Genomic DNA, 72,089 nt, shown 5'->3' on the forward strand with positions numbered 1-72,089 from the left:
ATTGTGTGGTATTGTTACGTATCCTATTGTGTGGTATTGTTACGTATCCTATATTTTTTAACATTAACTCTAAAACATTTTATATATGTGTATTATATTGTATCATTATGTGCCGTATCTTATTTTACATAACCAACCAACCAACCAACCAATACAAACATTGTAAATAAACAACACATATATTAATAAACTAAAACTGCAAATTTAACTAGATAATAATTAGTTTGTTTATACATAACATAATCCGAATACATCAAAATGTGAAAATACAAAAAGGACAACAAACTATCCTAAATCAGAAGATCCTGAACTGTGCCCGACGGCTGCAAAACCAGAACTGTTCCTTTCTGTTGTGGATCCTAACTAGTGCCTGACGGCTGCAGGTCGTTCGAATACACAAAAGGTGCGGGTATCGGACGACCGAGGACCAACAAACACCACCGCATCAATATCCCTCTAAATCACCCATAACAAGAGGTCCTCAGTACGGGCGTGGTAGTAGTGTAGGATCTGAGTCTATAGAACTTGTGTATTTAAATAATATAAGAACAAACAATTTATAAATTGAAATGAAAGTAATATAAACACACAAGTTGGAAGTTATATCAAAATTGTTTTCTATTGAAATCAAATGATTACAAATATAGTACAATGCTTATACAAACTCTTTCTCAGCCTGATCACACACTTTGTTGTTCGCACAAAAGGAATGAATGTGATGATCAGATCTTTAACAGGTGAGATCTATTTATACAAGTACGGAAGTTCTGTTTGTTATCAGCTGACGTCACCCTTATAGTGACATGTAACATTCCTAACAGAAAAGATTCCATAGATGTTAGCAAACATCTGTGGAGATCTAAACTCTGGTCTAAGACACTAAAACTCTGTTACAAGCAAAATATTGTTACATTGATGAAACTGCTAATCTTCAAACCATTGTTTCTTTATATCAAACATATGTTTGGCCTGAACAAATGATTGGTCTTCTTGAACAAAGCTTTGCTCCAATAGGGCTTTAGCCTTTGATCAGTGCCTAGTTCTTCTACAATAGTGGTTCTAAGGCTTGAACAGATGATGTCATGTTTTCAACACATGTTCTGATTAGTGTTCAAGTTTCATTATCTTTGGGAAGAGAATGTTTCATCAACTGTTTATTTGTTGATCAAAATGTCATGTTTTTGCTTTTGAATATCATCTTTTCTTTTGTAGGTCAAACAATCTTCCCCTAGAACAAATGATGCCATAACAGATGTTTATTGGATCAATCTTTATTCCTCATTAACTTTTCTTTGATTTGGCCCTTGAATTGTAATTCGAAGTTCAGAGAGAAGGTGTCTTTTGGATCCCTTTCCAGTGGTAGACTTCTTAAGTCTTGTAGATCTTCAATTTTCAATCCAGATGCACTATTCATTGAGATCTTTTGCACCTCACCACTAGCCCTGAGCAAAGTTAATTCATGGTTGATCTTGTCAAATTTCCATTTTAGAATTTTGAGGCCATGAGGGTTTGCTGGGACCATAGTTATTGCAAATGAGTTTGGAGAAACATGTCTTACCAAAATTTTATCAAGTAGATCTTCTTGATTTGTATCTGAACTCCCATATTTCAACTGACTTCTAAGACGTTCTTTTTTCTTTTGACATCTCAATTTGTGTTTTAAGATAGCTTCTTGCAGCTACTAAAATGTTCCTTGTAGATCTTCAACTTTCAGTCCAGAAGCACTATTCATTGAGATCTTTTGCACCTCCCTACTAGCCCTAAGTAGAGTCAATTCATGGCTGATCTTGTCAGATTTCCATCTTAGAATTTTTGGGTCATGAGGGTTTACTTCGACTAGAGTTATTGCAGATGAGTTTAGGGAAACATGTCTTCCCAAGATTGTATCAAGTAGATCTTCTTGAATTGTATCTTAACTCCCATATTTCAACTGACTTCTAAGACCTTCTTTTTCTTTTTCTTTTGACATCTCAATTTGTCTTTTAAGATAGCTTCTTGTATCTACTAAAATGTTCCTAGCAGATGGAAGCTCTGAAACGTCAACTAGAGTCTTTATGGAAGTCTATTTGATCATATTCTAGCCTTCTAGGAACTGAGGGATCCTTTTCTCTTAAAATTTCCAGTCCCTTGTAGTTTTGAAAGGTTGTTGGCTCATCGCATTTTGCGATTTCTTCCTTCATCCTCCTTAACTTCTATTCCCTTTTATCATTAGGTTTTCTTCCTGTTTTCTAGTTAGGAGGAGTAGGTTTAATATCAGGAGTAAGCTTCATCTTCCACTCATGATTTTATCTAGCAAGGATTCAGTTGGTCATCCAGTGAGTTGATCTTTTATTGCTTCATAGGGCTTCTTTTCCATGATGTGGTTTATTAATCTTCCCTTAACGGCTTTTTGAGATCTGGATCTGTTATTGGATCATGGGAGAGATTTCTACATATCATTGTTGCATAACCTTCTAAGGCATCTACTTTCTGTATTCTTCAGATAAGATTTGCTGCAATTGTTTGTCATCCTTTCCTTGGTTTCTTTCCAGAGCCATTCTTTTAGCCTGCTTCTTTTTTAGCTCTAGATATTCTTTGACACTGGATGGCTTCGGAAGGTTATGGAAAAATTTTTCTTGTGGTTTAGTGGAAGTGATTTTGGGTGGGTTTACATGTGGAAGTGATGAGGAAACTTTGATGGGTGCGGTTATTGCTTTTCTTTTTATGGTTTGTGGAATAGGTATGGCAGTTTCTGATGGTGTGGTAATTATTGTTGTGGATATAACATATGTTGTCATTTTTGAAATGTCAACAGATGTTTGGTGTGAAGGATTAGTGGTTTCGGTTTTAGCAGTGGAAGTTTCAAGTGATGGTTTGGCCTTTTTGGCTACAGGTGTATCAAGTTTCTTTTGAGCGCTTTTTATTTGTAGAGGAAGCTTTCTCATGCTATCACTCTCCCCCTTGTTGGCATCATCTGCATGATACCTAGGTTTTGGAGTAGTGACTGTTGTTTGTAAAAGATGATCTTTAATGGCTTTAATCTCTGCATGAGTATCATTGTACCCAGTTTCAATCATAGTCCTGATCATCTCCATATGCATATTGTGAGTGGCATCTACAGACTGCTTTTGAAGTTGTAAATAGGATTGGGCATGGAACCATATCTTCTCTACAAGTTCTGCATTTGTTGGTGTAGGAGTAGAGTTTGCCCAAAGTGGTCATCATTCCTTTGAATTGATCAATTGAAGATTCCAGTTTTGTTACTCTATAGGTCAATTCTTGATATTTTATATTGGACTGCATTCTTAGACTAGGGTTTATTAATGTAAGCCCACGGGCTCGATTAGGTTTCTAGGGTTCCTTGTTATCTCTATATATTGTAATCATGCATATCAATAATATCAATCAAGTCTTTTATATTCTTACATGGTATCAGAGCCCGCGCTCTATACTGTTTCCGCCGCACCACACAAAAATAATAAAACCCTAGCCGTCACCACTTGAGAAAAACCCTAGACATGGCGGCGTGCCGCCACTGCCGCCGCCCTGTCCGGCCCCCGTTCGTTTCCTATCATTCTTTTTTTTCTTATTTCACATTCTAAATAAAGTCTCAGTTACGGTTCCAAACAATATCCCCTGTCCGCCAAACTGATCTGAAAGTTGAGCGTGCTTGCTCCGCTGTGCAGTCTCGGTCATCCCGTCATGAATTTCTGCATTATCGAACAAGCCAAATAAAAATAATAATTGGTTTTATTATCGAGCAAAAATTTCTGCATTGGTTTTACGGTCGTTGATCCCGACACGAGCCCCATACAGGACTATAGTCCCATGCTGCTGCCGCCAGTTATTTTTGAGCCGCTACGCCGCGCTGTTCTTTTGTAGGACTACGGTCCTCTGGCGCCGCCGTTTAGTTGAGCCACTCTTTCTAGCAGGACTATGGTCCACTAGCCACCAGCCGTGTTACCGCATCACATGTTGGACTACGGTCCGCAGCCATGCCGTTCATTGTCACCGCGGCCATCAATCTTAGACCACGGTTTGATCACTTAGATTTACGGATCTATATTCTCTCTCTTGTTGCCTCTTAACCATGATCACCGGCCTTCGCCCTCTATCTTTCTTAGGTCTACGGATCTCACTTCTTTTCGAAGTCCTCGCCTGACTACGGTCATCGGTGTTCGGTTCGACACACAGCTCCACGACCACGGTCGCCAGATTATTTGTTTCTTTTCTTTCTTTCGTTCACCGGTTCACCACTCCACGGTCGGCCGCCACCGATCTCAGCCTATCAAACCATCAGATCTCTTTCTTTGATCTACGGATCTCACTTCTTTTTTAAGCTGCGCCTAACCACGGTCACCGGCCTTCACCATCTCTCTTAGACACACCGCATTCGACCATGGTCGCCGGTTGTCTTCTACAACCTTTCTTCCTTGTCCGTCTTGCCATGGCCGACTGGGATCTTGCTTGTCTTGTGTTATTATTCCGAGAACTAAGAAACTAAAGCAGTGGAAGCCGTACACCGATTTAATGTGAAGTAGAATACGGATTGTTATTTCTTTTTGCAAAACCAGGTTTTTTTGGCAGAAATTTGGACCTACAAGTCAAGAACCAAGATTGAGACTAGTTTATTTTTATTGTTTTGTTTGTGTTTTTTTCCGGTCTGAGCGTCCGATTTTCTACCGCTCAGACTGCGGGGGAGTATTGGACTGCATTCTTAGACTAGGGTTTATTAATGTAAGCCCACGGGCTCGATTAGGTTTCTAGGGTTCCTTGTTATCTCTATATATTGTAATCAAGCATATCAATAATATCAATCAAGTCTTTTATATTCTTACACTAGGTTAGAACCCCGTGTATTACACAGGTTGAATAAATGTAATTCTATATACTAAATTAAAACAATTATTCTTTAAAAATCTCGTTTATTACACGGTTTGAACAAATGTAATTTTATATATTAAATAGTAAAAAAAAATATCTCTAAGAGCCACATGTATTATACTGAATAAATGTAATTTTATATAACAAATAATAAAAAAATATCTCTAAATACCATGTGTATCACACGTGTTGAATAAATTAAATTGTATAAACTAAATAATAAAAAAAACTATATCTTTATAAAACTCGTGTATTGTACAGGTTGAATAAATCTAATTTGTATACTAAATAATAAAAAAAGTTATATCTTTAAAAACAATGTGTATTACACGGGTTAAATAAATGTAATTTTGTAACACTATGTATTACACAAATTGGATAAATGTAATTTTATAAACTAAATAATAAAAAAAGTTATATCTTTATAAACCCCGTGTATTATACGGGTTGAATAAATCTAATTATATATTAAATAATTAAAAAAAGTTTATATCTTTAAAAACACCGTGTATTGCATGAGTAAAATAAATGTAATTTTGTATCGTAAATAATATATTATTTGATTCGGTTAAAAAATCATAAATTTGGTTCAGTTTAATTCAAATCGAATCATAAACTTGGTTAAGTTTAATTCGAATTGATTAGAACCTCAATTTGAACTTTAAACTTTTTATATGAACGTATTTTTTTTTTAAGTTTAAGATTATTGTTTTGTGCTATTATTTAAAAAGTATCGTAAATTTATAATTTAAATTTAAAGATAATATTTTATTAGAAAAAATAGAATGGTTCTTGTGACAACTCGAAATCTAGAACCTTTCGTCGTGTCTTGATGTAACTTGCTTGTACGTTATGTGACTAGCTAACTGATTAAATTTAATAATAAACGTGAACCTTTATGTGATATGTGCTTTATTATGTGTGCATTATATGTATATATATACGTGTTATATACAAGCCGAGAACCCGACCGAGAATAAGGAATCCGACTCGAGACCATGAGGTCTCGAGTGAATAGTGACCGAATGGGCCTTGGGCCGAGAACCTAGTGGCCGGTTGGGCCATGTGGGCCGTAAACCCCCACTCGAAACCCATGAAGGGTGCAACACTTGGAACTAGCATATATAAACCACCCTTAGTTAACCATTGTCATTTGTTGAACATCACAACAACACACACTCTCCTACTTTCTCTCTCACTTAAACTCTAGAACACAAACACACTTCATCATTTTCGGATCTTTGGAGTTTGGATCGGCTCACACTCGAATCGGCTAGAAGCTTCACACACACCTCACCAACCGGTTAGTATCCATGATGTTTTAACTTGTGTTGTTGTGTTAGATGATAAAATGAAGGATAGGATGTTTATTGTGTTGGGATATTAGTGGTTGTATGATGATTCTTGATGTATATGATGTTCTAATGTGCATAATGATGATAATCGGCTAATAAGTCTTGATTTCGAATATATATAGCATGATGGATTTTGGTGTCTTGTGTTTGAACGAAGTTTGAACCACTTATGTTGATAAACATGAAATCGGGTTGCACTTGTCATGAAATCGGACTTATATGAAAACCGAGTTGTGTGTTATGCTAAGTGTTTTGATGCTTGTTCATAGTTTTGGTTGAATAAGTGTTAAATATGTTATGAACTTGATGAATATGTGTTTGAATATATGAAGAACAATTTGAATGATAGTTGAAGATGTGAAAACCCTTGTGATTTTGATCCATTTTTACTAATGGCCTGATTAGGAAAACTTGTTAGTGAAATTCTATTGGTTGTTTCCTGATTTGGGCCTGATTACATTGTACCATTAAGCTGACCATATCTGAATCAACACTGATCATGAAAATGACAGCATTCCGACTCGCAATCACCCGGTTGCGACTCGCAACCACAGCGTGACAACTCGAGACCACGCGGTTGCGACTCGCAACCATAACAGGACAAGCCGAGACCACAGGTTACGAGTCCCGTTGCGACTCGAGACCTTAGCATGATTAGCCGAGACCACGGTTGCGACATAGGTTGCGACTCGCAACCATCCATGATCAACACAAACAGCATGACTCGAGACCATGCTTGCGAGTCCGGTTGCGACTCGAGACCACACTTTTGGGCCTAAGTTAGTGGGCCGGACTTATGGGCTTCTGTGTTAACTGCTATTACGTGTTTTGGGCTTAAGAAGTTGGACTGAACTTATGAGCTGAATGTGCTACTGTTAATTGAATGTACTGTGAACTGTTAAACGTGGTTGCCATACGTGTTGAACATTCGTGCACTGCTTGACTTGAATCTGATACGAATAATACCCGTGATAGGACGTAATTGACTACTTGCGACTTGATTGATCTTTCTGTGATTAACTGCCGAGCAAACCAAGGTGAGTTCACACCCTCTACAAAGCATGGGATTCCCTGGGTTGGGAACGGGGTTAAGGAACGTGGATTCCTCGTCCTCCTTGGGTAGGACGTCAGTGGTTCAGGAATGTGATTCCTCGTCCGGATGGACGGATAAACGTACTAGACTAAAACTCTATCACGAAGTCCCTCCTTTTTGTATCGACTAATCGCCGGGCCAATGGCGAGCGGGTCATTAGTTAGATAGCGCTATTTAGGTCTGACAAGCCTCACACCGTGCCGCAGAGGACGGGCGTGAACTAATGGATCTGGGGCACGTCAATGATGATAGACATTGATGTTTTTCAGGGCACATAAACATGACTACAGTCAGCAGTCGATATGGTAACGAGTCTAGTGTACGCATGGGGTAGCCCCCACGGCCGAAATGCCTGATAACTAACATGGGGTAGCCCCCACGGCTGGAGTGCCGGAGTAACTGGGAGTGAACATGTCACGTTTTTTTTAAACTATGGGGGTAACCCCCACGGCAGGATGCCAGATAAAGGAAACTGTTTTCGAAACAACTAAAACGAACACCCAACTGTGAACTCACTCAACTAGTTGTTGACTCGTTACTACATGCTTTGCAGGACCATAGGTACTCAGCTGGAGCTTGCATGGAGGAGGGTCGTTGTGGGACACGGATTGCTACGTGCTATGTTAAACATGAAACTTTTGAACTTATGTTATAACTTTAAACTTATGCTTCCGCTTGCGACTTAACTTGTTTGTTTTGAAACACCAATCCTATGGGTTAAACTATTATGATTATTATATGCTTGTTCAGTATGATTGGTGGCTGGATCCTGGTCAGTCACGCCTCCAAGCGATAGTACTCCGCAGGTGGGATTTTGGGGGTGTGACAGATTGGTATCAGAGCCATTGGTTATAGTGAACTTGGTTTTAATAAAGGAGAAACGTTTTTGTTAAAACCAGACTATAACCGGATTAGTGCTCAACGGTCCACAACGACACTTCACTCCGCATGCAAGGCTCGACATTCTAGGTAATATGATATGTGTATATTGCCTACTTGTTAGTTACGTAGTACATTGCTCATGGTATGCTTGATTAGTATAACTACTGTTGTTTGAACACGTGTGTGCTTACTCTGTCCTACTATCGTACTTTCGCGAACCTCTCTCACACGTATTACTCTTATTATGAAGAAACATGTCTGGACGCGTTAACATGACACAAGCCCAGTTGACGGCTTTGATCAACGAACGAGTTGCCCCAGCGCTTGCAGCTGCAAACGCAGGAGGTATATCCTGCAGTCCGAAATTGTTCTAGGATCATTTGGATCCTACTCTCGTGAACCAACCTTTGTGTTAAACTCTGTCTTTCTTTCACCTACCTTAGGTCAATATGCTCAGGCACCGGTGTGCACTTTTAAGACCTTTATGGACTGTCGACCCACGACTTTTAGCGGCACTGAAGGAGCAGTAGGTCTCCTACACTGGTTTGAGAAACTGGAGTCCGTGTTCGAAATGTGTGAATGCCCTGAAGCGCGCAGGGTAAAGTATGCTACTGGTACTCTCGAGGGTTTGGCCCTCACGTGGTGGAATGCTCAAGTGCAAATGCTAGGGTTGGTTGCTGCCAACGCCACCCCATGGGAAAACTTCAAGGAAATGATCAGGGAGGAATACTGCAGTCGTGACGACATTCACAAGCTGGAAGATGAGTTCTACAATCTCAAGATGACGGGGTCAGAGATTGAGGCATACACTAAGAGATCGCATGAGCTAGCCTTGTTGTGTCCTACTATGGTAGATCCTCCGTATAAGCGAATTGAACTCTACCTCAAGGGCTTAGTGCCAGAGATCCAAAGTCATGTGACTTCAGCAAACTTGACTACTATCCAGCAGGTGGTACAGTTGGCTCACCGTCTTACTGATCAGGCAGTGGAGCAGAACAAGTTACCGAAGCGTATAGGTGCTGCAACTACTTCTGGTACTTCTAGTGGGGATAAACGGAAATGGGATGGAACTTCAAGCAGGGGTTCAACTTCGGTGCAAACTCAGTCTCAGCAGAGAAAGACGGACGATCACAAGAGCCCCAGTCAGCAGTCGTCTGGTGGTCAAAGTCATGGTGGGTACAAGGGGAATCACCCCAAATGCAATCGTTGCAACCTACACCACAGTGGGCCATGCACCAGGGGCAACTGTCATCGGTGCAACAAGCCTGGTCATGTTGCAAAGGATTGCAGGAGCGCATACCCCGCCAATCAGAATCGTCAGCAACCTCAGCAGAACCAGCGACAGCAACAGGGTAACAACAAAGGGTGCTTTCAGTGTGGAGCTGAAGGCCACTTCAAGAAAGATTGTCCCCAACTGAACCAGAACAACAACAACAACAATCAGGGGAATGGTAACAATGGGAACAACAACAACAATGGTGCTAGGGGACGAGTGTTCGTGATTGGTCAAGGTGAAGCAAGGAATGATCCCAACGTGGTGACGGGTAAGTTCCTTCTCGACGACTTTTATGTTACAGTCTTATTTGATTCGGGTGCCGATACTAGCTATGTGTCACTAGAAGTTAGTAAGATGCTTAAGCGTATTCCTACACCCCTGAGCGACAAGCACACTGTAGAGCTAGCTAATGGTAAGAGTTTGGAGGCCTCACACGTAGTCAAGGGTTGCCAGCTTATTCTCGCTAACCAGACCTTTTCTATTGATCTTATTCCTATTGCCTTGGGTAGTTTCGACGTTGTCATTGGGATGGATTGGTTATCCCAACACCGAGCAGAGATTCTTTGCAACGAGAAGATCGTTCGTATTCCTGGCTTAGGTAGTGAACCTCTCATGATTCGTGGCGACAAGAGAAGTGCTGTTGAGAACATCATCTCTCTTCTCAAGGCCCATAAATGCTTACGACTGCGATTTTGGCTCTAGTTACTGATACCACAGAAAAGGAGAAGAAGCTAGAAGATTTTCCAGTTGTACGTGATTATCCTGAGGTATTCCCTGAGGAATTACCTGGTCTTCCGCCCCATCGCCAAGTCGAGTTTCAGATTGAACTAACTCCTGGAGCTGCGCCTGTAGCCCGTGCACCTTATCGTTTAGCCCCATCAGAGTTGGAAGAACTCTCCACACAACTACAAGAACTCTTGGATAAGGGTTTTATTCGTCCTAGCTCATCACCTTGGGGAGCTCCGGTACTTTTTGTGAAAAGAAGGACGGTACCTTCAGAATGCGTATCGACTATCGCGAACTTAACAAGGTGACTGTGAAGAATCGTTATCCTCTACCGCGCATTGACGACTTGTTCGACCAGTTGCAGGGGTCGAGCTACTATTCAAAGATCGATCAGAGATCGGGATATCACCAGTTGAGAGTTCGAGAAGAGGATGTCTCTAAGACGGCCTTTAGGACTCGATACGGGCACTATGAGTTTCTGGTCATGCCATTTGGGCTGACGAACGCACCGGCAGTTTTTATGGATTTGATGAACCGAGTTTGCAAACCGTACCTGGACAAGTTTGTTATAGTCTTCATCGATGACATCCTGATCTATTCTAAGAGTAAAGAGGAGCACGAACAGCATCTACGACTTATTCTGGAACTCCTTCGGAAGGAACAGCTTTACGCAAAGTTCTCAAAATGCGACTTCTGGCTTCGTGAAGTCCATTTCCTAGGGCATGTGGTGAACAAGGATGGGATTCACGTTGATCCATCCAAAGTGGACTCTATTAAGAACTGGCCTGCGCCTCGCACACCAAAGGAGATTCGCCAATTTTTGGGATTGGCAGGTTACTACAGGAGATTCATTAAGGATTTTTCTAAGATCGCGCAGCCTCTCACCCTACTAACGCAGAAAGGCGTTGTTTATCATTGGGGAAATGCACAAGAATTAGCTTTTCAGCATCTAAAGGATAGACTTTGTAGTGCACCTATCCTTTCATTGCCAGAGGGCACAGATGATTTTGTGGTTTACTGTGATGCATCAATTCAAGGTCTTGGTTGTGTATTGATGCAACGAGATAAAGTCATAGCCTACGCCTCACGACAACTCAAAGTTCACGAGAAGAACTACACTACGCATGATTTAGAGCTGGGAGCTGTTGTTTTCGCACTTAAATTATGGCGGCATTACCTATACGGAACCAAGTGCGCCATCTACACCGACCACAGGAGTCTAGAGCACATATTCAAGCAGAAGGAACTGAATATGCGGCAACGACGGTGGGTCGAGCTGCTGAACGACTACGAGTGCTCTATCAGGTATCACCCGGGCAAGGCCAATGTTGTGGCTGACGCCCTCAGTCGGAAGGACACTGCGCCTAAGCGCGTAAGAGCTTTACAACTCACGATCCATTCTAGTCTACCTTCGCAAATACGAGCTGCTCAGATAGAAGCACTGAAACCAGAAAACGTTAGAGCTGAAGCCCTACGCGGGTCGAGGCAACGCTTAGAACAGAAGGAAGACGGTGCTTATTATGTAACAGGACGCATTTGGGTCCCACTCTATGGCGACTTACGAGAACTTGTGATGGATGAAGTGCACAAATCTCGCTACTCGGTACACCCTGGTTCGGATAAGATGTACCACGATATTAAAACTACGTATTGGTGGCCTAGCATGAAGGCCCACATAGCAACTTATGTCAGCAAGTGTTTGACTTGTGCGCGAGTCAAGACGGAATATCAGAAACCCTCAGGCCTACTCCAACAACCAGAGATACCACAATGGAAATGGGAGCAAATTTCCATGGATTTCGTTACTGGCCTACCTAGATCGCAGCGCGGAAACGATACTATATGGGTGATCGTGGATCGACTCACGAAATCCGCACACTTCTTGGCAATCAAAGAAACAGATAAATTCTCCACGCTAGCGGAGATATACCTCAAGGAAGTTGTTTCGAGGCACGGGGTGCCCACCTCTATTATCTCTGATCGAGATGCACGTTTTACTTCGGAACTGTGGCAAGCAATGCACAAGTCTTTTGGCTCACGTCTAGATATGAGCACAGCGTATCACCCACAGACGGACGGGCAGTCCGAGCGCACTATTCAGACACTAGAAGACATGCTTCGCGCTTGTGTAATCGACTTTGGCAACAGCTGGGAAAGGCATCTGCCACTCGTGGAATTCTCGTATAATAACAGCTACCACACCAGCATTAAAGCTGCTCCGTTTGAGGCATTGTACGGACGTAAATGCCGGTCACCCCTCTGTTGGGCAGAGGTGGGGGATAGTCAAATCACTGGTCCAGAACATGTGGTAGATACTACCGAGCGGATTGCTCAAATACGACAACGCATGGCGGCCGCTCGTGACCGTCAGAAGGCTTACACCGATAAGGGCAGGAAACCACTTGAGCTCCAGGTTGGGGAGCGGGTTCTACTCAAAGTTTCACCCTGGAAGGGTGTGGTTCGTTTTGGTAAACGCGGCAAACTCAACCCACGATACGTTGGACCTTTCGAAATCCTTGAGAAAATAGGCAAGGTGGCCTACAGACTGAACTTACCAGCAGAACTCGGTGCAGTTCACAACGTTTTCCATGTGTCGAATCTGAAGAAGTGTCTGTCAGATGAGACGCACGTAGTTCCTCTGAAGGAACTCACGATCGACGAACAGTTGAAATTCGTCGAAGAACCAGTCGAAATCACGGACCGGGATGTTAAGGTCCTCAAGAGCACTAGAATACCTCTTGTTCGAGTTCGTTGGAACTCACGTCGCGGCCCAGAGTTCACCTGGGAGCGCGAAGATCGGATGAAACAAAAGTATCCCCAACTGTTTGAGAACAGTACAAACGCTACTGAGGCTGAAGCTACGGAATTTCGGGACGAAATTCCAGATCAACGGGGGGTGGATGTGACACCCCAGGAAAACCAGGAAAACCATGCAACTTGACTAGCTTCCTCAGTGAGTGCCATCAAATTTCGGGACGAAATTTCTTTCAACTTGGGGATGATGTGACAACTCGAAATCTAGAACCTTTCGTCGTGTCTTGATGTAACTTGCTTGTACGTTATGTGACTAGCTAACTGATTAAATTTAATAATAAACGTGAACCTTTATGTGATATGTGCTTTATTATGTGTGCATTATATGTATATATATATACGTGTTATATACAAGCCGAGAACCCGACCGAGAATAAGGAACCCGACTCGAGACCATGAGGTCTCGAGTGAATAGTGACCGAATGGGCCTTGGGCCGAGAACCTAGTGGCCGGTTGGGCCATGTGGGCCGTAAACCCCCACTCGAAACCCATGAAGGGTGCAACACTTGGAACTAGCATATATAAACCACCCTTAGTTAACCATTGTCATTTGTTGAACATCACAACAACACACACTCTCCTACTTTCTCTCTCACTTAAACTCTAGAACACAAACACACTTCATCATTTTCGGATCTTTGGAGTTTGGATCGGCTCACACTCGAATCGGCTAGAAGCTTCACACACACCTCACCAACCGGTTAGTATCCATGATGTTTTAACTTGTGTTGTTGTGTTAGATGATAAAATGAAGGATAGGATGTTTATTGTGTTGGGATATTAGTGGTTGTATGATGATTCTTGATGTATATGATGTTCTAATGTGCATAATGATGATAATCGGCTAATAAGTCTTGATTTCGAATATATATAGCATGATGGATTTTGGTGTCTTGTGTTTGAACGAAGTTTGAACCACTTATGTTGATAAACATGAAATCGGGTTGCACTTGTCATGAAATCGGACTTATATGAAAACCGAGTTGTGTGTTATGCTAAGTGTTTTGATGCTTGTTCATAGTTTTGGTTGAATAAGTGTTAAATATGTTATGAACTTGATGAATATGTGTTTGAATATATGAAGAACAATTTGAATGATAGTTGAAGATGTGAAAACCCTTGTGATTTTGATCCATTTTTACTAATGGCCTGATTAGGAAAACTTGTTAGTGAAATTCTATTGGTTGTTTCCTGATTTGGGCCTGATTACATTGTACCATTAAGCTGACCATATCTGAATCAACACTGATCATGAAAATGACAGCATTCCGACTCGCAATCACCCGGTTGCGACTCGCAACCACAGCGTGACAACTCGAGACCACGCGGTTGCGACTCGCAACCATAACAGGACAAGCCGAGACCACAGGTTACGAGTCCCGTTGCGACTCGAGACCTTAGCATGATTAGCCGAGACCACGGTTGCGACATAGGTTGCGACTCGCAACCATCCATGATCAACACAAACAGCATGACTCGAGACCATGCTTGCGAGTCCGGTTGCGACTCGAGACCACACTTTTGGGCCTAAGTTAGTGGGCCGGACTTATGGGCTTCTGTGTTAACTGCTATTACGTGTTTTGGGCTTAAGAAGTTGGACTGAACTTATGAGCTGAATGTGCTACTGTTAATTGAATGTACTGTGAACTGTTAAACGTGGTTGCCATACGTGTTGAACATTCGTGCACTGCTTGACTTGAATCTGATACGAATAATACCCGTGATAGGACGTAATTGACTACTTGCGACTTGATTGATCTTTCTGTGATTAACTGCCGAGCAAACCAAGGTGAGTTCACACCCTCTACAAAGCATGGGATTCCCTGGGTTGGGAACGGGGTTAAGGAACGTGGATTCCTCGTCCTCCTTGGGTAGGACGTCAGTGGTTCAGGAATGTGATTCCTCGTCCGGATGGACGGATAAACGTACTAGACTAAAACTCTATCACGAAGTCCCTCCTTTTTGTATCGACTAATCGCCGGGCCAATGGCGAGCGGGTCATTAGTTAGATAGCGCTATTTAGGTCTGACAAGCCTCACACCGTGCCGCAGAGGACGGGCGTGAACTAATGGATCTGGGGCACGTCAATGATGATAGACATTGATGTTTTTCAGGGCACATAAACATGACTACAGTCAGCAGTCGATATGGTAACGAGTCTAGTGTACGCATGGGGTAGCCCCCACGGCCGAAATGCCTGATAACTAACATGGGGTAGCCCCCACGGCTGGAGTGCCGGAGTAACTGGGAGTGAACATGTCACGTTTTTTTTAAACTATGGGGGTAACCCCCACGGCAGGATGCCAGATAAAGGAAACTGTTTTCGAAACAACTAAAACGAACACCCAACTGTGAACTCACTCAACTAGTTGTTGACTCGTTACTACATGCTTTGCAGGACCATAGGTACTCAGCTGGAGCTTGCATGGAGGAGGGTCGTTGTGGGACACGGATTGCTACGTGCTATGTTAAACATGAAACTTTTGAACTTATGTTATAACTTTAAACTTATGCTTCCGCTTGCGACTTAACTTGTTTGTTTTGAAACACCAATCCTATGGGTTAAACTATTATGATTATTATATGCTTGTTCAGTATGATTGGTGGCTGGATCCTGGTCAGTCACGCCTCCAAGCGATAGTACTCCGCAGGTGGGATTTTGGGGGTGTGACAGTTCTATCCGACATTCAAAGTAAGATAAGATTTAATATTAATTAATTATTTATTATTTAATTCATTGATATAAGAAAAGTGTGAAAAGATGGGAAATTAAAAAGTAGAATCCTCCAATGAATGACACGTGTTACTTATTGGTTTCTTTTATTTTTATTAGTCACAGCGACATACTCAAAATTTCATCGTATCTTAAAAGACTCAAAATTTCATCGTATCTCAAAAGTTATTTTGGAAAAAAAAAACTACTAATTACTTAAAAGTTGTTTTCAAAAAGAAATTGATAAAATTTGATTGGATCAATCAAAAGTTTCATTTAAAAACTATTTTAGAATTAATTATTTAAAAATTGCGTTCGAAAAAACTAAAAAAAATCTGACTGGATCACAAAAGTCAATTAATTGAAAACCTCGTCTAAAGAAAAACTAAAACGATCTTAAAGGTTGTGTTTGAAAGAAAAAACTAAATGTAATTTGATTGGATAGCTAGTATCACAAACTTATTTTAATAAAGAAAATATACTTTATTTTATTTTATTTTAAAATAATTAAAATATCGTATTTTATCTAAATTAAAATGTAAAAAGCTTTAAGATATCGTATCATTCATATGTAATTGTAATTTTAATAGTTTAAATTAAATAATAATTATCTACAATAAGGATGATCTAAAATAATGACAAGTGTCCCTTTATTGGTTTGTTTTATTATATAGTATAGATTTTAATTCATCACCTAAACAAATAGAATCATCTGAATTCCCACCAGAGGTGGTTGTACTTGGTTTTGAACAAAGTGCCCATTTTTCTTGGTACTCGGGACTTCAACTGATATTGAATGAAATATCATTGATTCAACAGTTGTTGCCTTCAAGGAAGTGTTAGTTATGTTACCACTGTCCAACTGTGAGACTGTTGTCTCTATAGTTGTAGTGGTTGCCTTGCTTGAAAAACCTGCAAGTGTCTCTTGGGACACAAGAGGTATAGCCTCCTTTGCTTGTGGGTTAGCAATTACTTGACTTGAACTAGTCACTTTTGTGAGCAAATGGTGTCAAACGCACTCCTGCCCTATATTAGATGGTGGTGCAAATCTCATGATAAATTACTATAGATGGTCATTGTCACACCCTAGACAACTCTCATGTTGGCTATTGTCATGCAATAAGTTGAGCTAGTAAAATATCTCCGGCCTCAAATTCCATCAACGCATCTATGATGCATTGACTATGGGTGAGAGACTCCCAAATTTAGCATGCTTGGTTGAGAAAAACTTCAAGTTAGGTGATTTTCTTGTTAGAAAGTCTCTTCTAAAGTATAACAATAAAACTAACTCGTGTGCACCTAATGAGTGTGGACAGTATTAACTGAAATTAGAGAAGTTGTTATGTAGAAAATGGCTCTCACTTCCACTTTTATAGATTAACACCATGTATCCATTAAGTGGGATGTCATATTGAAACTGAATATATCATTCCTTTACACTTTAATATAGATGTAATGTAATGTAATGAATGTTATACAAAGGTGAGTTAAGAGGATACATCTTTTCTTCTAAAACAACATACTAACTTGTTTTATTAAATAGACCATTGGATTAACCAATCCATCTTCTTATGTTTTAAGTAACCGAAAATTTAATACTATGTTTTTAATCAGTTAGTAAACTCGTCTTGGTTGCTCATGTAGTCATGTTTCCTTTTGTGCTAAAAGATACTAGAAATAAGTAGTGTAATTAACCTACTCTGAATTTAATGCACCTAAACTACTACCAATATGTGTAGTTGGGATTGGCCACATATTAACCAAGCTACTGTTAAATAACCATACCCCTTAGTATTTATAAACCTCATTGCCTTCTTGCTTGCAGCACCATCACACAGGATACATAGCCTGTGTATTCTATCTACATTTGCACTAAAATGGCAACCTCAAGTTCACTTTGTATGTTCTGGTTCTCATTACTGGCAATATTCAGTAACGTTGCTCTCAAAGCGGATGCTCGAGCATTCTTCGTGTTTGGGGACTCATTGGTCGACAATGGCAACAACAACTACTTGGCTACAACTGCCCGTGCCGACAATGTGCCATATGGAGTAGATTATCCCACTCGACGCCCCACTGGCCGTTTCTCCAACGGATATAACATCCCAGACCTTATCAGTTAAGTCTACATTTTAATTATATGAAAAAATCAATGGAAAATGTGTAAAATATTATTCATAATAATTTGTATATAAATATCAGGTCAAGCTATAGGCGCAGAAGCAACATTGCCGTACTTGAGTCCAATGCTCACAGGTCAAAATTTACTGGTTGGAGCAAACTTTGCTTCAGCTGGTGTTGGAATACTCAATGATACAGGGGTCCAATTCGTAAGTCAAATAACCCTTCAAATTTTGTTACTGTTTTAGTGTGTGGGTTGTAGTAAAGCGATGGCAAGAAAGACAGACCTTTCTGACAAAAATGACACTTCTAAATTAATTATTATAAGCCGTTCGTGCTGATAAATATAATTATCTTTGTTATTTGTCTTTTTGGAGATGTGGTTCCTTATGGATTTTATGAAAAATTTTATTATATATGATCTTCGTGTGCTATAAAAAAGTGACAACCGGGTTGGATGTATGAAACCGGATTTCTTACAAAATAAATATTAATGTATTAATAAGTTAATTACTTTTTTCCTCCCTGAAAATAACCATTAGAGTTCATTAGTTTAAAAATTGTTAGATACAGTCCCTGTACTTTCACTTTTGTAACAATTACAGTTCACTCTCACTAACGTCATCTAGTTATTATGTTAGTTTATATAAAATAACCATAATGCTCATATTATTAAAACTACAATATAAATATAGAGTTAATTGCGCTTTTCGTCCATGTAGTTTGTTGAAAATAACTAATACAGTCCATTAGTTTAAAGATTTTCAAAACAGTACCGGTACTTTCACAATTTTCACATTCAACTCACCAACAATAGCGGTTAAAAACCCTATCTATTCTGGCAAAATCTAAAGAAATGGCGAAAGTGAAAAGTAAAGTGAAGAATACAATTCAGTTTTGGAAAATTTTAAACTAATAGACTGTAATGATTATTTTCAACAAAACACGGGTCGAAACTGTAACTAACTCTTTTCTTATTTTCAATTTTAATTTTAATAAAAGAGGCGTTATGATAATTTCAAATAATCTAATAGAATAATTGGATGACGTTAATAAGGATGAACTGTAATTGTTACAAAAGCGAAAGTAAAGGGACTGTTTTAGCAATCTTTAAACTAATGAACTCTAATTGTTATTTTCAACAAACCATAGAATAGAAAAACATAACTAACTCTTAACTTTTTCAAAGTTTAGAAAAACCGGCTTTATTTTTGTAACTCCACTGGATTGTCTGGATATAGCTTGGGTGGTTATTATTCCAAGTTTCAACTTTAAATAATTGTTTTTATCGGAATCCGGATTATATTTACCTATACGTAGTTGAACTTTTTTTTACCCCAAGTGTAGCGGTGATAACATCCAGATTTAAGCCCATCCCTAAATTATGGAGTAACACTACAATTCCAATTTGTTTACCGCGAAGGAACAAAAATACATGATTACGTTTATAAAATATATTTTTTCTTTAACATCATGTCATATTTTTATTTTTAAACCAACATTTGAAAATTGTAAATATTCCAAACAAATGTAATTAAAGATTGCTAAAGATGAAAATATTATATTAAATATTACGTTCATGAAATAAAGAAGAAAATAAATTAAATGAATTAAAAATGCTAGCGAAGAATGTAGAGGTAAAAACTATTCGCTTCTTTTATCGGTGTTGCTATATATACAACTTGTGTATTGGTCGTATCAGTTATATATATGGCTTGTATACATTCACATCATACGGAAAAGCTGATATGTATACGACCTGTATAGGTGTTACAGGTCGTATAAGTGTATATTGGTTGTATAGCTTACATTGTCTCGAAAAACACGACTTGTATAAGCGTAAACAGGTCATATAAGAGAGTCGTATAAATATTTACTGGGCATCTAAGACATTCCATGACATGACATCTTATATAGCTCATATACACCTATAGAGAGTGCCATTATAAGTGTTAAGGTGTGTAAATAGCTTGAGTTTTCATTTATATAAAATAAGATAGCTTCTTTTTATCCTTTTCTTTTCTCTTTGATTTTGGATTTATGTAAATATCTCTCACACACACATACATATACATATATATATATACATATATATATATATATATATATATATATATATATATATATATATAGGTATATTTCAAGTATAATCGACTTTTTAAATTACTGTATTCTTGTAATGAAATAAACATTTTCTTGAACATCTTGAAAAATAGAGTCCAATTCATATGAAAATGTTATGCAGGTAAACATCATAAGGATGCCACAGCAGCTGGCATACTTGGAGCAATATAAACAAAGGGTGAGTGAGATAATTGGCCAGCAAGAGACTGAAAGGCTTATAAGCCAATCTTTAACCCTCATGACACTTGGAGGCAATGATTTTGTAAACAACTACTATTTGGTCCCTTTCTCTGCAAGATCTAGACAATTTGCACTATCGGATTATGTCCCCTACATTGTCTCTGAGTACCGCAAAATTTTAATGGTACGCTCTTTCTCAATACTATGGGTTTCTCATGAGATGACCTCTGAAGCACAAAATTATAAGAAAGAATTCTTACAAGAATTTGGAATATTATTAAATGACAAATACATTACATCAAGGTCTAGTTTATGGGGAACTCTAAATCTAATAGGTATTAGCAAATATTCAAACTTAAAAAAATTACAACTAATTAATGAAATTAGAAACATAAATTAAAGAATAATTCAATCAATAATTTATGTGTTTACACTAAAAAAATGATTAGAAATTGCAAAAATTGGAGGAAAATTGCTAGTGTTGGAACCAGAGCTTTAAATGATGATGGAATTCCGGTGCGACATTTGGGTTAAACTTCCTATGTTTGTTTTCTATATGATCCGGCTCATCGACTCTTTTATATGACCGCTTATGGGCCCCTTAACTACTTTGTTAGACCAAGTTAGGCTCTTTTTACGTTGGGGATTTTTCTGCCTCGTTTTCCTTTGTCTAACTTGTCCAAACAAGAGTGTCTGCTAACTCTTAGATTAGCTACGTATCAAGAGGCAAATTGAAAACCGATCCACCTTATATGATATTTATTTGAAGGAAATAACACTATGTTATCATGTAAAGTTGGCATATTGCAACTCATAACATGCAAAATAAAAAAAATACCCTCAAAATGTACAGGAATTTAATGACTTCTAAATAGGGGAAGGTGAAGGTAGTTGCATCTTTGACAGGATACTTATTACTAAAGATAGAAGTAGGTTTTCCCATGTTCTAAATAAAAGCATTCAATATGAACTTATTACTTGACAAAGACTGTACATTATATTCACCTGGTGGCCCTGGTGTGGTCGTTGTAGTTAGGCCACCATGTCAGTAAAATCATGTGACACTGACATATTTGTCGAGCCAATGTTCAACCTAATTACATTCATTTGGAATCAACTTTTTTTCTATAATAAATTCTGTATGATCAAGTTTTTTATCTCATTTTATATCCTGTTAAATTAAATAAATTACAAAAGAATTTGGTTATGCACATTATTGAAGCAGATCTATTGTTGAATTAATGTAGAGGCTATACGAATTGGGATTACGTAGGGTTTTGGTCACTGGAACTGGCCCGTTAGGTTGCGTGCCTGCAGAACTAGCACAGCACAGCAGGAACGGTGAATGCTCCGAGCAGTTGCAAAGAGCAGCGGGATTGTTTAACCCTCAACTCCAAAACATGCTAGACAGTCTCAACCAAGAAATCGGGAGCCATGTATTTATTGGTGTCAATATTCGTCAGTCAAGCATCGACTTCATTTCGGACCCAGAAAGATATGGTATGCCTCCTATTAACAAAATAATATACTTTGTGAGAATGAAATATTTTTAAACTAACCATGGAAACTTAATTTATAGTCGCGTTATTATATATTGTATTGTATTGTATTATATTGTATCTTATGTCTGTATGTGTTTTGAATAGGATTTGTTACGGCAAAGGTAGCATGTTGTGGGCAAGGACCGTACAATGGAATTGGACTATGCACACCGAGGTCGAATTTGTGTCCTAACAGAGATATATACGCGTTTTGGGATCCTTTCCATCCATCAGAGAAAGCAAACCGAATCATCGTGCAGCAAATTATGACGGGCTCTACGGACTACATTTCACCCATGAACCTCAGCACAATTATGGCTTTGGATGCTATGGCGAATGTTTAATGTTACCATTGATTTCTTAATGAATTCATGTTTCTATACCATTCATCTATTGCATTTCATAGAATTGGTTGTCTAAGATTTTATTTTTATTGTTGATTTTGAGTTTGGTGTTGTGTGTCCAATATTTTCAAGGATTACTAAATGTGTTATCTTAACTAGACCTTTATTTTAAATTAATAATAGTTTCATGCTTTTTAACTGTCTGGTGATAAAGATTGCTGATGAACAGAATCTGTTGAAATAGTGATAAAAATAAGCTGTTGTAATAGTGATCGACTTTTAAAAATTTCAATTGTTTCTCCAACACAATGCCGGAGAAAAACCTTATTTTGAACGGTTGAACGTTTTTTATTTGACGGCGAACACCCCACTCTAAAATCTACTTCTAAAATCCATATATTACCATTTTTTTAGACCTGAAGATAAACACTTGGTACCACTAAGCCAAGAGGCAATTGGTCTGCCTTAACATCTTCTTGCATTGTATCTTAACTCCCATATTTCATTCTAACTTCTAAGACCTTCTTTTTCTTTTGACATCTCAATTTGTCGTTTAAGATAGCTTCTTGCAGCTACTAAAATGTTCCTTGCAGATGGAAGCTCTGAAACGTCAACTAGAGTCTTTATGGAAGTCTATTTGATTATATTTTTGGCTTTCTGGGAATTGAGGGATCCTTTTCTCTTAAAATTTCTAGTCTCTTGTAGTTTGAAAGGTTGTTGGCTCATCCCATTTTGCCATTGATTTAGTGGTGCCTATTTTAGCAACAACCATTTCTTCCTTCACCCTCCTTAACTTCAGTTCCCTTTTATCATTAGGTTTTCTTCCTGTTTTCTAGTTAGGAGGAGTAGGTTTAATATCAGGAGGAAGCTTCATCTTTCAATCCTTATTATTTCATCTAGCAAGAAATCAGTTGGCCATCCAGTGAGTTGATCTTTTATTGCATCATAGGGCTTCTTTTCCATGATGTGGTTTATGTAATCTTCCCTTAACAGATTTTTGAGATCTGCATCTATTATTGGATCATGGGAGAGATTTCTACATATCATTGTTGCATAACCTTCTAAGGCATCTACTTTCTGTATTCTTCAGATAAGATATGCTGCAATTGTTTGTTATCCTTTCCTTGGTTTCTTTCCAAAACCATTCTTTTAGCTTGCTTCTTTTTTAGCTCTGGATATTCTTTGACACTTGATGACTTTGGAAGGTTATGGGACAATTTTTCTTGTGGTTTAGTGGAAGTGATTTTGGGTGGGTTTACAGGTGGAAGTGATGAGGAAACTTTGATGGGTGCGGTTATTGCTTTTCTTTTTCTGGTTTGTGGAATAGGTTTGGCAGTTTCTAATGGTGTGGTAATTGCTGTTGTGGATATAACATATGTTGTCATTTTTGAAATGTCAACAGATGTTTGGTGTGAAGGATTAGTGGTTTGGGTTTTAGCAATGGAAGTTTCAAGTGATGGTTTGGCCTTTTTGGCTACAGGTGTATCAAGTTTCTGTTGAACTCTTTTTGTTTGTGGAGGAAGCTTTCTCATGCTATCACTCTCCCCCTTTTGGTATTATCTGCAGGATACCTAGGTTTTGGAGTAGTGACTGTTGTTTGAAAAAGATGATCTTTAATGGCTTTAATCTTTGCATAAGTATCATTGTACCTAGCTTCAATCATAGTCCTGATCATCTCCATATACATATTGTGAGTGGGATCTGCAGACTGCTTTTGAAGTTGTAAATAGGATTGGGCATGGAACCGTATCTTCTCTACAAGTTCTGCATTTGTTGGTGTAGGAGTAGAGTTTGCCCAAAGTGGTCATTATTCATTTGAATTGATCAATGGAAGATTCCAGTTTTGTTACTCTATCAATCATTTCTTGATATTTTAATTCATCACCTAAACGAATAGGATCGTTTGAATTCCCACCAGAGGTGGTTGTACTTGGTTTTGAACCAAGTGCCTCTTTTTCTTGGTACTGGGGACTTCCAACTGATATTGAATGAACTATTATTGATTCAACAGTTGTTGCCTTCAAGGAGGTGTTACTTATGTTACCACTGTCCAACTGTGAGACTGTTGTCTCTACAGTTGTAGTGGTTGCCTTGCTTGAAAAACCTGCAAGTGTCTCTTGGGACACAAGAGGTGTAGCCTCCTTTGCTTGTGGGTTTTCAATGACTTGACTTGGACTAGTCACTTTTGTTAGCAAATGGTATCAAACGCACTCCGGCCCTATATTAGATGGTGGTGCAAATCTCATGATAAATTACTATAGATGGTAAAAATAACCTCTTGTAATAGTGATCGACTTTTAAAAATTTCAATTGTTTCTCCAACACAATGCCGGACAAAAACCTTATTTTGAACGGTTGAACGTTTTTTATTTGACGGCGAACACCTTACTCTAAAATCTACTTCTAAAATTCATATATTACCATTTTTTTAGACCTAAAGATAAACACTCGGTACCACTAAGCTAAGCGGCCATTGGCCTGGCTTAAGTAGTTGAATATAAACGTTGTACAATGCTATTTGATGGTTCCCACTACTTTTATTCAAGATGTTTATCATAAAATGGTATTATATTATATTATTATATATATATTGTTGACGAATGACGATGAATAGTAACTTTATTTTTAAAATAATATTGAGGTTTTTATTTTTATTTTATTTAATATATTATAATAGTTTATTATTATATTTGCTTTTAATAACATATTTATTATTTTTTCTCTTTTTTTTAAAACCATATATTTCCTATACCATTTTTTAATAATTATCTTTTAGAAAATATATTAATTTATCGATTAATTTGATACTTCTTTAATAATTTATATTTATAACTTTTTTTTCTAAAAACTTAAGTACGTAGTTGTGCTTGATTTTTTCCCCGACATTCTGTTATAAGTTTTGTTAAAAACGAAGTTGTACTCTAAATAAAGTATTTATTCGGTATCATAAAACGGTACGATGATAAACTAAACCGTTCTAATTGTTTAACTTTCTAAAAAACATGCTTTATTTTCAAATTACGTTTGTTTTATATTATCATTTCCTCGGTTTCGCCGCAACGCGCGACGTAAAAAAAACTAGTTTTATTGTTAAATCAAAGAGCCTAAACGATCTGAACATACTAAAACAAGTTGTAACTATTAACCGATGACAATCAATTTACAACTCATACTCAGTATAATTGATTAGAACTAGTTTTATACTAGTCGCCCGATACACTGAAATTATACAAAAGCATATAAACATTATAATTCTTTTTTTTTTTGTCACATGTACATTCACAAAATAAAACAATTGTTTTACGTGAAAAATTATATAGAACAGTCGAAAGTTAAATCTTTCCGAAGACATAATGTGAACAAAGAAACTTGGCTATACACACCATTTGTACTCACGAATATGGAATTAACCAAAGAAACTTGTGTTACGTGAAAAATTTTTAAGCGCCGTTTTATACACTCTGTTTTTATGCCCCGTTCTTAACGCGCCGTTTTTTTACACGGCTTTTTTACGCCCGTTTTTTCTCGCCGTTTTTTTTACGCGCCATGTTTTTTTACACCCCGTTTTTTACGAACAAAAATTTTTACAGACAACTTTTTTTACGAAAAACTTTTTTTTCGAAAGGTTTTTTTCACTACTAGAAAACATGGCTTTTGTCATCTAATTTTTGGTTACAAAATGGTAGCAATTTCCTTATTGTCACCAGTTTGTCACCGAAAATACGGTGACAAAAACACCCGTGTCAATTGCCCTAATGCCACCAAATTGCCACCATCTTTATATTTTGCTACCTTATTTTACCACCACAAAATTGGTCAAAATTATTTGTCACCGCTTTATGTTTGCTACCATTTAGCCACCAATATTGCCACCATTTAGCAACCAATATTGCCACCATTTAGCCACCAATATTGCTACCATTTAGCCACCAATATTGCTACCATTTAGCCACCATTATTGTTACCATTTAGTCACCATTTAGCCATCGGGTTTTCCACATTTTGATGCCATTTAGCCACCAATATTGCCACCATTTAGCCACCAATATTGCTACCATTTAGCCACCATTTAGCCATTATTTTGATACCATTTAGCCACCATTTAGCCACCATTTAGCACCGATATTGCCACCATTTAGCCATCATTTTTCACACAATTTGCGAGTTATGATACCATTTAGCCACTAATATTGCCACCATTTAGCCACCATTTTTTACACAATTGCAACCATTTGCTACCATATATTTGCTACCATACAGATTACTGCAGTATTTGGTTTTTAATTCAGATTTCTTTTCTCCCTGCTATTTTCATCAAAATTACATATCAATAAAACTACAAATAATATAAAAAAAGTCTAATAAAATCCCAAAATTATATAAAACATCTTGTTTTCAAAAGCATATAAAAAATACCAACTAAAATATAAACTAACTAAAATTATCCTAATACTCAAAACCAAGTGTTCTAAACATTCAAAACCAAGTTTTTATAGCCTATTTTCGAACCGTAGCTGTTAACATAGCTTCAATTTGTGACATCCTATCAAGCAACGCATCTTTATCCACCTTATCTTTTTCTTTGTCAGCCAACAACCCCGCAATAATTCCGTTGAACCTTTCTTTTTCTTCGTCTTTTTCCTTAACGAGCTCCTTGATAACTAAGTTCAACTTTTCAATCTACAAAATAACCAATGAGTAGAATCAAGAAATCAAAATTACCGAAAACTAATAATGGGTCAAGTTGGTTGCAAAGAAAACAAAATACAACTGTGAGCTACAATTCAAGTGCTAGAAGCTAAATAGCATGTTCCAGTTTGTTTACATATTAAGAAGGAAATTATACCTAATTTTAAAAACATTTTTTTGTATGAAACAACCCGTAAAGAAGGTGTAATCAAATCATTATGAAATTCCTTAACATACTCACTAATTTAAGAGCATCAAACCTAACAATAAAAAAACAACCATCTCAAACCAAACAAACATAATAACAGTGGGAAACGATACAAATGCATAAAATTTATTAGTCTAAAGGATTAAAAATACCTCAGGGTCTTCTCTGCGATGTACACACGGGTCACTATCATTGCCTAACCCGTACCCTTTTCCTTTATGCTTGCCCTCAGCTCGTGACCACAAGTCTTTGTCAAATTTTGGATGTTTATTACGTTCTTTCCCATACTTCTCCTCAAGAAAACCTTCATATTTAACCTAATGGGATAAACACATAATTATATTTTACAAATTTCATTGTAATAAACTTCGTGTTTTTAATTTCGAAATACTTTGTTTAGATTTACTAATCAATTGACTTACCCAAGTCTCCTCTGCCCTAGCATCAACCCATACAAGATTTTCTTCTTGAGCGTCCCCTTCCGAATCAACGTCCAAAATTAGTGAGTTGCTACAACTTAGATCTTTATCCAATGGTCGACTTCCTTTCCTGCAGTGTGATTGCTTATACGCTTCACGAATCGTCAATTCACGCCCAAGTTTCCTTTCCTGTAGAATTTGGAAGTTAATAAAAATGATAATATTGACATGATATATATATATATATATATATATATATATAATAAAAGAGGGAAATTAACAATTTTTACCGCTTTTCTTTTCATGGTCACATAGGATTGAGATCCTAGCGTATGTTTGCCGCCGGTGGCCCTACTTCTAATCTCTTTGTTTCTTAAAGACTTTGCTTTCCACTTAGGTGTGTTCCAGTGGTCAAGCATTTGTTTCCATATCTCAGATCTTATCCATGTTGGTTTAAAGTCAATAAGATCGGTCATATCATCTCCAACATTTTTACCTTGTTGTTTCGCCATAGCTTTAGCCTCCTTCCGTACGTTACGCAACAAAGTGGGGAATTTACCAGCAATGCACTTCTCCCAGCACCTATAAATTGGTGCATGGTTTCTCTCCTCCCACTGATAATACATCTATGAAGAAAAAAAAATTAAATAAACATACATAATATTCCAACAAGTTAAATAAAAATTGTCTAAGTACACACACCTGGAATCGCTCAAACAATCGTGTCCTGTGCTCATTAGGAACATCTCTCCAGCTGTCCCATGGACCGGACCACAAACTTATTAAATTTGATGAAATAGTCCGGGTAGCAGTCCCTTGATTACTAAATCTACAAATTGAAAGCAATGAATACAAAACCATATTAGTAACATATTTTATGTACATAAAGAAACAATACATGTGTACTTACTCTCCTTCTACAACCCAAATCCAATCGCGATTGATAGGTTCAGGTACTTGGGCTTGGAAGCGCTTCCCCGCCTCGCGGGAGCAACATGAAAAGCAGACTCATCATCACCAGCGCTACTCTCAATAGGAGAATTCATCAAGTGAAAATCATACTCAACATCAACATCACCAACACCTCGATCACTGGAATGAACACCACCTTGCCCAACTCCTCGATCACCCGCTTGACCACTACTTTGATTGTTACCTATACCACCACCTCGCCCAACTCCTCGATCACCCGCTTGACCACTACTTTGACTGTTACCTATACCACCACCTCGCCCAACTACACGATCACCCGCTTGATCACTACTTTGACTGTTACCTATACCACCACCTCGCCCAACTCCTCGATCACCCGCTTGACCACTACTTTGACTGCTACCTATACCACTACGTCGCCCAACTACTCGATCACCCACTTGACCACCACCTCGCATATAAACTCGACCACCACAACGCCAAACCTCTTGAGTAGTAGCAAGATGGCTACCTTGACTACTACCTCGTCCAATACCTCGTCCACCAGCTTGACCAACATCTTGCCCAACACCTCGACCACCAGCTGGAACACTACCTCGACCCATAGTACGTGCCATGATATCTGCAACAAAAGCAACAATAAATATTTAGAAAAAAAAATATATCTGATAACACAAATTAATTACAATCACTTTGAATGTTAGACAACTAATTAGCAAGCAAAACATTATTTGGAAGGAAAATAGATTATGCACAATTCTAAATAAAAACCTAACCATATATATAAATCAAACCTGTCACTCGATTCTTCATTCTCAGAATTTTCATTGTTAAACTGAACTTCTTCATCATTATCGTTAAAACCCTCATCAGCTAAATGTGTGGCTTCAAACTCAACTTCATCATTATTATAATCGTCGACATCTTCCACTTCTTCTGACCTTCCATTCTCATGTACATAAGAAATGGGGAGAAGATCCTCTGTAACTGTGCATTCTACCCTTTCATTCTCTTGAAAGAAATGTTATATTGAAAACCATAGCCGAAAGTCCCAAGATTCAATTCTTCTAAAACTAGTGAATGCTTATAACAAATCTCAAAATTCCCATTTATCTTGAACACATTAAGTTTCTTGATAAATGATGCGTTGAGTGGCAAAACACCATGAAACTTATTGTTTTTAAACATTAAATAATGCATTGAAAGGTAGAATACCAGGAAAAAGCCACAAAAAACAGGAAAAAAGAACTTGGTAGGCTCGAACTTGAGACATCAACTACATACAAAATTGGCTTTTACCAGCAGTCCACTACACAGTTTATGTTACAGGTTCCCCAAAAGAATATTAAAGGGTTCCTTTAGTATTTTTCTATTTAACTTAACACTACAAATTACAAACCGAACAGGTTCCTGGGAACCCCTTTCTTGGCTATAGATCCGCCCCTGGACAGAACAAAAGGTTATTTGATCTGTGTAGCAGTGAACTTGTTATTGGAAGAAAAAGAATATAAGTGAAAACAACAATAAGGATAAGAATACAAAGCATAAACGCAGCAGCGGCTGCATAAACACAGCAGCAGCAGTGGCTGCGTTTTGATTATCGAGATGCAGTAAGTAGCTGAAAAGATGAAGATTACGATCCATAATACGAGAAATCCAAGTGTTGGGTATTCGAACAAAGGATCAAAAGATGAAACAAACGAAAATATGAAGAACTGACGCCTGTCGCGCGTCGCGACAGGTCTGAGTGTCCTTTTCTGCGTGCCGCAAATCCTAGTTAGGCCGATTTGATTGTTTTGGGTAGCGCCATGGGTCACGATACCCATGGGCTTACCTACCGCGGGCTGTGAAAGTCTCCTAGCCCATCAGAATTACGTGAAAGTTGGATTTGGGCCCTTAAAACGGGTTCGGGTCGGAACGGGTCAATTACAAAAAGGGTTGTTTTGGTTCAGGTCGAAACGGGTTCGGGTCGGAATGGGTTCGGGTCGGAAAGGGTTCGGGTTGAAACGGTCCGGGTCAGAATGGGTTTTTTTATTTTTTTATTTTTTTTTATTTTTTTGATTTTTTTATTTTTTCGTTTTTTTATTTATATATATTTTTAGCCTATCATGCCCAAATCCATCTTGACAAAAACCCATCTTGACCTTAAATCCATTATAAGTTTAGGAGCCTCATCACATAAGGAATTAATTCTTGGAATAAAGAAGATTTGTAACAGCTAGTTGGAGTTCCTATTATACCCTTGGTTTCAATACAGCCGAGGCTGGGTGGGTATAAAAGATGGCTGATCGTTGTTAAGCTGTACATGGATCTGCTGTTTTCGTTGCTGAACACCCAAAGCTGGGACTTTTGGAGCTGGTGTACATGGGTTGCCTATTACCGGATCTTGATTCCGAGTTTGGCTTGTTTCTTTTGGCTCTGGGGTTGGTATTCTGTCCCTGTTCTTCGGTTAACGAAACAACACCTTCGCTCAAAACTTCAATAATCTGATAACTTTTCGCTCAAAAAAATCGCCTATGCTCCAAAAGCGCGCGCTTTTGATAACTATGACTATTTTGACCCATATCGACCCAAACTCGTTTGATCCGTTATCAAACACACCCGACCTGCGCTTTAGCTAAACGGGTTCGCGGGTTCAACCTGAAACTGACCCGAACCCGTTTAGACTAAACCCAAACCCACGGAAAAGTTGCTAAATCCATCCAAAATGACTAACACTCTAACAAAACTAACTTGATAAAGGGGTAATTTAGTCATTGTCTTAATTTATTTAATATACTCTTTTTTAACAGGTTATTACATGCCCCACCCTTTTATAAACAAGATCAGGTGCGACAGTGGTGTTTTAAACACCTGCGTTACGCAGCAGCGCGCCAAATGTTTATTCAGCATGTTTTTAACATGCTGAATAAAAATATATGTACTAATATTATATAATTATAATAAAAATAAGGTGTGTAAACAATAAAATGGAGAAAAAAGAATATGAGGCAGTAAGTGAATTATATAGTTTTTAAATCAATGCTATACAAGCAAATCAAATTGCAGCTATTGAATTTGATTATCTAATGATCGTAAGTGTTCAGTTGGAGCAGCCGCTGCTGTGTTTCTGCAGCCGGCGCTGCTGCGTTAAAACGATAAGACAACCTCAAATATATTTTACATATATATGTAATATAATTAATGGAAAGTTAAATAAACATTTGGCGCGTTTAGGCTCGCGAGTCGGCTCGAGCTCGATAAGCGAAGCTCGGGCTCGGGCTCGGGCTCACTTACCAAACGAGCTCGGGCTCACTTACTTATCGGCTCTAGCTCGATAAGTGAAGCTCGGGCTCGGATCGATCCATATAAAAAAATATAATAAAAAACCTCTAAAAATTAAAAAAAATGACAAAAAATCAAAAAAATCTAAAAAAATCTAAAAAATAAAGAAAATAAAAAAAATCCTAAAAAATAAAAAAAATCTAAAAAATTTAAAAAAAATAATGAAAATTAAAATCACACACAGTGGCGAACCCATGATTTTTTTCAACGGGGTCCGCTTTTTCAGGTCTTAAGATTTTTCACAACCGAACGTTAGAATTTTCGAGTCGGTCGTCATTCGGGTCGGGTCAGACGAGAAGTGTAATAAAGAGGGATCAAAACATTGTACCAGGTGTGGCTTTAGAGGGATCAAAACAGATGCTTCCGATCGAGGATGCCGACACCTCATCTGAGTCAAAGGAACTAGCTGGCTGTTTAAATGGGAATGGTGGACCGACTCCCGCTGTTGGAAAAGACCAGAAAGATAACCAGAAAACAGAATGTACTTCACGTGTTCAGTTTCGGTCTGTAACTTAACGTGTTAACAGATGACTGATAACCGGACCCATTATCGAACCGGTCAACTGATGGTTTTAATGGACTTAACAGAACTGGTTATATTGTTGGTTTGCAGTTTGACTTATTTCCAAATAATATGGCTACATATAAACATAAATCGTACAATTATATATCTCAAAATCCATATCTGATCAATCACAAACCCTATCATCATCTGAACATTCAATAATCCATAAAACAAACACTCAAAAAAATGAAATAAAAGTTACCTGTCAAACAGAAGCACAAACAGAACCTCAATCCAGCAGCAGCAAGCAACTGGAAAGTAAATAAAACTATTGTTAACCATCTATTGAAAAGAAAAAAAAACTCAATTACACATGAAGAAGGTCGTACAAACCAGAACTCTAAAATAATTGATATTTCAATACTATGTAGATGATTAATTCCACATCGATTGATATTTTGAAGAAAAGAATTCCATCAAGGAGAAAAGGAAATTGCATTCAATTAGGGTTCTAGGGTCTCATAGGAACAAGAATCATACCTTATGCAGAAGCTCCAGTTCTTCGATTCAGAGGTTGATGGAATGATGTATAAGGGTACGTAGTATTATGTTTCTTGTTTTAATATTCAATCAAAACCCTAATTAGTGGAGAGGCTGGTTATGTGAGTTAATTGTGGATAATATATGGCGCTCTAAAAATAAAAATAATCCCGCTCAAATTTTATGGTGACTAATACAGTGGCAATTCAATCCCCAAATTAAATTTTAATGTTGCCACCATTCTTCCGGTCACAATTACAAAAATCTGGCCCACGAATTTCGTTAGTCACAATTTTAAAACCCAATATAGATAATGGCAATTTGTTTCCCACGAATTTGTGATGGGAAATAAATGGTGACAAATTTTGCCACCTTTTAGCTATCAATTTCTATAAGCACGCTTAATTTGTTAGATTGCTACCTTTTTTTTTTCGGTAGCAAAACTTTGGTGACAATTGCCTAATTTTCTAGTAGTGTTTTACGAAGGACATTTTTTACGAAAACTTTTTATTACGGAAAATAAAACATTTACGAAAACTTTTATGGGTTTAAACTCTTTTTACGACAAATTTTTTTACGGGTTTAAACTTTTTTACAAAAAAACAGATTTTTTTACAAAAAAAAAAAAAAACAGTTTTTTACGGTTGTAAAAAATCATTTTTTTACGGTTGTAAAAAATATATTTTTACAAAAAAAACATTTTTTTACAAAATTTTTTTACAGTTATAAAAAAAAAACATTTTTAGAAACACTTTTTTACGGTTGTAAAAACACTTTTTTCCAAACAACAAAAAATCTAAAAAACCAACAACAAAAAAAAAAAAAACAAACTCAAAAATCATGTGTGTGATCTTGAAAAAAACGGGGGTTGGCTCAAAATTTCTAATAATCATGCTTGCAAAAGTGGGGTTGCAGGTCAAAAACCTACCCTCCACCGTCCTTGCCGCGCCATCGTCATCAAATTGTCGGAAAAAAAATTTCGGCCTATCACTGCCAACTCAAAATCCCCATGTCTTTAATTTAAACCCAAAATATCAAATATACAAAAACAGGGGGATCAAATATTTAAACAGAAGGAACAAAAACCAGCCAAAACAAAGATCAAAAACTCACTTTTTTCAAACAGCTTACCCACCCCCTCACCAGCCACCACCGTATCCGTCAATCAGAGATCAAAACAAGCCAAATCAAAGATCAAAACCCACCCCTCCACCGTCGCCATTTTTTACTCGCTGGCACACTTCACCGGCATCGTCGACGGAGAAACGATGGGTCAGCATCAACAGTGGGGGGGCGCCGTCACAGGTGATCAGGGGGGTGTGGGTGACCCACCACCACCGTCGCCATCAATCCTCACCGGCACCCTTCACCACCATCGCCGGAGAAACGAGGGTGGGCCAAAGAAAACAGATAGTGTGGTGTTTAAGGGTAGCCGGAGAAGCGAGGGGGGCCGTCGCAACGAAGAGGGCACCGTCACAGGTGATCAGGTGGGTGTGGGTGACCCACCACCATCGTCGCCGTCACCTCCTGTCGCAACCCCCGACCCCTTGCCCTGAGGGGCGGGCAGCCGCAAGCAGCACACAAAGCTGGTGGTATCGGTGTTTATTAATTTGGCAGCGGAAATTAAACATCAGGACCGTAGTTAGGAAATAGTTTATCAGAGTTAAAAACCACATTTTTATAAATAATAAATACATGGGATAAACTCTAATTTATTGAAATAAAACTTCTTTTTTATTTAGGTAACTTTTATAGCCACTTTTCCAAGCCTTCGGTGCTCTCCAGCTGTCTTCTATTAACTTCAGATTAAGTTACCTGAAACGCGTTTTAAAAAGTTTTATTAGCAAGAAATACTGGCGAGTTTCCAGTTTAATCAAAACAAGCTTTTATATCTTTACAGTATTGAGAGCGATTACAATTTTTTTTATCTACCCAATTACCACCAACGGTACTGTCAATCCTGACTTGTGGTCATGCTACTACTCACAGTGCAGTAACAAGTAATGTATACAAAACCCCAACATACCGACAGTAATTGTAGAATACATAGACTCAATCCCTGTTATAATAATTGAAAACAATTGAGGTTTTGGTAAACAGTTTGGTAGAAAAAGAGAATGACTCACTTTGCTATTTGGATAATACTACTGCTTCCTGGTGACTTCCTGGTTATAATCTATTAAATTAAACAATGCACACGTGTTAGTAAGATAACCCAATTTACATTAGCTATACCCACGAGACAGAACTCCAACGACTGAGTCAGGCAGAGCCTTGACATACATTACGGAGCCCTATATCAATCGGGTATAGAAACTAATACGTAACCTGGGGTTATAATACTTACAATGAGGCAGAGCTTCGCTTTTTAGGGGTATAATACCTAATAATATTTGCACCATAGCTTTGAGAGAGAAAAGAATTGAACGAGGGACAACTGAGGCCGATCGCCTCCATTTATAAGCTGGAAACAGGGTCTCTCACGCCCCACGAGAGCCCTCTCTTGTTCCTTCGCGGCCCACGAGAACCCTAGACTAGGGTTTACCTGTGGCGAGTCACAAGTATTGGGTTGCCGGGTGTTGTGCCACGTGGCACGCTAAGAAGCCGCCAGGTTCACCTCGGTCGCACCCCGCGAAGCATACGGCCAGGTTGGTCGTAGCCCGCGAGCGACCATTATTATTTGTTTTATTTGATTTTTAATAATATTAAGGTGATTCGGGCCTGATTACGTATATACGGGGTATAATAAGGCGTTTTAGGGCATGTTAAAGATTTTAGGAGAGTTGTTGATGTGTGTAAAATGCAACATATAAAACACATCATTTAAGGCATAAAACTAACCCTTTTTAAGTACTAATGTTGGAAAAAGAGTGTTTTTGTCTTCCTTTTGTATTTTCAGGATGAAATGAGCTCAAAATCACAAAAGAAGCAAAAAGACCACTAATTCTACCATAAATACAAGAAAAGGGACAAAAGTAAACTGCCCGGACCCTCAACGGCACCTCCCAAGACAAAGAGAAGAGAACAGAGCCTGAACACGCCCCGTGTCCAGTGAACACGGGGGCGTGCCCAGGAAGCAGCAGAAAAGACAAACCAGTAGAAGCTTCCATTGCTCACCACGGGGCCGTGCCCAGCGGACACGGGGGCGTGTTGAAAGTACAGCAGGCGCATTAATTGTAATTCGCAATTACAATTAATGAAGAGAGAGAATGTCAGACGGGCACGGGGCCGTGTTCAGCGAACACGGGGCCGTGTCCAGCGTTCTGTTCAGCCTATAAATAGAGGAGCTTGGCTTCATTCTCTCTCATCCCTTGGCACACCACCTCTCTCACACTTCATCCACCACCCACCACCACCATAACACCATCATCCACCACCATCATCCATTGTCTATCATAGAGTGTGTGAGTCGTCTCGGGATCCAAGATTGATCGTAAGAGTTCTTGACAATCAAGGCCATGTTTGCCTAAGTCTCTTACATCACTTGGTGAAGACAAGTGTTTAGTATAATACTTTTTATTTTTAATCTTTTGCACTTTTTATTTGGTTTTGTATTAATGACTTTAATAACTAGTTACTTATGTTGAAGGTGATCTTTCCTTATCGTTTGTCCGTGGTGTCTTGGCATTATTTTACTGTCTATATAAAATAAAAGATTTTCACCATTCATATCTCCACGGTCTATATGGAGGTATGTTGGCTACCTGGTCGGGGGTTAAGGGAACGGTTTGGTAAAGGTCTTGCCCTTGTTCAGCGTTTAGAGGTCCTGCTTGGGACCTGGGTCAAATTTAGTAGGATCTCCTTCAATGCCCATAGGCATTGGATGGCGGGGATCCAAACTCTTTGACCCCCTCATAAGCTAACTACTATTAATACTATAACCCGGCTATTTAGGACTGTATCCCTGCTGACTCAGACTACTTAGCCGAGGGTAACGTCACCGCCAAAAGCGGGGCCTACCATAATTTGCATTAATAACTTAATTCATTATCTTTCAATAATCCGACCCTTTAGGATTGTATCCTTGCTGACTCAAACTACTGGGTTGAGGGTAACGTCGCCTTCAAAAGAGGGGCCTACTACAATAACTAAGATAATCTCTTAAACAAGTGCAAAAGTGCGAAAATAATCAAAGGTTATACTAATACACGTGTCGGATCCAAGTGATTCATCTTGTCTATCTGTTTTTATTTTATTTTCTTTTTCAGCATTTAGTTAGTTTTTATTTTTCTTAGTTTAAAACATTTTTCTAACTTTTTGATTTGATTAGACGTTGAGGATAAACCGGTATTAAAAGCTCTTGTGTCCTTGGACGACCTCGGTATCTTACCAACACTATACTACGTCCACGATGGGTGCACTTGCCCATATGTGTGTTTAGTGTTAGTAAATATCGTGTTTTATAAATTTAAAACTTGGCTAAAAGTGTAAAAAGGGCTTAAATATATATCTAAAAATATAACACACTTCACGCACATCAAGTTTTTGGCGCCGTTGCCGGGGACACAAGGATTTTAAGAAAGTTAGGAATTAACGGCCTAATCATCTTTTTATTTTTCTTCAATTTTTTAGGATTTTTTTTAGATTTTTCAGCTTCTGCAGAGCTCAGCACGGGGCCGTGCCCGCTGAACACGCCCCCGTGCCCAATCATTGGAACTGGCAATCCTGTTTTATATCAGACAGTAGGCTGAACACGGGGCCGTGTCCACTCAACACGCCCCCGTGCCCAAGATTCAGTTGCTGAAAACAGAACCGTTTGATCCCGGCGGTTGGTAACTTCTGATACAAACATGAGTAATAGTGATTCTTTTTACTTTCGGCACTCTTATGGTTTGTGGTGTCAAATATGTGGAGGCGAACACGAGGAATTAAAATGTTTCTTCCTCACTTATAGGCCACACTATATAGACCCACCAATTCCTTGTAGCCTTAAGAGGGGCGAAAGTAAAAATAAACACTATTTCTCCCTCGAATGCGCCCAACCGGATATTCTAGGAGATATGCTCCTTGACGAGCTATTTCAACTAGAGGAACTACTTCTAAATTGGTCAAAAGAACTTAGGAAGGATTTCTTAGATCCATCCCAAGACGATGACCATGAGGAAATGTTGGAACCGCATTCTGACAACCTCGTTGCTCCCGAAAATACCTTTCTTCCTAGACAAGACGTGGACGATAGTCGTCCCTGTGCCGATTGTGCCGTGAAGGACTCCCCATCGACCTCGTTCGGTGCATACATAGACCTGAGCGATTCGGCATACACCTTCTTTAACGAGAGCCCGGGAAAGGGTTGGACTTGTCCACCTAGAATGAAAATAGGAATTACCCTCACCGACAACCTCTTGCGTTCTCGCCTTAGTATAGGACAATTAAGGTATCTTAGGCACTTTGGGGTTGTTCCAACAAGTCAGGAGCCACCCGATATAAGTAAGCGCCCTAGAAAAGACAAAACTCCACGAGACAGCCCTCCGACACGGGGCCGTGTCCGGTCACCACGACCCCGTGTTCGCTCAGAAGATTTTCTGCTGATTCTGTCAGAATACGGACAAAATGTGTCAGGATTTTCTCTGCACACGGGGCCGTGTCCGGCGGACACGGGGCCGTGTTCAGTGTGCTGTCGTTTTCTTTAAATGCAGCCTGAATCCTGCTCATTTTTTACCACTCCACCAAGCAGAGATCCCTGGAATCTTCACATATACCATCCTAGGTAAGTACCAAAAGAAGGTTCCTAAGGACCATCTTATCTTTTCCACTTTTGTTCATTTCCTCTTCTTCCAAAATTTTTCAAACCCTACCTCCATGGAAGCTTGGAAACCCATGATTCCAACCTTCTATGCAAGGTTTGTAGGAATTTTCGCTATGGATTCTTGTCTAAAGTTAGTTCCATAACTGTGTTTTTAAATTATCTAAGCTCATAACACGACGAAAGTATATAGAAATAATTTAAAAACCTAGAACCATTAGACAAAAAATTCCTGCAGACAGTGAACACGGGGCCGTGCTCACTGAGCACGGGGCCGTGTTCGAGGTACTGTTTTGCAAAAATTTAGTTCCTCGGCTTATTTCGCAGAAAATGGCCAGCCGGAACAGCGGAGCATCTTCAAGGAATAACCGAAATGGAAGGAGATCGTCCACCGCAGAGGATTCCCTAGTAAACTACGTTTACGCTTTAAGGGAAGCCGTGGACGAATTGACAAGTGTAGAAGAGGCTTTGGTGGATCGCGTTAATCATCTGACGATAAGTTTGGAGGGCTGCCTGCAAGAAGTAAACCTTCTGCACCAAAGGATAAACCTTCTTGCTTCCCCGCCTTTGGTTCCGGTGATTACACACAGGGCGTGGAATGTGGTACCCGAGGTTATCATCCCAGCAGAATGGCACGCCTTGCACCAAGTATCGCAACCAAGGGTAGTGCAAGGAGTCCCGGTAAGCGCTCCTCCTCAAGATACCGACGAGAATGAAGCTACCTTCTACCTCCCAAGGGAGATAGAAGAATGGCTTTGAGTGAGAACCTAGGAGCCATGGGCTGAAGAATGTTTCTACATCGGGAAGCTATTCCCGAAATTTTCCTAAATAAGTAGAACCTTTATGATAACCTTATGTACCCCTTAGTTAATTAACTATATTTATGTAATCTCTCTATAAGCAATGTTATGATGGTTTTTATGATTTATGGACTCATGGTGGTAATGGATGAAAAAGGGAACGAGAAAAAAATGGAACCATGCAGAAGAACAGAACAAACCGACAAAAATCTCCAAAACAGAAGGCTCCACACGGGCCGTGCCCAACCAACACGGCCCCGTGGTGAGCCCCCTGCAGGAAATCACCCAGTTCAGGTAACTGGACACGGGCCGTGTTCAGCGAACACGCCCCCGTGTCCAGGCTTCTGTTTCAATTCTATAATTTTTGTTACTGGCACTTGACCACGGGGCCGTGCCCGGTCACCACGGGGCCGTGTCCAGAGTGCCAGTAACACAAATCTTTGTTTTTAAACACGATTTTACATATTCAAATCAACCAAAAACTTTATTTTTGGACACATTGAGGACAATGTGTAATTTAAGTGTGGGGGGGATGCTAAAACCTTGGAATTTTGCAAAATCCTAAAACAAGCCTTACACAAAACTCTATTGGAACCGCTAAACACCCCAAATTTTTTCAAAAACTTTTTCATTTTTTTTTATTTACTTGTCTTAGTTTAAGTTGGGAATAACAAGTTATAAAAGGGTTATATTTTTACAAACTTACAACCGATAGCGTCGTGATAAAAAGAACCAACATAAGAAAATTATGAAACGGTATAACAAGTCTAGCTAAAATTCGATTATATATGCTTGGCCACATTAAAAACCCATTCCCACAAAAAAGTGAGTTTTGAGCCTTTATTGAGCATAAAAATACACATACTTAGATTAAATGCTCATTTTTCGTTTCTTGTGTGAATAGCCGCTCGGTCTTTACAAATCTAGAACTTGCCACGACAATACATTCCCGGTCCTTACCAACTTAAACCCAAGTAAGTAAATGATGGAGGCATTAGGACTAACTATTTTTCTTTCAAAACCATTATTTTTTATTTTTTTTACCTACCCAAAACCCCCCTAGAAAACCCCTTTGAACCTAAACCTTTCATTTCATTACCCCCAAAACAATTTTCTACCCACCAAAAACCTTTTTCATTTTTTTCACCTTTATTTTAGTGACAAACTCGGTTTTTCAGAAACATACCTTTACGTGAAAAAAAAAAAAAATGATGAAGTCAAAAACAAACATAAGCTACAAAAAGCTTGTTTGGAGAAATAATTCAAAAATAAATGTCACCAAAAATAAGGTATTTCACGAAAAACCGACACCTGTTACAATTTTCGCCCTTTTTACTAACCACTAACCAACCACCCACCTTTAAACCCAAGCCTTCACCCCAAAAGACCTCTTGATATTTACAAAGGTAAAAAGTTAAAAAGGAGGAGGATTGATCGCTTGGCAAGCATATGGAAAATGTAAATCCGTGCCGCTCTCGAGCGATTCACTTAAATATACACCTTCGGCCGAGTGATTGAGTGATCTCCCGTGAGGTATGTGAACTTGTATATAAATGGAATTTTAATAAGGCATGCTATGCCAAATTAAGTAGTTTATCTTATGAAAAGTTCAAAATAAACCATGACGAATAAGATTGTAAATAAGGTAAAAATAGAACCTATGCAAACCTTGGATTCCCGACACTCTAGGACAAGTTAAAAAAAACTTCTCTTCTACCTATTCCATTTGGGAGTGTAAGCCACATTAAAAGAGTTTTGCTTGAGGACAAGCAAAAGTTCAAGTGTGGGGGTATTTGATGTGTGTAAAATGCAACATATAAAACACATCATTTAAGGCATAAAACTAACCCTTTTTAAGTACTAATGTTGGAAAAAGAGTGTTTTTGTCTTCCTTTTGTATTTTCAGGATGAAATGAGCTCAAAATCACAAAAGAAGCAAAAAGACCACTAATTCTACCATAAATACAAGAAAAGGGACAAAAGTAAACTGCCCGGACCCTCAACGGCACCTCCCAAGACAAAGAGAAGAGAACAGAGCCTGAACACGCCCCGTGTCCAGTGAACACGGGGGCGTGCCCAGGAAGCAGCAGAAAAGACAAACCAGTAGAAGCTTCCATTGCTCACCACGGGGCCGTGCCCAGCGGACACGGGGGCGTGTTGAAAGTACAGCAGGCGCATTAATTGTAATTCACAATTACAATTAATGAAGAGAGAGAATGTCAGACGGGCACGGGGCCGTGTTCAGCGAACACGGGGCCGTGTCCAGCGTTCTGTTCAGCCTATAAATAGAGGAGCTTGGCTTCATTCTCTCTCATCCCTTGGCACACCACCTCTCTCACACTTCATCCACCACCCACCACCACCATAACACCATCATCCACCACCATCATCCATTGTCCATCATAGAGTGTGTGAGTCGTCTCGGGATCCAAGATTGATCGTAAGAGTTCTTGACAATCAAGGCCATGTTTGCCTAAGTCTCTTACATCACTTGGTGAAGACAAGTGTTTAGTATAATACTTTTTATTTTTAATCTTTTGCACTTTTTATTTGGTTTTGTATTAATGACTTTAATAACTAGTTACTTATGTTGAAGGTGATCTTTCCTTATCGTTTGTCCGTGGTGTCTTGGCATTATTTTACTGTCTATATAAAATAAAAGATTTTCACCATTCATATCTCCACGGTCTATATGGAGGTATGTTGGCTACCTGGTCGGGGGTTAAGGGAACGGTTTGGTAAAGGTCTTGCCCTTGTTCAGCGTTTAGAGGTCCTGCTTGGGACCTGGGTCAAATTTAGTAGGATCTCCTTCAATGCCCATAGGCATTGGATGGCGGGGATCCAAACTCTTTGACCCCCTCATAAGCTAACTACTATTAATACTATAACCCGGCTATTTAGGACTGTATCCCTGCTGACTCAGACTACTTAGCCGAGGGTAACGTCACCGCCAAAAGCGGGGCCTACCATAATTTGCATTAATAACTTAATTCATTATCTTTCAATAATCCGACCCTTTAGGATTGTATCCTTGCTGACTCAAACTACTGGGTTGAGGGTAACGTCGCCTTCAAAAGAGGGGCCTACTACAATAACTAAGATAATCTCTTAAACAAGTGCAAAAGTGCGAAAATAATCAAAGGTTATACTAATACACGTGTCGGATCCAAGTGATTCATCTTGTCTATCTGTTTTTATTTTATTTTCTTTTTCAGCATTTAGTTAGTTTTTATTTTTCTTAGTTTAAAACATTTTTCTAACTTTTTGATTTGATTAGACGTTGAGGATAAACCGGTATTAAAAGCTCTTGTGTCCTTGGACGACCTCGGTATCTTACCAACACTATACTACGTCCACGATGGGTGCACTTGCCCATATGTGTGTTTAGTGTTAGTAAATATCGTGTTTTATAAATTTAAAACTTGGCTAAAAGTGTAAAAAGGGCTTAAATATATATCTAAAAATATAACACACTTCACGCACATCAGTTGTTATAGAGTTTTCTTTAGGGGGTGTGGGTGACTGGGCCGGAGGTCCGCCGTCACCGGTGATCAGGAACCCAAGGGGGTTTCCTAATCTCTTTTTCAATCTTTCTTGTAACCACACACTGGTGAAAGGATTTTAAGAGATAAAAGATCTCTTGTTTCATCTTAGATTTTAGGAGAGTGAGAGAGGTGAGAGATGATGGTGGATTAATCTGATTTTAAGAGGGAGATAGGTGAGAGGTGATATAGTATTAAAGACAGATAGAGACAGAGACAAGAGATGAAAAGACATTTGGTGTAAATGACCAAAATAGCCTTTAGATTATAAAATAATAATGTGTAGATGGCATGATCTGATTGGTGGAGAGTGGTTCTCGCGGTTATCGCAACTGGGGTGGTTTTCATTTTAGCGGCCCCATATATATATATATATATATATATATATATATATATATATATATATATATATATATATATATATATATATAGGGGAGGGTTAAAATGAGAACGCTAAATATTGTGAGAACCGTGAGAACAAATAAAAAAACCATGAGAACTTGGTCAAAACCAATTCAAATTCAAATTTTTTTTTCTACACTTATCATTATTATTCGAATACAACGTTAGAAATTCAATTTACACGTTTAAATTTACGTGAATTCGTAAACAAAGAAAATTTACACATGTGTAAGTTTGCCATTTACACATGTGTAAATCTGTTATATTTACACATGTGTAAAAAATCTAAAAAGAGTGATTTTGAAAGGAGAAATGAATTATTTGATTTTAAAAATTCTTGTTTTGATGATGTATCTTAATTACAATGAGGTTTGTATTAAAAAATTTGGTTTTGATTGCTTTTTTCATTCTTTATCACGGTTCTCGCAATATCTAGCGTTCTCAAGATAACCCTCCCCTATATATATATATAGAAAGTATAGAATACAATAGCCCTAATCCTACATTACGTACGCGATGCCCACAGCCCTACACGTGTCCCTGATTCATTTTTCTTAGATAAGGGTATATCAGACATTCCGTTCAATCATCAGAGGGAAAATTAGACAATTCCTTCAACAAGCAAGCAGATCATGAGTTCGTTACACAACTATCTCTGTAATTATGATTCGTATTAGTTCGATTTTTAGGGTTTTATTGATTGTTTGATTGATTCGTATCAGATCAGAGCGTTATGTTTGAAGAAATCTAAACACATGCGATTTCATGAACAATAACATGCATATTAAAATAATAACATGCGATTAGACGTTGTGCACATTAAATAATAATATACACATGCGATTTCATAACATATAACATACACATTAAAAAAAATAAGCTGCAATTATGTTTTAATGTAACATGCGAATTACCAAAAAAAAAAATTTGTGACATGTGAATTTTTTAATACTGTCACAACTAACTAATTAAAATCTTCCTATACTAATAAACAAAAATCTTTTTGTACACGTGTCACTCTCTGGTGCCTCCTCACTTTTAATAATAATATTACATATTAATATTAATTTTTTTATACACAAAATATAATATAATATAGTATAATATTAATTAATATAGTTAGAGATAAACATATAAATTCAAATTTAATTAATAATTATAATATAATATAATATAATATAATATAATATAATATAATATAATATAATATAATATAATATAATATAATATAATATAATATAATATAATATAATATAATATAATATAATATAATATAATATAATATAATATAATATAATATAATATAATATAATATAATATAATATAATATAATATAATATAATATAATATAATATAATATAATATAATATAATATAATATAATATAATATAATATAATATAATATAATATAATATAATATAATATAATATAATATAATATAATATAATATAATATAATATAATATAATATCTAAAAAAATATATTAGCGTTTTAAATATTTATAAAGATAATGATTTTATTTGATTGTTAGTTTTAATTGTTTTTATATTTTGATGATAAGGACAAGGATAACTGATAATCACATTAAATAATAATATACACGGGGTTCTAACCTAATATGCACATTAAAATAACATGCGAAATCCAAAAAATGAGTTCCAAAATGTTAGTCACATGCGAATTCCAAAAACAAATGAATTCCAAAACATTAGTCACATGCGAATTTGATTCCATAAAAAATTAATAACATGGGAAATTCTTGTTATTATAAAGGAATTCTTATTATCATGTCACATGGGATTTCAACATTATTATCCAACATGCGAATTCAACTGTAACAACTAATACTCAACATATCCCAAATCAGCAGTCCTCATCACTGTAGTTTGAAATTGCATCGGAAGAATCGAGCGGAGGTTGGGGAAGAAGAATGTAAGGTTTTTTTATTTTGGTTTAGGATATGATTTTGAAGTATCTTCGCTGATTTACAAGGTTTATGATTTCGCAATGACGATTTTAACCTAGGCGGTATGATTTATATATATTAGTTTGATTTATTTAATCATATCAATTAATTAGACCCGCGTTTAAATGATGGATGATCCTGTGGCTGGGGTAATCACGTACAATATGTAGGATTAGGGCTATTGTACAATAACCGCCCTCCATATTGTTGGTGCATATTCTGTGACAACAGCTTAGATTTGGTCTTTGGATATCTTGTAATTAGTTAAATGATAAACGGTTAGCGGGTTTAGCTTTGTATTAGTGAGATTATAGAGTTTGGGCTAAACTAAACCCACATTGGGTCATAGGGGACGAATTGGGCTTGCCCATGTAGTAAACCCTAGCCCAAGTTGTAAACCTTGTGTTATATAAACAAGGTTAGGCTTTAGGGTTTAGGTTAATCAGCCAAAACAGTTGTTTGAGAGAGAATTCGTGAGAGGCATAGGTCTTGGACGAATTTGATAGTGGTTAGGGTTTTAATTGATTGTAATTCTTGTTTGATTGATAATCAATAGAAAACCCGGTTTGAAAGTGAATTGCTGATTTCTGTTCCTACACGTTTTCTGCTATATTCTGATCAAGAGGATTCCGCACTCTTGATCGGGTTGATAATTCTGTGAAGATCCATACACATCAAGGGGACCTACAATCGGTATCAGAGCATTAGGCTCTTGAAGGCTCAGTTCAGAATTGTTTGCTGCAGAAACAGGGAGTTTTTCGAATTGTTTAAAATTAGGGTTTTGAAATTTTCGAAATTTTCTTGTTGGGTTTGATAAAATTTTCGAATTTTTGTTGGCTGTTTTGATCTTCTGGTTTGTTTGTTTGGTGTTTGGCAGGTTTTCAGGATTGTTCGGGTTGTTTGGTTGAGAAATTCGGCTGAACAGATTTGAAGATTCGAAGACTGTTCTTCGTGTTCATAATTTTCGAAAAATTGGACTGATTTTGGTGGCTCGATTTTGCAGAAAATTGTTACGAAATCTTGGAAAATCTTAGAAATATGAAACAGATTAAGTTTCCATATTTTCTGGACCAGCGAATTTGCAGCATCAGCAAATTTAACAAATTCGCAGACTGATCAACGAATTTGAGACTCAATATCTCGGTGACCGGCGAACTTAAATCCAAAGGCGACTTTGGTAACCGTGTAATTTTCCACAGCGAAATTACCACGGTTTTTCAGCGACTTTACAGTCGTCGTAATAGCGAATTTGACAGCGAAATAGACTAGCGAAATTGGCAGCAAAATTAATCTTTCAGCGAATCTTGATCAGCGAAATTGAACAAGAAAAAGACCAGCGAATTTAAGTGACTAAGCAGCGAAATTAACAGCAAATTTAAAGTGGTGGAATTTCTGTTGGCAAGCGTCGATAAAATTTCAGTGTTTTGCAAATAGAAATTGATCCATAACTTATTTGAAGAAACCGTCTGCACCGTTGAATTCGTGGGATTTTTAGGACAAAAAAAAAAGATGGGTACACAAACCCAACACATGACTTTGAGGGCAGACCACGTAGAACAGACTATGTGAACATGCAAGAGGATGATAAAAAGATGTATGAGGCTGAAAAGAGAGCATTGGCTGCAATAAAGACATCCTTACCTGATAGCATCAAACATATCTTCAAGAAGTACACAAATTCAAAGGATATGTGGGATGCATTACAAAAGCGATATCAGGGAAATGAATGTGCCACTCAGGCATTCATGGCAGAAATAGTGCTAGTTGATGAGGCTGAAACTACTGTGAGTGATGCTGAATCTGAAGTGAAAAATGCTAAAGCAAAAGTGGATGCTGAAGTAGAGAAGGAGAGTGAAGCTGAAAAGGTTGTTGCTGATGAAACTACAGAAGTTCATGAGGAAGAGGTAAAATCTAATTCTGTGTGTTTGAGATGTCGTGAATTACAGGGTGAGGTTGACAGGTTGTTAACACAAAACCAAAGTCTGGTGAGCGAGATGTCTAGCATAAAAGAGTCAAACTTTTTTGCTAAAAGAAATGAATCTCTATACTTGAAGAAGATAAAAGGTTATGAAAGTGAAATCGAAGCTTTAACATGCAAATTAAACGAAAAACTTCAAGTAATAGACTTAGCTCACGAAATGATGGCTGAGAAAACAAAAGAGATTTCTGAGAAATGCAAAGAGTTGTCAGATGCACAACTCAAAATTGTTGAACTTGAACATAAATTAAGTCAATTCAGAGATTCGTCTTTTGTTATGAAACACATGATGGGTGGGTTAAAGAAGAGTAATGACAAGACCACTGTGGGCTTCCAGGGCTTTAATGAAGTCCCACCTCCTCTTAGTCATGACTATTCTTTCCTGCCTGATGAAGATGAGCTAGCAGACTTTATGTCAACTGCACCAAGTAGTTTCGCATCCACATCAAGTCAAGGTGAGGGGTCTAAGAGTGATGATGCTAAAAAGAACAATAACAGGGAACCTTTGAAAAAGAAAAATTCACCTCCTAAGAGCAAAAATCAAACTTTTGTTAAAAAGATTAATTTTGTTCAAGGGAGTGATATGAAAAACGAAACCACTGTTATTGAAAATGAATCCAATGTAGAGTTTGCAAAAAATAAAAACAAAGAAATATCTGAATCCAAGCAAACTGAACCAAATTCTTCGAAGGCATCATCACCATCTGATAAGGGATCTACCTCAGAGACTCCAGCTAAGAAGTCTTTGAAAAGGAGATCGTGCTTCAGGTGTCACACCAAGGGACATGTAGCTAGTTGCTGTCCTAATAAAAAGAGTGAAGCACAAGTGAGTGAGAGGAAGAGAAAGAAGTCGCCAGAGAAGAGTGGTGATAATACTGAGGAGAAAGTTGCGAATTCTCCAAAGAAATCTGCTCCTAAGCAACCACAGAATGTTGCTGTTGGTGTAGATAAGGCTGAAAAAGGAACTCCACAAGTTCCTCGTTTTCAAAGAAATCAACCAAGATTTCAGCCTAGATCTCCACCAGGCAGATATGAGAGACCTAGAAGCAGTTCACCTAGAATTAACAATTTTAATGGACATACAAATAATTTCAGAAGTCAAGGTCAATATCAAAATCGATACCAGATTAATGGTGGTCGAACTTTTTATAACAATGGCTTTAGAAATTATAACAATCAAGCTTCTTGGAATCAAAATTCAAGGTATCAAAACCAAAATTTTCAAAGGTCAAATAGTCCAAACACATATAGGAACCCTCAGGACCAAAGACCTAGTGGAAATCAAAATCAAATTCCATTAACAGGTCTAAGATCCAAGACTCCAGTTAGGAGTAATGGATATTGGATGGATATTCCAGTAGTTGGTGAATTTGGACGACCCAAGACCATTAAGGCTTGGGTCCCCCAATCTAACTAATTTCTTAAGTTAGTGTGTGCAGGAGCTGCTAAGGAGGATTATCAACTTATGTTGATAGTGGCTGCTTCAGGCACATGACGGGGGATGTGAGATTGTTGATATGTATATAAAAAATTTAAATTGAAGTTCAAAGTGCTGAGTCGACACAGAAGATAACCTGGCAGATCTTTATACTAAAGCATTTGACAGGGCTCGCTTTGAACATTTAGTCGAACTCAACGGGATGAGGAATCCTGAATAACTGGTTTTTCATAAGAATTTTGTAAATAGTTTACTGCTTTTCTTAAAAATCAAAAATAAAAAAAATTGAAAAATCAAAAACATAAAAAAATAGAAAAATCAAAAATGAGTTATCACTGTGTGAAAAAGGAGAAATGATAGTACATCAGCAAGTTAGACTGTCACACTGAAATTGAACCTAAATTGCTTAAGTGTGATAGTAGCTTCATCATATGATGTACCAGCAGGCAAAAATCATGAAATAATCAACTTACCAATGTGATATAAACCTAAATGAACTGAATATGAGTGGGGAACACATCAGTGGTGTATGGTTTAATGACCTTAAATCTTGCGTTGATAGATTGCCAAAATCTGAGGTTTTGAGTCTTTATACTGTATTTCATCCGGGGATATCAGGGGTGTCCTTCTGCTACATCCAGATACATGCTGACCTAGACACACCCAGGATATCTTAAAAGAGCTAAAAATGCCAATACCTTGAAAATGAAGAAGCTCTCATAGAGAGTCATTCAAAAATGCAAAATGCATAATTCGTACCAAAAATGGTATTTGTCATAGCCCTCGATAAGATATTTTGGTCTCTCTGCTGTACGGAAGTACTGACCTGTTCACAAATTATCTATCGTTGAAAATAAAACGGATGAATTCAGTATACTCACCTACTACGATGATTCTTTGTGCATACCTTGATCGCGGGGGTATATCCTGAAGCGGGACACACTAGTATTTCAGTATAATAAAATTACATTAACGTATCATACGGTAATGGTACTTGAAATGTTCATGCATTTTGTTTAAGTGGACAAACAATACTGATAATCGTCTTGGACTGCTTTTCACTAAAAATTAAATAAAGAATAATCTAATTGTGTGAAACAGTTTGATTGTGCTGATATGATCTTCTTACCAGTGATTCTCACAAAAATAGAGTGTTTATTGCTTTTGTATTTACTTGCTTTCAGAAAAATATAAAAATCCAAAAATAGTGTATTTTTCTGTTTAAAATTCTTAATGTACGGAAAACTGTTATTCTTGGAGGAATTGTTACTGATAGGGGGAGACGGTGTTAGAAAGTGAGTTCAAAATTTTCAATCAGGCAGGTTCATTTGTGTTGGACAAAAAGTTTTGCGTGTTGGTGATGAAATTGAAAATGCTTAATCTGTGATACAGTTTAACTATCTCTTGAATAATAATAATTTATTTAACTTTGTTGAAAAATTCTTATGGTTTCTCGAGATGTTTGTTTTATAGTAAATAGATTGAAGCAGTTTGTTGCTGAGAAGTTGCTGAGAAGTTGCTGTGAAGATGAGAGTTTGATTGGATGCATGGTAGAACCTCCTTTCTACATTGCAGACAAAGTTGAAGAGTTGAGGATTGCTTTGCAAATGCTAAACTGGAGTTTACTCAAGTGCTAACGTGTTGAAGATTTGGTGATTGGACGCATCAGCTTAGGGGGAGTCTGTTGCTGACAGAACCTATTGAAGCTGAAGCTATCCAAAGACCAAATTCTGTGCAAGACTACATGAATATTGCAAGAAGACCGAAGACAAAGTTTTTATGAAGCTATTGTCAAGGGGGAGTTTGTTGGTGCATATTCTGTGACAACAGCTTAGATTTGGTCTTTGGATATCTTGTAATTAGTTAAATGATAAACAGTTAGCGGGTTTAGCTTTGTATTAGTGAGATTATAGAGTTTGGGCTAAACTAAACCCACATTGGGTCATAGGGGACGAATTGGGCTTGCCCATGTAGTAAACCCTAGCCCAAGTTGTAAACCTTGTGTTATATAAACAAGGTTAGGCTTTAGGGTTTAGGTTAATCAGCCAAAACAGTTGTTTGAGAGAGAATTCGTGAGAGGCATAGGTCTTGGACGAATTTGATAGTGGTTAGGGTTTTAATTGATTGTAATTCTTGTTTGATTGATAATCAATAGAAAACCCGGTTTGAAAGTGAATTGCTGATTTCTGTTCCTACACGTTTTCTGCTATATTCTGATCAAGAGGATTCCGCACTCTTGATCGGATTGACAATTCTGTGAAGATCCATACACATCAAGGGGACCTACACACACACACACACACACACACACACACACACACACACACACATATATATATATATATATATAGTTCTAGAGTGAACACTAGTGGATTTGCGAACTGAGTGAATAAATCCTGACCATTGATCTACACACGTGTATGGCCAGGATCTCATCATCAAATCGTAAAATACACTAGTGTATTTCAACATCAAATCTTGACCATTGATCTACACACGTGTATGGCCAGGATTAGTTCACTCAGTTCGGAAGCTACACTAGTGTTCACTCTTGAACCTAATCCTATATATATATACACACACACATACACATACATATATATATATATATATATGGGCAGGATTTAGGGAAAACGCTTATAAGTGTGAAAACGGTGAGAACGCCCCTCATCCGTTGGATCAAACAATCTATGGATTAGATTTGCGCGGTGGCGTTTTCGTAAATAACATCAACTTTATTACGTGGACACGCTTCATTAAAGGTAAAATGGTCTTTTTACTCCTCTAATACAAAACACCAAACTCATGAGTAAAACGCCATTAAAATTCTCGCCTTAAACTACAAGCCACACACATCAATCCCTTCATATGACACGTCATTTTTATCTAAAACGACATTCATACAAAACGACATACTTTGTGTTTCAAACGCCATAACATTATTTTGCCTTACAAGAGTTAATTAGTTGTGTTTTGACTTCTTTATCTAAAATGTCATTCATACAAAACGCCAGCTTAATGATGGGACACCTACAACTTTAACAGATAAAGCTGAACAAACAGTAACTGAAACAACGAAAGCTTCATTACTAACATCTATTATAATAAATTCCTGCCTAAACTACGCGCCAAAAACATCTTATATAAACAACGTCTCAGGACCTTCCATTGTTCACACAAAAAACAAACGCCGTATTTTTACGAAATATCATTCAATTTATAAACGCCAAAAAGTTCAAAAACCACAGATTGCAAACGTCCTTTCTTGGAGATTCAGTTTTGTTCTCAATAAAGTTTCACTGAATGGGTTGGACAACATTCTTAAGTGAGGATTAACAATGTTGTCTATCCCATTCAGAAAAATCTTATTGAGTTAATCCTCACCTAATTAGAGGAATAAAATATTTTTATTTACTGAAAGATATTCTTTTTTTTACGTTTATGTGTGTGTGCGATCTTCTATGGTTTGTTATGTAACTTCCAAATCACATGTTATGCACAAAAAGTGAAAAAAATGTGAAAAACAATAAAAAATGATATATGAAAATTATATATAAAACGCCAAAAAAAATGGAAAACCAGTTTTCGGGAAAAACCTTTCATGTCCATTGTAGGCTTTATCTCTTCACTAACGTCGGAAATGATAAATGGAAAACCAGTTTTTGGGCAAAACCTTTCATTCGAAGAAACAACCCTCGTCTGATAAAACACAATGAGAACAAATTAAGAAAAACGCCATTAAAATAGAAAATGTCTCCTTAAAACATTGTAGATGAAAATGCCATTAATTGAATAATAAACAAGACCTAATAAACATATAATTGAAACGCCATAATGAAAACGCCATTAGTTTAATAATTAACAATTTGAAGAACTATTGTTACTGTCTTCCTAAAAGGTGTTAATGAAAACGTCATAATTAACAAAGCTGATGTTTACAAATTAACAAATTAACGCCATTAGTTGAATAATTAACAAATAGTAAGAACTGATGTTTACAAATTAACGCCAAACATTAAAAACTAATCAGATATACGTAACCAGGTGTAAAATGCCATTGATCGTAAATGGTGTGCTAAAAGTGGTCTAATTAAATTAACTAAATTAAACCCTTAACTAGACTCTCTAAGTTTTAAATTTATAAACTAAGACTCTCTAAAACCTAGACCACACAACCGGCAAGTGTACCAGTCAATGCAGTATAGCCTAAGTAAATCCGAGTATCGAACCCACGAGACTCTCTAATTACGTTTACTAACTTCTATCTAGACTAGACTGACACGGACTCTAACTGTTGTTATTTGAGGGGGGTTTTCTAAATATCCTAAATTTGCGATAAAATTAAATATTAATTAACTAAATAACTAAGACGCGACTTAGACGAAGATTGAGATCAGAGATGACGAACAACTATCTAGGTTGGAATCCCAATTGATATCGTATGGTTTCTATCAGATGCTAATGTGTTATGGAACCGGGATATTTAAATACTAAACCCTAAGAGAAACCGAGCAGGACCCCTGACCCTTCTCAGGAAGACACCTATGGAACTCTAAAAGGCTATTAAGACTACCGGTTGACTAAACTCCTTCTCGGTTATCTAACTATCTAGAAAAGTACCCTTAATGGACTAACCACCTCTCGGCGGAAAGTATAAGGCAACTAAGGAACTTGATTTAATTCGATAAGCAAATAATGAAAGGTAAACTAAGGAGATATTCTCTCAAATTACCTAACCCTAGCAATCTCACATAAAAGACAAACCAACAATCTCTCACCTCTCGGATATAAAGATTGGTAGAATATTAAATCCTATTAAAAACCTTAATCACAGTTCCTACGGAAAATTGGCCTATTAACCGCAAACTAATCGCTAACACACAGTCCACGACCTAACTTGCATTCATACATGGAAGATATCCACAAAAAACGCAAGTGAAACATGTGATCAGATTTAAATAAGATTAAATACGCATGCACATTAAACCAATAATCCAAAGTTTATTACTTTTCAAGAATAATCCATAAACATATTAACAAACGATAAAAAACCATACTCTATTCAAGAGTTCATCGCAACCTAGATAGTCTAGTGAATTTAGCCAAGAAACATGGTTTTAAAAATAATAAAGCTAAGTCTGAAACAAGAATTCATTGAAAATAAGAAAACTAGAAGATTCGGATAACAGAATCTTGTTCTCCAAGCCTCCCGCTTTATCCGATGATTCTTTGTTCCTTGCAAAAATCTCTAATTCGTCCATAATGATCTGCGTCTAATGTTGTATCCCAATGATGTTCTCTCGAATTAATATATGCGCGTCCCTTTATTTTTTATCTCTGTTCCTAGCCGCCCCCCTTCTAATACTTTGTGTCCCAAGTATTCTAATTCTCTTAGTGGGCCTTCCAAGCACAATATATTTGGTCCAATATAATTCAAGGTTTTATCCAGTAATAATTGTCCACCCTTGAATTCGTCTGATATTGGATGTTATATTATTGTTGTCGCCCCTTAAAAAATATAGATGGCAATTACTTCCAAACCTTATAGTGGATGTATATTATATAATTGTCCAAACCTTATAAATTCCTTCCAATTACTTAAAAAATGGGTCAATGAGGGATTAAAACAGGTATATTTTAAAAAACAACGTATAAATATGTGTGTGTATATAGTATAACTAAAAATTATATATAAAAATCTCAATCCGAATAATTTCGATTAGGCCCTATTAATCCCGGTTAATTGCTACTCTGTGTTTTCCTTCACATGGTGTCACAGTTGACATCAAATATAACCTTTCAAGTTTCCTAGGCCCAATCGAATTGTATAGAATGTGATGGGCTTACATCATAAATTGCTACTTGGCCCAACAAGAAAAATATAAAGAACGGCGGCTGGCGAAATTATATTGTATGTATGGTAGGTCCATTTCAACTAAATCATGCAGCCCAATATGTGAGTGTAATACATATTTTATCTGAACTCAAATTCAGTTCTTTCACAATTGGGCCCATACAATTATTTTCCTTGTTGTGATAAATGCCTCATTTTCATTGGTAGCAACAACAGCCCATATATTTTACTTATATTCTTGCACTCCAAATATATTAGAATTAATGTAGACATACTTCTCAAATTGACACAAGGCATCGATTTAGCTCGTTCTCATTCCCGGGACCATCTTAAGAAAAATAGCGGCAATTTTAATTTGGTCACTGGCGTTCTACTCTACTCAACTGGCTAGTTATTTCTTTATTACTCTTTTTTGCTCCAATTGCACCAGGACCTGTCAAAACACAAAAATAATATAATATAATACTAAAACAAGTAAAACTTATACAAAAATTATACAATTTACACGGGACAAATATGTGTATTTTACCCCTATTTTACCCCACATCAGTAAACAATAAGCATATATTATAGTATATCAATTGATATTTTGTTTTGAGAAAACTTTCAGAAAAAGAGTTATCATGGTGTAAAAAAGATAAATTATAGTATATCAATTGATATTCTTACACACTAAAACTTAAAGTTGTTAGAATATAATAGCTTCATCATACGATGTACTGGTAGGCTTGACTTCCTGTCTGAAAGCATGTTGGGCCTAGTGATATAAATTTAATGACCTCCGTACTGAGTGGCGAACACCTCACCACACATATGGTTAATCTTAATCTTGTTTGATAGATTGCCAAATTCTAAGGTACTAGGCCTTTATATTATTTGGCATTTGGGACATCAAACGTGTTCTTCTGATTATACAGTGATATATACCTAGAGCAACTTTGATATTTTACTACTTAAATGTAAAGCCTTATGCAAATTTCCTTTTCTAGTTGAACTTAGTTCAATCGACGTTGAATCAAATACCTTTATGGTATAGCAATTATGCAGAAAAATTACCAATATGGTAAAATTCCAAGTTAAATTATGACCTCTCTGATTATACGGTCATATATACCTGAGGATCCAGAAATTCTAATAATTATCCAAAGATTACATATCTAAGTCACTACAGTTAAACGATATATAATTTTTGGGATTCCAACTTTATATTCAATGATTACCGGGAATTTTTTTATCCTTTTATCTTCATATATAATGATTAGGTACAAGTGTCACACCCCAACCGATGGCAGAAACATCAGAGTGAGACGAAATAGATTTCTCATTACTCATAACACTAAATTGTGATAAGTATTTAATAATAAATTTTATTTTATTGCTAAAAGAATCAATTACATTGTTTAAAATCGAATACAACAGATTGAAACAAATTGAATTACATTACAACATGTATTTAAAGTTTAAAATGCGTTTCTAGGCATCCTACTAAGTCCCGTGCATCATCATCATCATCAAAATCCGTATCTGTCACACCCCAACCGATGGCGGAAACATCGTAGTGAGACGAAATAGATTGCTCATTACCCATAACACTAAATTGTGACAAGCATTTAATAATAAATTTCATTTTATTGCTAAAAGAATCAATTACATTGTTTGAAATCGAATTCAACACATTGAAACAAATTGAATTACATTACAACATGTATTTAAAGTTTAAAATGCGTTTCTAGGCATCCTACTAAGTTCCGTGCATCATCATCATAATCCTGCAACATGTTTTAAAGTATAGTTCAATACAAAAGTATTGGCGAGTATATAAGTTTTGGAATACTAGCATCTAAGTATAAAAAGGTTGTCTCAAATCCAACATGGCAATTCATATACAAAGTTGAAGCTAGCATGCATAACTATAGGCCAAACCCGAGTGTCCACAAGAATAATGTGTATCCCTCGACACCGAAGTGAACGAAACTGTAAAGTATAATGTGCATCCCTTGACACCGAAGTAATCGAGACCGTAAAGTATGTTTTGACTTAACAATACCCTGTCGGGTGGTGTGCTGCTCCTATAGCGCTATAATTGTTTAAGTGGCTAGCTAAGTTAATAACAAATAGAGTGCATGAAAGTATTCTAGCACAAACCACCTGAACATAACAAATAGCATGTTTGGCGGATTGAGTGATTGAATATTTTTGATTATGTGTATCGTGAATTTTTGATAGTTGAAACATGTTACACCCAAAAGTGCATTAAAGCATAAAAAGGGTCAAGTATACTCACGGTTTGCGAAGAAATTTCCACTTAGTGAGTTTGACGAGTCTTGAGTTGTTGGAACACCAAACTTACCAATTTTGATTATTGAACTTTTTGCCCAAAGTTGAAAATCATGGAGATTTGAGAGAGTTTGGAAATAATTTGGAGGTGGTGCAAGTGTTTGGAAGGTGTTAGAGTTAGTATTTATAAGAGGGTTAAGTTGTTGGGGTTTAAATGAAGGTGGTTGGAATTAGGAAGGCTATTAAATGAGTTGGTTGGAGGTTAGAAGGTGGGTTTGGGGTATTAAATGAGTTGGTTGGAGGTTAGAACATTAAAGAAAGTGGTTGGGGAGAAAAAAAAATCATTTTTAGTCCTTGCACTTGTATTGTTGGTTATTTTATGCTATAAAGGTTTATGCAGACATATTATAAGTATGATACATGTATGAATGTGATTCCGAGAAAATATAATCTCGATGTATGTCTCGGTTTTAAATTAAAACGTGTATTTCGCGACTGATTACATATTTTGTATGTATGATTAAACAAGGTTGATATAAAAATACGATCTCCATTATGATTAAAGTCTCGAGATTACTGTTGGAGATGTTGTCTTCAGCCCAGCCCATTAAGGCTAGCCAAGAATTAGAGAGAAGAAGGGAAAGGGTTCGGTCGGCCCTAACCCTAATGGGCTTTAAGTGTTTTAGGTCCAGTTGTTTAGTTACTTGTTTAGCAAGGGACTAACCCTAATTCTAGCCTATAAATATATCTCTTGTACTTGTAATCATTATCAATCAATAAAATATAAACCCTAGTTGCCCCCATGGACGTAGGTTACACACTGTGACCGAACCACGTAAATCTCGTGTCTACTTTTCTTATTGCTTTCGTTTATTGATCGTGTGTGTGTGATCTAAAATCCTAACAACTGGTATCAGAGCTCGGCCTCTTGATCAAGAAAACACACCAGCCGCCTACCACCTCCTGCTTCCAGCCGCCGCCGCAAACCCTAATTAGGGTTTCGCCGCCGCTAGGGTTTCCACGCCGACACCCACCAACCCGCTGCAGTTTCGCAGCTTTGCTCCAGGGCAACTAGGTACCGCCGCCGCCACCTAACCCAGATTAGGGTTTTGCCAGCCGCCGCCTACCATCTTGTCGGAACCGCAAAACCGTCGCTGCCGCTAACCAGATTAGGGTTTCCAGCCGCTGCCGTTCAAACAGAAGGGTTTCTTTACCGATTTTCACTGCTGCGTTTTTCAGATTTCCTACACATTTTTCGAGGTCAGTTTTCAGGGTTGTTTTTTTCAGTTTATTCTCTCACGATTCTCTGGTTAGTTTCTGTTATTCAGCAAACATGTCTGATGATGGAAAAGTCAGAATTGAGAAGTTTAATGGGAAGAATTTCGGATGGTGGAAGATGCAAATCAAGGATTTGCAGATACAGAAGGATCTGGATGCAGCCTTAGAGCCTCATCCTACACCTGTAACGGATAAGTGAACAGCCATTGACAAGAAGGCTATGTCAACTATCAGGCTCACTCTTTCTATGAATGTTGGCTACAATATTTCGGAACAAACCTCAGCACGAGGAATCATAGAGGCTTTGTCAAATATGTATGAGAAGCCGTCTCCTGCCAACAAGGTGTTTTTGATACGGGAGTTAGTCAACACCCGCATGAAAGAGGGAAGTTCTGTTATTGAGCATATTAATTTGTTTAATTCACACTTGTCTCGTTTGAATTCAGTAAAATTCAAGATAGATGATGAACTGCAAGCATGCTTGCTCTTGTCCTCATTACCTGACAGCTGGTCAGGAACTATTACTGCAGTCACTGGGGCAGTTGAGACCCTCACTTTTGCTAAAGTACGTGACTTGATATTGAATGCGGACTCAAGAAGGAGGAATTCTGGAGAGACAAGTTCATTGCTCAATACTGAGGGGAGAGGGAGAAGTAATAATAGAGGTGGAAATAGAGGAAGGTCAAAGTCAAAACGAAGAAGCAAGTCAAGACCAGCAAAACCGAGAAAAGACATACAGTGCTGGAACTGTGATGAGCATGGGCACTTTAGAAGTCAGTGTACTAAATCTCATAGAGACAAAAAGGAGGTGAATGCTACCACAGCCTCAGATTCAGAGGATGCCCTTATTTGCTGTGTCGAAAATACTGTTGAAGACTGGATTATGGATTCAGGAGCTTCGTTTCATGCTACTTCTAGCACAAAGAAGATGAAGAATCTACGAACAGGTAACTTTGGTAAAGTTCGTTTGGCTAATAACCACAGTCTTGATATTACAAGAATTGGAGACATAGACTTAAAAACACCATTGGGAACCATGTGGACCTTGAAGAATGTTTGGGTCATTCCTGGTTTGAAGAGGATGTTGATATCCATTGGTCAGCTTGATGATCAGGGATATGATGTCCACTTTGGTAGAGGACAATGGAAAGTTGTCAAGGGCAGTATGGTCATTGCAAGAGGAAAGAAGAGGGGTACACTATACATGGTTGAGGTACCAACTGACGGGGTTAATGCAGTATCTGATGGGCCGAGTCTATCAAAGTTATGGCATCCACGACTCGGCCACATGAGTGAAAAGGGGATGAAGATGCTCGTTACCAAGGGAAAGCTTCCAGAACTGAAACAGGTCGAGTCTGAGTTTTGTGAACCTTGCATCCTTGGCAAGAAAAAGAAGGTGACTTTTGTGAAGACAAGGAGAGCACCAAAAGCTCAGAAATTGGAGTTGATTCACTCAGACGTGTACTGGCCGACATCAGTTGCTTCACCTGGAGGATCTCGCTATTATGTGACCTTCATAGACGATTCAACACGCAAGGTATGGGTTTACTTTCTTAAACATAAATCTAAAGTTTTTGATAAATTTAAGAAATGGAAATCTGTTGTTGAACTTGAAACTGATTTGAAGGTGAAATGCTTGAAGTCTGACAATGGAGGTGAATATATCAGCAAAGAATTTACAGATTATTGTGCTGAGAGAGGGATCAGGATGATAAATACAGTTCCAGGAACTCCGCAACAGAATGGGGTTGCAGAGAGGATGAACAGAACACTATGTGAGAGAGCCAGGAGTATGAGATTGAATGCAGGGCTCCCAAAAATGTTCTGGGCTGATGCGGTTAACACCGCGGCTTATCTTATCAATCGTGGGCCTTCAGTACCGTTGGGATTCAAGATTCCTCAAGAAGAATGGAAGGGAAAAGCAGTTGAGTATGATCACCTGAGAATCTTCGGGTGCAGTGCTTATGATATTGATCTTGAAGGTGACAAGTTAGATGCCAAAGCAAAGAAGTACACGCTCGTTGGATATGGGTCTGATAAAGTGGGTTACAGACTTTGGGATCATGAAAGCAGGAAGCTAGTCAGAAGCAAACATGCCGAATTCAATGAAGCAGAGCTGTACAAAGACAGGAATTCGGAGAAGGCAGAGGTTCAAAAAGAAGTGGTTGAGTTTGACACTGATGGTCAAAAGAATGAACGAATTATAGAACCTGAATCAGATTCTGAAGATGACACAGGACCAGAGGTTGAAGGTGGATATAATGAGACCGGAGAAGTCTCTGACAGTGGGAGCTCAGAGCATGAAGAACAGCCTCCACAGCAGCCTGACCCGTCAGAAAATTGGATCAGGAGATCAACCCGAGTTAGTAAACCACCTAATAAATATAATCCTTCTGTTAATTATATTCTCTTGACAGAAAACGGTGAACCAGAAAACTACTCTGAGGCAGTCAAGATGAAAGATTTTCTCCAGTGGGAGCATGCAATGAAGGATGAGATGAGCTCTTTAGATAAAAACAAGACTTGGGTCTTAGTAAAGTGTCACACCCCGATTTCCACGTGTCTCACCGGTGGGCCCGGTGGGGGATTACCGTGACGATGTTGGCAACAATATAGTCAAACCACACAATTATATAATGCACAGCGGAAGCATAAGATAAATATATAAACTCAACCTCTGGTTGTAATATCAAATGTATTACAGAAGTTGAATATATCCACAGCGGATCGTAAATAAACATAATGTATTGTTCCATCAGATACTGCAATCAAGCTTGCGAGGCTTATCACGACGCTAGGGAGCTAATACCAGCCAATTTACGTTTAGGTACCTGCACTTAATCTTTTTGGGGAAAATACGTCAGTTTACACTGGTAAATACATTCAACTGACACATTTGAAAAATGTTTATTAAAATTGATTTGAATGCACAAGGCACAAACTCTTTTATAACTTGGGAAAATTATAATAAAATCTTGTGAACGTTTTACATGTTCTTTTATGCGTTCAGTAGCCTGGGTCGTGCCGGGTTAAAGATTTATAGACACACCACGTTTGCGTAAAACCGTAGTATAAAAACCAACGGTTACGTCTTTTAATTTAATGTCGACACTTTATACCGGGTGTACGCCTACACCGGGATGTCGATGGTCGTGGCCATTTCGTAAAATGATGCCAAGGATATCCGGGACAACGGTCATTAAACCCCCCAAAGGCTTATAAGCAACAAAACTGTTTAAATGAGCCGATCATATTATTTAATTAACCACCTAAGCGATGGAAGAATATAATGCTCAATCAAGCGGTATTAATATACCGTAACCCAAGCCCATATAGGGGAAATAAGTTAAAGTATTTACCTTTGCAAGTATATTTCCTTAATTTGGATTAAATCACCGATAGCTTTTACTGGGGCTCCTAATCTGGAACGAAGGTTTTAATTAACCTCTTAGAATCCTAACGAGTCGTTATAATGGCCGTAGCCTAGACCGGTTGGTTCCGATATATATAGATATGGTTTAATCGCGCGAAAAGGCGAAAACCGAGAATGGAGTGTGATTCTGTCCCAACAAGTTCAGAGACTTGTTTTATATGGGTTAATGGTTCACACTCTGGATTTTGGGGTTCAAATGATATTATTTGACCCGTATCGGCTAATTTATGAAAACTAGTTTCATAAGCCGAACCGTGCGCGCAATAGGCGAAACGGTTAACCATGAGAGTCGTATGCTTATTTCCTAAGTCAATATGCCTTAAAGAAGTTGTGGTATCAGTAGGATACCTTCCGTGACGCCCGTAACGAGTTTAAGTTAATATTATGCCCCGTAGGGGCTTTTCGGTCATTTTAAAGACTTTTAAAGAGCTTTTCGAGTTCTACAGGAAATCTGAGTTTCCCGAACAGCTTATAAAGCTTAAAATACTTTATTTATTATTTAAAATCAGTAGTAACTGGAATCGGGTCAAAAGACCTTGTAGAACTCATGTTTTGGCCGAAAAGGGCATATTCGGTATTTACCGAACCGTAGCCATAACCGCAGGTTATGAGCGAGGTAAAAATTATTAAAAATCTTTAAAATTCCCAAAATATTATTTTAATACAGTGGGTAAAAGTTTTGGTGACGCAATCTTGGTTTAGATAGGTGTTATGCTAATTGCGCCGTTAATTACTAAAGTTAACTTTTAAATGCGCCATTTAGCATAACTCTCATTCTAGACCTCGGATTGACGTGAAACTTTAAGGACATGCTTAGAATTTAATAAGAAAGGTTATGGTCCGTTCACGTGTCCGAAATACTCGTTTTATTTTATAAAGGCCGTTACGGTCAACTTTTAGGCGAATGACGGAAATGTGCAAAAGACTCGGATAACTCATGAACCGATCACTGAGGTTTATACCGACATGTGACCTGGTCCTAAGAGAGTCCTAAGGTATATTTATACCTCACTAAAACGGGTCAGAACTGAAGTCAAAGCAAAAGTCAAACTTTTGCGACATTCGGCTCCGAACCGGTTCAATATAGCAAATGATCGATTCAAACGAGCGCAAACAAGTTTATATACTTAATATCATGTTTTATAAGTGTCAAAACAGGTTTCATAACATATACATTACAGATTATGCATAAATCGCTAAAATAGCTTTCTGTTGACTTTTTAACCGCACGTTTGACTCGATATTTGACATAGTTAGAGTGGTGATCAGGGGGAACCCTTTTAGGGGTTTAGTACCCACATAAATACCAACTCATAACCACTTTTGATCCGTCATAAGACTGAACCATTTGCAAGTTATTGTAATGACAACCGTTAGTTACGACGGTTGTGTTTATAGGCTAAAACTATGGAAATGCAGGACCATTTTGATTGTGAACGACTTACAGAAGTTGTTTCTTGTTTATAGAGCAGAGAAAGATGCTTGGAGCTTCTTTAGAATGACCAGAGAAGTTGATTTGTGTTGTGTGAATTGTTATGAGCCAATATGGCTATTTATAGTGAAACTTAGGCTCTAAGATCATTATAACTCATGCTACACTGAGTGTGGATGATGGGCAGATGTCCCCTAAGTGTTATGGGTCGAGCATAGAGTGCCCATGCCCCATTAATTGGTTGTTGGTCGTTCAAAGGGTCCAAAGGTCAAGTAGTTACAATGTTTCTGCATCTGGGCGTCTAATGCGGCCCGCATGGAAGTTCCATGCTCCTTTAACGCGGGTCGCCTAAAGTTCAAATATCAGGCGTGTAATTTAGGAGGCTCGCGGCCCTCCTACACTTAAGCCTAACCTTCACGCGGGTCGCGAGAGGTCTGTTTTTCAGATTTTTAAAATCTTTTGTAATGATTATCAGAATCCGGTAATTAATAACGAAATCTTTCGTAATGATTTACCTGACCTTTCGGGTTTGAAGGGGTAACTTTGCGGTTTGGCCCTCGGTTATTTACCGATAGGGGCCTCGTGTTATTTACCCGCGTTGTTAAGTCCCCGGTTTATTTATTAATTATTCAGAAAGCCTTAACTTCTGTTATTGACGCTTTTAACCCTTCTCATACGAACCTGAGTATAACTCTCTCGTTTTAAGACGGAACTTCGCGGAATTTATATAGTATATTCTGGTGAGCGTATAACACTGTTACGAAGTCTTGGGAACGTTAAAGGGTCACTCAGAGGTAATATTAAACATGTTGACACAGTTAACCCCTGTAGCTCGTAATCTCTCACTTTCTTCCGCGTTTCGCTTCCGCACGATATGTGATTTATTCGTTTGAAGGTACAAGCATTATTTAGGGTTACTATACAGTATATTTACCCTTGTTGACATTTATAACCCTCGAATTTATATACTTTCAAGGTTTGTCAAAATTGGTCCTTTATTTAATATCAATGCCACGTGTAAACAAATGACACGTGTTAACACATTATTGGACACAAAAATTCGAGGTGTTACATCCTCACCCCCTTAAAATAAATCTCGACCCGAGATTTACTCAAATAAATAAGGGTATTTTTCTTTCATTGTTGCTTCGACTTCCCACGTATATTCAGGACCTCTACGAGCATCCCATTTGACTTTTACAATCGGTACGTGCTTTCTGCGAAGCTTCTTCACCTGTCGATCTTCAATCGACAAAGGTTTTTCTATAAATTTTAAGCTCTCATCTATATGCACATCTGTGTGTGGAATCACCAATGATTCATCGGCGAAGCACTTTTTGAGATTGCAGATGTGGAACACATTGTGAATTCCATTGAGCTCTTCAGGCAAGTTCAACTTATAGGCGACTGACCCGACCTGTTCAATGACCTCAAAAGGTCCTATGTATCTCGGACTCAGTTTGCCTTTCTTGCCGAAACGCATCACCCCCTTCCAGGGTGACACCTTAAGTAATACCTTTTCACCCACTTCGAAGTGAAAATCCTTACGCTTTGGATCAGCGTAGCTCTTCTGCCTATCGCGGGCAGCCTTGAGACATTCCCGGATCTGGACAATCTTGTCTGTTGTCTGGAAAACAATCTCTGGTCCCGATAATTGGACCTCTCCTACTTCCGCCCAACAAACAGGCGATCTACATTTCCTACCATATAATGCCTCAAAAGGCGCAGCCTTTATGCTGGTGTGGTAGCTATTATTGTAGGAGAATTCGATCAGGGGTAGGTTTTTATCCCAGTTACCACCTAAATCGATCGCACATGCACGAAGCATGTCTTCTAGCGTTTGGATAGTACGCTCACTTTGACCGTCCGTCTGTGGATGGTAAGCCGTACTAAAGTTTAAACGCGTGCCCAAAGATTGCTGGAAACTCTTCCAGAAATGAGACGTGTACCTGGTATCCCTGTCGGAGATAATAGACACAGGTATGCCGTGTAAGGCTACAATCTTATCAACATAAAGTTGGGCTAACATATCGGAGCTATACGTCTCCTTGATGGGTAGAAAATGAGCTGATTTAGTCAGCCTATCGACTATGACCCATATTGTATCGTTTCCTTTCCTGGTTTTGGGTAACTTGGTTATGAAGTCCATAGTTACGCATTCCCACTTCCACTCGGGAAGTTCAGGCTGTTGTAGCAAGCCAGACGGCTTTTGGTGCTCGGCTTTGACTTGAGCATAAGTCAAGCACTTTGCTACATGGGCGGCTACAGACTTTTTCAAGCCTATCCACCAATAATTTGCCTTTAAGTCTTGGTACATTTTGTCTGCACCAGGATGGACTGAGTATTTGGAACTATGGGCTTCCTGGAGAACAACATCTCGTAGTCCTCCATAAATCGGAACCCATATACGTCTGTTTAATCTAAGGATTCCATCCTTGCTAAGAGTCAACTGCTCCTCAGTTACTCCCAGCTTTTCATTAGGGTAATTAGCTCCCAACACAGCCTCTTGCTGTGCAGCTAATATCTTTTCAATTAAATTGTTCTTGACTTCAATGCTCTTGGCATTGATTCGAATAGGTTTTACCCTTTCTTTTCTGCTCAAGGCATCGGCGACTACATTCGCCTTGCCGGGATGGTACCTGATCTCGCAGTCATAATCATTCAGGGTTTCCATCCAACGGCGCTGCCTCATGTTCAACTCCTTCTGGTTGAACAGGTGCTGGAGGCTTTTGTGATCAGAATAAATCACAAATTTAATACCATAAAGGTAGTGCCTCCATAATTTCAGTGCAAATACAACGGCACCCAACTCCAAATCATGGGTGGTGTAATTCTTTTCATGCACCTTTAATTGCCTTGAAGCATAGGCAATCACCTTGCCCTTCTGCATAAGCACACACCCCATGCCCGTGTGTGACGCATCGCAGTAAACTACGAATTCATCTGTACCTTCCGGTAATGTCAACACAGGTGCGTTGCTTAGCTTTTGCTTCAGTATTTCGAAGGACTCTTGCTGCTTTGGGCCCCAAATGTACTTTTCTTTCTTCTTGGTCAAGGAGGTCAAGGGCGCAGCAATCCTTGAAAAATTTTCAATAAATCTCCGGTAGTATCCTGCTAACCCCAGGAAGCTACGGATTTCGGTAGGCGTCTTTGGCTCTTGCCAGTTCATGACCGCCTCTACCTTAGCGGGATCCACTTGGATACCACGCTCACTCACAACGTGCCCTAAAAACTGAACCTCTCGTAGCCAGAATTCACACTTCGAGAATTTGGCGTAGAGTTTCTCACGCTGTAGTAATTTGAGAATGCAACGGAGGTGCTTCTCGTGGTCAGCTTGGTTCTTGGAATAGATAAGGATATCGTCGATGGAGACTATGACGAATTTGTCCAAGTATGGCTTGCAGACGCGATTCATGAGATCCATGAACGCAGCCGGTGCATTTGTGAGCCCAAAAGGCATCACTAGGAACTCGTAATGACCATAGCGAGTCCTAAATGCAGTCTTGTGTACATCTTCATCTCTGACCCTTAGTTGATGATAGCCCGACCTTAAGTCGATCTTTGAGAAGTAGCTCGCTCCTTGCAGCTGATCGAATAGATCATCGATCCTTGGTAAAGGATATCTATTCTTTATGGTAACTTTATTTAGCTCACGGTAATCAATGCACAACCGCATTGATCCGTCCTTCTTCTTTACAAACAGGACAGGAGCTCCCCAGGGAGATGAACTAGGTCTGATAAAACCTTTCGCCAGCAGTTCATCCAACTGGGTCCTCAGTTCTTTCATTTCCGTCGGAGCTAATCTGTAAGGTGCTCTTGCTATCGGAGCTGCTCCAGGAATGATGTCAATTCTGAACTCCACTTGTCTATCTGGCGGCAAACCAGGTAGTTCTTCAGGAAAAACCTCGGGGTATTCAGAAATGACAGGAAGATCCTCGATCTTCGGCTTCGGTTCTTCAATTATCACCTGAGCCATGTAAATTACACAGCCTCTGTTCAAACACCTTGAAGCTTTCAGCATAGATACGTCTTCGGGCAACCCGTACTGCGTATCTCCTCGAATGGTAAGCGATTCACCACTCGGAGTCTTTAGCACTATATGCCTCTTACCGCAAATGATTTGGGCCTGGTTATGGGATAACCAGTCCATGCCTAGCACAATGTCAAAACCCGCTAATTTGAAGGGAAGTAGAGATAAAGGAAAAGAATGGTTCCTAATGGACATTTCACATCCTTCTAAAACAGTAGAGACGGTTTCGATCGTGCCGTCTGCTAACTCTACTTCGTATTTCACGTCAAGGGTTTTGATTGGCATATTTAGTAGTTGGCAAAATTTCTGGTCTACAAAGGATTTATCAGCGCCAGAATCGAATAGTACTCTTGCAAATATATTATTTACGAGAAAAGTACCTGTAAGCACGTTGTCGTTCTGGACCGCTTCCTTTGCATCCATGCGAAAGACTCTCGCATTTGACTTCTTTGTTTCTTCCGCCTTCTTGGCATACTTGGGGCAGTTACTCTTGATATGCCCCTTTTCATTACAACCATAGCAGGTTGCATCCTTTATTTTCTTGCACTCCACAGTCTTATGATCCTTGGACTTGCATAGTCCACAGGAAGGAGTCTTTGATTGCGACTGTGAGTTTGATGCAAATCTGCATTTCCCAGAGTGGGGTTTCTTGCAGATCTTGCAGTTGGGCCTTTCACCAGCTTGCCCATCCTTCTTTGCCTCCGACCCTCTTTTGCCTTCACCGCTTCCACGGTGCTTCTTCCCTGATCTTCGTGAGGTATCATCCTCACGTTTTCTCTTCTCAGCCTCCTTGTTCCTTAGTGTCCTCAGACGGACAACGTCTAAGGTAAGAGACAAGGAAAGGTCAGTAACTGACCTGAAGGTCGTCGGCCGAGAGGCCTTTAAGGCACTTTACACTCGCCTTTATTGCGGGCTCCAAGCCCCCAATAAAACGGGCGATTCTTCGAGGTTCGGGGTCACAAGGTAACGGAACCAGGCGAGACATCGTATTGAAGCTCGTCAAATACGCCTGGCAGTCCAGGTTCGTCATCACCAGTGAGACAAAATCAGCCTCTATCTTCTCAACCTCGTGGCTGAGGGCAGTAGTTTTCTTTAATGAGAGCAATAAATTCCTCCCATGTCATCTTGTACAAAGCAGACTTACCAGATGCCTGCACCAACGCCCTCCACCATGCCAGGGCCTCGCCCTTAAAAGACTGGGACACATACTTCACCACATCCCTCTCTGCACACCCGCTGATGTCCACAATAGTGTCCATCTCATCTAGCCAGGTGATGCAATCCACAGCACCTTTCTTCCCCTGTAAATTCCCGGGGCTTACATGATACAAAGTAATTTGTAGGTAGGTGCAACCCTTAGCACTGGATGCGTCAGTATATTCTCTATCGCGATGAACGCTGTGCTCAGTGGACGAGTGTTTGTCGTCATCTTTCTTGGGTTCAGAGGGTGGTTTGGAGTGTGTCTTTGGTTTAGAGGGTGGTTTTGACACGGTTCTGCCTTGGGACTCAGTATATTGACGATCAATAGCTGCCTGAACAGCATTGTCAATCAGAGCCTTCAGTTGTGCGCCTGTCAAATGCACTGGCGTATTGTCATAGTCATCTTCATTTGTGTGGCTGTTCTCTCCATTGGGATCCGCCATTGTAACTTGAATCTGTTACAGAAGATAACAAAATTTTTATTCAGGAGATTATTATATAATTGTCTTTTATGACAATTTGTCAACCATGGTACAGAGACCATATTTGGTTAACTTATTATTTCATTACATATTAGGATCGGAATATATCCTATTTCAGCTATATAGATAATATTGGCGGCATAAAGCCTAATCATGATGATGTTTTATAATATTAGCCGAGATTTCAGAGAATCAAAGGCATAGAGATTTGAACCGTGGTTCTTTTATCTCTTTGTGACAGAGAGTCATAGACTACCACTGCCTTTTGTCGTTATAAGACAATTATTACGGCCCATGGGCACTACACCTCTAATGGATGTTTTAATATGGTTGGCCCGTAGGCACTACATCTCTAATGGATGTTTTTAATAATATTGGCCCGTAGGCACTACATCACTAATGGATGTTTTAATAGTATTGGCCCGTAGGCACTACATCACTAATGGATGTTTTAATAAGATTGGCCCGTAGGCACTACATCACTAATGGATGTTTTAATAATATTGGCCCGTAGGCATTACATCACTAATGGATGTTTTAATAGTATTGGCCCGTAGGCACTACATCACTAATGGATGTTTTAATAGTATTGGCCCGTAGGCACTACATCACTAATGGATGTTTTAATAGTATTGGCCCGTAGGCACTACATCACTAATGGATGTTTTAATAGTATTGGCCCGTAGGCACTACATCACTAATGGATGTTTTAATAAGATTGGCCCGTAGGCACTACATCACTAATGGATGTTTTAATAATATTGATCACCTTCATTGGTGATTTAACCCACGATTTATAAATCATTTAGTTGGGTTTTGAAATCCTTAAAGGATTATTGTATAAGAATGACGTGCGTGATTTTAACGAATCACATCTGCCATGATTGTTAACATGCGTACAGAGGTTAACAGGGAATCAGAATCTTTTCAATTAGGTCGTACCATCTTGACTGGATCTTAAAAGACACCAAGCTAGGTTTCACCTTTTAAGATTCTTTATCTAGGCAGATCAATATAAAAGGAATGGTTTTGATTTATTTTATACATATTAAAACAAAACTCATAACATACATTCCAAAAATCTCAAATACAATTACATATTGCCCTAAACGGGTCTTTCAAATAGTACATACCTCCATAGAGGTTTTAAGATAAGTGACAAGTCCACGCAGGGACTAATACAAGATAGGTGTCCATGCAAGGACTAAAGATAAGTCCACGTAGGGACTGAAATACGATAAGTTGTCCACGCAGGGACTTATTTCAAAGTAGAAATTACATTAGTACAACTTATTAAGGGCTAGTGGTCACGTTTCTTCTTTTTGCCCTTTAGTAGGTTCGCCAAGCCCTTGAGAAATCCTCGGTGGCTCTTTTTCTCTTCTTCGAACTCTCTCTCCACACGATCTAGTCGATGGAGTATTTCTTCCTGTTCAGGAGGAGAGAAACGTGGTTGTGGCGCTTGATGCGGAACTGGAGGTCTGGGAGGTATTGGATACCCATGAGCTGAGTAGTCCGGTGGTCCCATGTTTCCATGTGCTCCGTCAGGGTAGCGCGCATTATATCTTGCCGACACCACATAGGGGTCGCGCTCATAGCCGTAGTTGTATTGTGCTTGTGATGGTTCGAACGGGTTGTAAGCCGTTGGACCCGTGTAAGCAGGTATGGGTTGGTCATACCCAAATGGTGGCGAATTTTGTGCAGCTGGTGCGGAGTTCGCCTCCTGTATAGGACTTGAAGGTCCTTCTTCTTGTAGTGGCGGATAGTGGCTACTACTAGAATGTCGAGGAGTGCTGAAGTGGATACCCCCTCCTCCTCGTGTAGACATACGAGCATTCGTCCTCCTACGCCTTGGCGGATCAGGTATTACTGGTTGCGCCGGTGGCGGAGGTGGTGGCGTAACTGCCACAAAGCGTGAATCCTCAGAGGGATCCTGTGGATGTCGCGGTTGTTGAGATGTCTGTTGAGGTGGCGTGTAGTACCACTCATGTCGGTCAAACAACGCTTGGAAACTGTCTGGTCCCTGATAGGGCGTGCCATGGAAGGATGACCCATCAGAAACTTCTATCGGATGCGTGGGCGTACCATGCGCTGGTTCAGTAGGATCCTCATCTTCCTCCATGGGATCTTCAGAAAAGTGGTCTTGTGGACCAAGCGGAACAAATCCTGAAGGTTCCTGTATGTAGTCAGCCGGATTAAACTGACCTATGTAGTATGGAGTAGGGTCGTCATAATTCCGGGTCGATACCGAACGTTGTAGAGGTATGAAGGAAGGTTGTGGGTTATTGGGATCATTTTCTGAGTTTGGCCCAAAGGAGTGCCGGTAGGATGGCGTCGAGCTGTGCGAAGTGGAATGCCTCGCGGGTTCGTAAAGATCTCTTCGTCGTTGTGGCTCTTCGCTCCGTGTCATCGAAGGATGTCTTGTACCAGATGGTCCAGCTTCGTTATCGTGATGTGTCACGACTTCTCCTCTGCCTCTTCTTCCCCTTCCTCTTCCTCAGAATATAACAGGTGGCATTTTCCTGCTCCAAAACTTATTAAAAATTGAATGGAAAATAAAGACAAAAAGGAGTATTAATCCGAATTTGTCCTAAGTTCTTGTCTAGACTCAAGTATGTGCAATTGTGTCATTGAGATTAAACACAATAGGGTAGTGTTTAATTCACTCAACGTTGGCTCTGATACCAACCTGTCACACCCCGATTTCCACGTGTCTCACCGGTGGGCCCGGTGGGGGATTACCGTGACGATGTTGGCAACAATATAGTCAAACCACACAATTATATAATGCACAGCGGAAGCATAAGATAAATATATAAACTCAACCTCTGGTTGTAATATCAAATGTATTACAGAAGTTGAATATATCCACAGCGGATCGTAAATAAACATAATGTATTGTTCCATCAGATACTGCAATCAAGCTTGCGAGGCTTATCATGACGCTAGGGAGCTAATACCAGCCAATTTACGTTTAGGTACCTGCACTTAATCTTTTTGGGGAAAATACGTCAGTTTACACTGGTAAATACATTCAACTGACACATTTGAAAAATGTTTATTAAAATTGATTTGAATGCACAAGGCACAAACTCTTTTATAACTTGGGAAAATTATAATAAAATCTTGTGAACGTTTTACATGTTCTTTTATGCGTTCAGTAGCCCGGGTCGTGCCGGGTTAAAGATTTATAGACACACCACGTTTGCGTAAAACCGTAGTATAAAAACCAACGGTTACGTCTTTTAATTTAATGTCGACACTTTATACCGGGTGTACGCCTACACCGGGATGTCGATGGTCGTGGCCATTTCGTAAAATGATGCCAAGGATATCCGGGACAACGGTCATTAAACCCCCCAAAGGCCTATAAGCAACAAAACTGTTTAAATGAGCCGATCATATTATTTAATTAACCACCTAAGTGATGGAAGAATATAATGCTCAATCAAGCGGTATTAATATACTGTAACCCAAGCCCATATAGGGGAAATAAGTTAAAGTATTTACCTTTGCAAGTATATGCAAGTATATTTCCTTAATTTGGATTAAATCACCGATAGCTTTTACTGGGGCTCCTAATCTGG

General features: G+C 38.4%; 2 protein-coding genes across 7 annotated transcripts; one reads left to right on the top strand and one right to left on the bottom strand.

Moving 5' to 3' along the window:
• The first annotated feature begins 17,501 nt into the window (after window positions 1-17,501).
• Window positions 17,502-22,190, top strand: LOC110909151 (GDSL esterase/lipase LTL1). The gene is made up of 5 exons (XM_022154165.2): window positions 17,502-17,840; window positions 17,925-18,052; window positions 20,089-20,331; window positions 21,395-21,647; window positions 21,794-22,190. The coding sequence occupies exons 1-5, from the start codon at window positions 17,600-17,602 to the stop codon at window positions 22,030-22,032; spliced, it is 1,104 nt and encodes a 367-aa protein (XP_022009857.1). The 5' UTR covers window positions 17,502-17,599; the 3' UTR covers window positions 22,033-22,190.
• Window positions 22,191-26,375: 4,185 nt separating this feature from the next.
• Window positions 26,376-32,971, bottom strand: LOC110909152. Of its 6 annotated transcripts, XM_035976573.1 has the most exons (9): window positions 32,651-32,965; window positions 32,373-32,421; window positions 29,076-29,268; window positions 28,259-28,903; window positions 28,051-28,177; window positions 27,639-27,974; window positions 27,352-27,537; window positions 27,082-27,246; window positions 26,376-26,712 (listed from the first exon to the last, which is right to left on the bottom strand). In XM_035976573.1, exons 6-9 carry the CDS (start codon window positions 27,972-27,974, stop codon window positions 26,530-26,532), a joined length of 870 nt encoding a protein of 289 aa, XP_035832466.1. In that variant the 5' UTR covers window positions 28,051-28,177; window positions 28,259-28,903; window positions 29,076-29,268; window positions 32,373-32,421; window positions 32,651-32,965; the 3' UTR covers window positions 26,376-26,529. The 6 variants fall into 6 exon arrangements, with proteins under 6 accessions (XP_035832466.1, XP_035832469.1, XP_035832468.1 ...); XM_035976576.1 differs by having other exon boundaries at window positions 27,845-27,962; window positions 29,076-32,421; window positions 32,651-32,971; XM_035976575.1 differs by having other exon boundaries at window positions 27,845-27,974; window positions 29,076-32,421; window positions 32,651-32,969.
• Window positions 32,972-72,089: the final 39,118 nt, after the last annotated feature.

The sequence above is a fragment of the Helianthus annuus genome, chromosome 8, assembly GCF_002127325.2.
Source record: "Helianthus annuus cultivar XRQ/B chromosome 8, HanXRQr2.0-SUNRISE, whole genome shotgun sequence".
Taxonomy (NCBI): Eukaryota; Viridiplantae; Streptophyta; class Magnoliopsida; order Asterales; family Asteraceae; genus Helianthus; species Helianthus annuus.

Bases quoted from the DNA above. Each gene is read 5' to 3' on its own strand.
- LOC110909151 (XM_022154165.2), top strand. From the start codon at position 17,600: ATGGCAACCTCAAGTTCACTTTGTATGTTCTGGTTCTCATTACTGGCA. The intron at 18,053-20,088 runs GTAAGTCAAATA...AATGTTATGCAG, and splicing joins ATGATACAGGGGTCCAATTC to GTAAACATCATAAGGATGCC. The intron at 21,648-21,793 runs GTATGCCTCCTA...TGTTTTGAATAG, and splicing joins TTCGGACCCAGAAAGATATG to GATTTGTTACGGCAAAGGTA.
- LOC110909152 (XM_022154166.2), bottom strand. From the start codon at position 27,974: ATGTATTATCAGTGGGAGGAGAGAAACCATGCACCAATTTATAGGTGC. The intron at 27,247-27,351 runs GTAAGTCAATTG...TTATCCCATTAG, and splicing joins CTAGGGCAGAGGAGACTTGG to GTTAAATATGAAGGTTTTCT. The intron at 26,713-27,081 runs GTATTTTTAATC...GTTATTTTGTAG, and splicing joins ATCGCAGAGAAGACCCTGAG to ATTGAAAAGTTGAACTTAGT.